Source organism: Sinohyriopsis cumingii, chromosome 4, assembly GCF_028554795.1.
Source record: "Sinohyriopsis cumingii isolate HCF-2022 chromosome 4, ASM2855479v2, whole genome shotgun sequence".
Lineage (NCBI taxonomy): Eukaryota > Metazoa > Mollusca > Bivalvia > Unionida > Unionidae > Sinohyriopsis > Sinohyriopsis cumingii.
Genome location: NC_142964.1, coordinates 41,695,577 through 41,767,665, shown reverse-complemented (window position 1 = coordinate 41,767,665; position 72,089 = coordinate 41,695,577). Strand labels below are relative to the sequence as shown.

Sequence of the window (72,089 nt, the reverse complement as noted above, 5' to 3'; positions counted from 1 at the left end):
CATAGTTCTAGTGCAACAGTCTTGACAACATGTTCTCTAGAAAGTAGATATATTCGCCATTGCATTCATTTTGACAGTATGTTTCATAATATTGTTATGTTTGTGAAATAATGCCTAGTCATTTACAAATATATCATTTGCAATATAAAGCAGAGTAATTGACTCAACTCTGCTTTGACACAAGAAATCTACCCGTTTCCCTTTTTTCAAGCTGAAATATAAAAGAATCGATCTGAGAGTCCAGTTACGAGAACCAGTTTCACATTTTGCCTTGTCACGTATCAATGAAAGATGCACGTACACTACCGGAAAACGAGCAATTTTATCCATAAGATGTGTATGATTCTTTAATCCGTTTAGAAAGTGTTATACATATTCAATATCCTGTTTGCTATTGATGACAAACGTCTTCTGTCTGGGAAAATGTCAGTTAGGACTTTCAATGTTCCGATTACAACTGCAACTGAAGAGAGAATAATCCATACGAATTGCAGTCTGAAAGGAGCAGATGTCCCGTGAACCACTCTTTGTAGTAATTAAACGGATACTCTTTATGTTCAATACAGGTGTCGGTAATTTATAGTGAACAAGCAATGTATTGAGAAATCAAAGAATCAAAGCGCTCTCAACTCAGATTCATTCGTTCAATAAAGACAAGTAATGCTTCTTATAAATATTATATATTCCTGATTGCTTATCTTTAAAACGGTCACCACCTGACAAGCTGCTTGTCATTGTGTAGCAATACATTGCGAGGGACACCAGTCTTTCTTTCGTATAATTTCCCTTTTTGTGAGCTACTGCAATGCGAGTTAAAGGTTGGGGTTTTTTTCACATCAAGAGTAATATTTTAAAATCTAGACACTGACTTTGCTTAAGTTAGGTGTTGCCTGTTCCGAGCAAATCGAAATTCTCTATTGTTGGAAAAGTTCATGCTCCCATCGTGACAATTTAGAATGCAAATAATAATTTCACCACATTAACTAGTGAGATGTAAAAGACTTGTTTACGTACCCCTAACCTTCTTTTACAAGCTTAGAGCCAAGAAAATAGAAATAAGCAATACACTTATGAATAATATCGCTTATAAAGGATCAACGGATCTTGTATGTATATTGTTATATTATATGAGTTACTGACTGACCGGATACAATCACTGCATATGCATAAAACTTGATTTATAACAGGAAATATATATTTTAATTTTACAACCTATTATTTATATGGTGTGATGTAGAGATGTCATTTGTGTCTGTTTACAGCCATTACGGTCGCAAATTCTTATCAGGAATCAACAGTAAGTCACGACCAAGAGACCACAAGCAAAATGACGGGTAAACATTATAAATTTTTTCACAACCCTTAATTTCCATCTGCCTCATTCTCTCTGCCTTCACCTACTTATGTATGTCTACATCGATATAAAGGTAGGGAAATACAGTACGTGGATATGCAGGGAATTAAGTAAACCTAACAGTTTTTACTGCGGGGGAATTACGTCTATTAATTACATTTGTTTGTGACGAAAGGGGATATATATATATATATATATATATATATATATATATATATATATATATATATATATATATATATATAAACTGTATAGATTATCTTTTGTCATAAATGTGTACAGAACCAGGCTCTGTTAAGGACGCTATTTTCATAGGATCTATAAATAGATGTTTACTTACTTGCTGACAAATATTTATACTAATCATAATAATAAGCCTTAAAATGGCGCCTATGGAGTAATTTCTGTGCCATGGGATTTCTAAGTGTTTAGAATGATTCTCTAGCTTCCCATTTCAACTGGATGATAAAGTTATGTCACTCTTACCAGTACTTCAAAATCCTCTTCAAGCTAGATTTCCTAATCCTTATAAAGTTTTTAAAAAAAGTGATTTAAAGTATATCAACACTCCTGGGAGGCGAAAAATAAAATAAATCAACCAGCAGTTATATAAGTACTTTGCAGGAGTATGATGACCGAGATAGATTTGTTAATCATTCAAATAAAATTAGTTGTTTCTGTCACAGCCAGTGATGATTTAAATCATGACGTACAACCGGAATGTAAAGACTTTGGCTCAACCAGTCTTCAAACAAATTCTGAAATATTTTAAAACCTGGACAAAAGCTTTTCACATCTACACAGGACCGACAAGAGGGAAGACAACTGGGGATATATCCACGCGAGACAGGCCCGTAAGGGCGCACGGGCCGAACAACACTTTTTAATTTTATACAAGAAATATTTTGTTGAAAAGAACTAGAAGAGGGCCGAATGTTTCTTATCCCATGGCCAGAGATCGCTCTCCACTGCCATGCATCTACAAACACAGGAAAAGCAGCAGTTATTGCAGTTAAGATGTGAATGTCAGCACTTGTTCCCAGAAGTTCCCACTCGAGCAAACAAAATTGATCATTATGCTGAAATTGTAGATTCTAAACCTGTAAAACAACATTTTTTTAAACAGGAATGTTTGAAGAAGGAAGTTAATTGTTTGTTGGAGAATGACTTGATTGAAAAATGCAAAAGTAATTGGCGTTTTCAATGTATTCTTGTGCCGAATGTACACATACTGAAGTAAAGTGAACCGTGTCACCAAAACAGACTCATTTCCAAATACCGAGAACTGGTGACTGTATTGACAGAAGTAGAAATGCAAAATATGACACAAAGTTCTACCTGTAAAAAGGATTCTGACAGGTCCTGCTTACGGATAGATCAAAATAAATTTCAGCTTTTCAACTCCAGATGTACTCTATCAATACAAAGTGATGCCATTTGGTACGAAGAATTCTCTCTATACAGTTTATCGCTTAATAAACATGGTAACATCTAGCATAGACGGCTGCGATGCATACATTGGCGACGTGATTATTTCAGGAAATTCTTCGTTCGCTTGAGTGAGGCAAAATTGACAGTTAATCTAAGTAAATGAGAATTTCGCTTGTGTCAACGTCTTAGAACATATTGTGGGAGATGGTCAAGTAAAACCTGTAGAAGCTAAGGTTAAATATATATCTGAATTCACTGTGCCGATCGATAAAAAGCAACTGCTTCGAATTTTGTGTATGTCTGGACATTATCGTAAAGTTTCCTCAACTGTGTCCGTAACGCTGAGCCACTGACCAATTTATTAAGTAAGAAGACCAAATTATATTGGTCTAACAAATGTGAGAATGCGTTTGATACATCAAAAGTAATACTTTCAGCTCCAAATTTCAATCAACCATTTAACGTTTTATATATTGATGCAAATAATGTGTGGGTTGGTAGCGTATTAATCCAGTGTGCTATTTCTCAAATAAGCACTTTAAAAATTATTTCACTATCGAGAAGTGTTGGCTCAAATTTTGCCTTTAGAACACTTTAAAGTGTACATTAAGTCTGCTCCTTCTCCAGTTATTCCATTCAGTGATCACAACCCACTTACTTTCATCAGCAAAATGAAAATTAGAAACCTGAGTTTGTTTATATGGAGTTTATTGTTCCTCTTTCACGTGTATACGATTTTTCTATTGCTTTATTTTTTGTTTATTTTGCATGAGCATTATACCCCTTCCTTTGAACTATTGTTATATGTTTATTTGATTAATATTGAGAAAGAAATCTTTTTTACATAAATCTTTCTTTTATGAGCATTATACCCCTTCCTTTACATCGTTGTAAATTTACAGACATCACGACTGAAACATCTTATCAAGAATCGACCGAAAATCAAGTCCAGGAGTCTACACGCATAATGACAGGTACATCTTCTAGCGTTTTCCAACCGCCTGTGGTATGCCTCTCTGTATCTCTCTTCTTCATGTTCCCTTCATGCTTCCATGTTAGCTATGTGGGTGTTGACGCCGTTTGTGAATATAGACGGAATTAGGTACACAGAAAAATGTAATAACAGGAGGATTATGGCTACGGGAACGATATTTCCGCTTCCAGAATGATTACATCTGCTAGCTGATTGAGTCTTAAACTCGGGGGTGGGGGGTGGGGGTGGGGAGGCGATGAAAGAGAATGTATATTGTAATTATGTATAGATTTGCTTCTCCCCATCTGTACATAACTCAATATCATCCTGGTAATATCCATGTATATATGATGCCCATGTGATTGTTAAGTGGCCTTTCCTTTGGAGTCCATGATATTGTGTTAAATACCAAACATACAAAAACTTCAACTTGAAGGGACATTTTAATAGTGAAATCACACGTTGTATATGCATTCAAAAGAGAGGACGATATTACTATGATTACCGAATTTGGGATACCATCCCTTTATCGTTGTCCCACGGTTATGGTTGCGTGTGGATCTGCGTAGCCCAAAACATAATTATTTCGTGGGTATTCGCCATGGTTATGCATAGACGTGAATAGTGCCAGATGGATAAATGAAGAATGATATGCTGACAAATGTGGCCATATGCTCACAGGAAGTATTAAAAATACGGCTTAAATCGTGAAGGATTCACAGTACTAATACAGCTCCCATAGTAAGTCTTGTCAAACACCATGATATTAAATATTCAGTAACTTTAAATATTTGAAGTCTCAAAATCAAACCTATATTTATCAGTTTAGAAATAGTTTCTGTGTTGAGAAAACCATCTGAACCGCGGCCCTTTCTGGATCTACGTGTGTTTGAAACATGAGTTTCAAATCCACGCCATAGAGTCAACTGCTAATTTCAGTAATGGTTTCCAGTTAATTTCATTATCAAGCGATCGTTTTCACCCAAACTAATATATACTGTAGTTTATGTTCACCCATTTATAAATTGGTTCCATCCTTCCATATCATCGGCACCATGAGTCCTATATCCACCTATGATTTACCAGACACTCTTAACATTGTAGTAGAACGCTTAAGTAAACATCGCATATAACTTGTACAAATTTGTACACCAATCTGAGCAATGGTCCACTTCTAGTAACATTGAAACAGTTGAGCTTCAGTTCAGAAAATCAGAAAAAAATATCAGATTAATCTAGAAGAGCTGCCTTTTTGTTATCACCATTTATATATATCTATTTTAAGATTCCAATATATTATGAGTCTTGTTATATTATGCAATAACTGAGTTAACGGTGAAGGTGACAACCTATTTGCGCGTGTATTAATACATAAAGGAGGTTAAACTTACAGAAAATACCTAACAATCTGCCATACCACATTTAAGTTAAAAGTAAAATAATGGAGGCATAATCCAATCAAATACAAAATATGAAGTTCCAAAATCCTCATATATCAAATATGGTGGATACAAAATCATGAGAGGTCATTAACATTAATAATGGTGGTAAAGACCTATCAGAATGGTAACATCTAAACACAAAACTAGGAAATAACACATTGTTGAAAACATTTGCTCTGTAAATGATTAATTATATAAACTTTATATAGGTGATAGCACAGACATTAGCCAATGTGCAAACATTTCACCGAGCATAATCACATCTACAAACTCTACACACTACACCCCTCCTCGTTCATGGCAAAATATGCCATATCTGAAAACATATTTAATATCCCACTGAAAGATACTCTGAGGAATACATAATGTAATGGTTTTGCCTGTTATTCACAAATAGAATCATAAGTTTGCATTGATGGTAAAGTTATTTGTACATGGATATGTGGAACAGCTCTTCTGTTATTGTTCTCTTTAGTACTCAGAGTACTATATCGACTCCCATATTAAACATATGCAAAAATTCTATTATAAATTAAATATATTATAATTCTGATTGCTCATGATCCAACCTTTATGTATCAATATATTTGCTTATTCAGTAATGAGTTTTCCTAACTTATGTCTGTAAAAGGACTGAAATTCCATCAACAAAACATTTTCTCTATTTTTGTCATTTACTAACAGGATAAACTTTCAAAAGCTGTATGTATTTAAATATTACTTTGAGTTTAAGTTAATTCTGGCCAGCCAAATCCATATATGATGTATTTTACATATCTAGACCTGTTCTTATTCTTCTATATCACTCGCACCGTGAATCCTGCGAGAAGGGCGATATGCTGATATTATATGTTTCACGTTAGTATTGACTTCCGATGAGACTAAAACCTATGAGACGATTAATTTTCTTACCTATCATCCACCTGTGTGAACTCGCGAACTCCCCCCCCCCCCCTCTCTCTCTCTCTCTCTCTCTCTCTCCATATATGCATTTATGTACGGATAGATTAAGTAACCTGGAAAAATCGTCACTCGGAGATTACGTCTGATAGAAGTTAACTTGAGTGGTGATGAATGGATAAGTTTCATGTATAACAGTAGAAACCTTCTCAGTGATTAAATTATTGTTTTCTTTCCACAAAGGCTTAAACCATCTGACAATTATCTTCCCATATATTTTCCTGCTGTGTGTTGATATGTTGGCCACGTGATCGAGAAAAATCCAAACAATAATGGAATGCAAATAAACCATAATCTAATCTCACAGTATGCAGATGACACTAAACGCACACTTGATGGTTCCGAAAAGCCCCTCAAATCAGCATTAGAGCTTATTTATTAATGATCCAAACGTTTCAGATCCTACTCTAAATAATGAATACAAAAAAGACGTATGGAAGTGTAGTAGAATAGTTAGTAAAAATAAATCCTAATTGGGGTACCATTCAGAATGGTTGTCCACAGACTTTTCTTAATGTGCTATTACACCCAAAAGCAACGCAAAACGGCATTGTCTTTTACTCTGGCAACTTCTACTTGGGATGCTGGAGACGCTACTATGACGTCACATCCCGAAAGTAACCGACTAGGCGTGGAAATTTTACATACAAGGTCACGGAAATTCAGCTTATAGAAGATATGCCAATATTTAAATATTGGCATTACGGGCGCAGATGATACTTTAGAATAAGGTTTTCTGCTATAGTACTTTTATTATTATTCTATATTTCCATTGGTTTCTGGTCTCCTTTAATGATGAAAGGGAGCTTGTGTGAGCAGCATAGAAATGACATGCCGAAAGACATTTATATACATTTTTCAAGTTCACTTTTATTTTTATATTTGGACAGATAGCTGCAAGCAGTACCTTGGTTTGACAGACGGTAAAGCTAGTGCTTTACGGCTTAACTCATCTTCTGAGGATAGTATCTATTCACTCAGTCGTATAGGGATCTATGACATGGGGTGGTGTGCGTTGTCTGGAGACCCAAATCCATTCGTGCAGGTCAGTGAACGTCACTTTGATATCTTATATCACGAGTCTTTGCTCATAAATATGCAATAGAAAAAGTGAGAAACAACAAGCTTTGTAAAATTCAGCAAATAATTTATTTCCCTAGAACACAAAATGTAAACTTAAAAAATAACTTACGTAATTGAGAATTAAATCCAAAATAATCCAATTAGTACTAACACAATTCCTAATGTATAAAGTTATGAATAAAAATTAGTGGTATTCTGAAATTAAATTCAACGCTAGAAGTGTTGATGTGACTGTGGTGGCTTGGGTCGTTGTGTTGTACCAACAGTCTTTTGTTGCGTCACAACAGTACAATCCAAGAATATATCCTTATTTGCTGTTTCACTACAAATCTAAGTCTCGATTTCCAAGAATGTTATTTCTGACACTTTGTATTTCCAGAGAAGACTAAATTGAATTTAATAATTTGAATAAATACATTCCAGCTCAAATTAAATATTTGACACAACAATAATACAAATGATTCTGCTCAGATGTAAAAGCACGAATGAATAATGTTCCAGTAAACAAGATTTTTATATAAAACTAAGACACAAAAGAATATCCATTATGTAGGACAAAAGTTCATTTTTTTAGGAAGAATCCTAGCTATTATGCTAAAAATGATGATAAACATAACGTTCTTGACATGGACGAAGATAATGATCGCAATATTTAACACACACTCTTAGAAAGTATTAGTTATGTGTTAGTCGTTTATAGAATATAAAAAAAATCAATGATCTTAGTCAGGTACACAATGAAATACTGTAAAATAAATATATTTTATTAGCGTTTATCATGTTGATAATATTGTCCATATCGTTTGTACATGTTAATACTTTGCAACAATAGGCAAATTTAAGGTTTATATTATAGAATGTCAACATACAATTATACAAAATACGTCATGTTAATCATGTGAGACAAACAATATCGGTTACTGGCGCCAAATTATGTTGGCTAGTTTTCTGAACCTATATATATATATATATATATATATATATATATATATATATATATATATATATATATATATATATATATATATATATATATAGTGTGTGTGCGTGTGTGTGTGTGTGGTATGATCGAGGGAAAACGATTTTCTTTTTCTTTCTTAGTCGCGATCACAGCTGATTTTAACGAATGGTTAAATCATAACATTGATATGAAACTCATTGATGATTGCTGACAGTTTGACAAAAGTGTCCTAGTATTGATTTCTTTTCCAAAGATCAGTGTTTAAAGGATGTGAAGTATTGGTGTATTAGTGCATACAACGATTTTTATATACGTTACAAGGAAATATTTTTAGTGTGCATTTTGCAACATTGTAGTCTTTTTTAAACTTGGAGTGTTTCATTTAGCTCAATTAACTATTGTAAAGCGATAATGCATGGTTAAGTGTGTTAAGATATTTTCAGGATTTGGAGCGAAAAGATGAAGCACAGGGTTTAGAGTCTTTACTTAGTACCACGAAAAATATTTCAACATACCAACCGTGCATTATGCTTATTCCTACATAATCAGTTACGTTGTACAAATATGACAAGCCACATACTGAGAAAAGTGGGGGAGTAAAGAAGGAAAACCCGATAAACAATCAAACCGTACATTTCACGTCCAAGCAATTGCACTTATCTGAGTAAATTGGGTCTGATCACGATAGAATAATCATTGAAAATATACTTGCTTTAATACTGTTGTATGGTTAACGCTTTTTAAAGGTCGACCTATTAATTGCGACGAATGTAGAAGGACTGCTGGTTCAAAACCGGCTTTTATTCATCTATGGAGAGGGAAAATTAAGGAAGACATCATATCAGGCCGGTGTTAAGAAGTTTTTCGTTTCCTATGGAAATGATACAGAAGAGCTTCTAAAATACAAAGAGGACAATGATACTGATGCTAAGGTAAAATTACTGTTACGACGATATAATAATAATAATAATAATAATAATAATAATAATAGCAATAATAATAATAATAATGATAATAATAATAATAAGAAGAAGAAGAACAAGAACAAGAACAAGAAAAATAGTAATACTAATAAATTTTGTTATTTTGCTGTAGGTTTAAATAATAATTTCGTAAACTTGTTTAATCGATGACAAAAAATAATAATTTGTTTATACAGTCAACAAAAGATTTAAATAAGTCGACATTAAATAGTATATAAATACAAATTAAAATACCTAGGCATCCCTTCACCAATACGCACATCCTCACACATTCTCAATTTCGTTTTCCTTACGATGAGTCCTTACACTACATAGATTACCCCATCTATATTAATGTTATTCAGTTTGGTCAGCCATTCAACAACACAAAATAGATATTTGTCACACTCATCTCAGACTGATTTTAAACTGGTTGTTCTTTATTTTTATATTATTTAACTTATATTCGTTTAATCTCCCTTTCGTTCAAACAAGCAAAAGTCCAGACTGTTTGCACATGATCCTCTATCAGTCTCTCTCTCTCGTAATATCGTAATATATATATATATATATATATATATATATATATATATATATATATATATATATATATATATATATATATATATATATATATATATATATATATATATATATATATATATATATTAATACAAATAATATTATCATACAGGATAGAGACTTTTTTATTCGTACTCTACGAAGATTCCAACCCAGGTCCGAGGGTAAAATGTACCCACCGCCTTGTCTGCACACAAAAGTTCTCTAACCTGTATGATAGTACTGTTTGTATTAAAATATTAATTCTGCCTAATATTATCAAGCATTCTTCTACAGGAAACCATGGATAGCACTTTCCATTCTGTCTGATGTATATTTATAATACTATATATAACAAGTTAGTATTAGTCATATTTAAAGATAAGCAATAGCAAAACAAACATCTATTTAAGCAAGTACAAAGTGTGTATGAAACATGAAAGTTTTTTAGCATCAAATTATTTAATGTAAATTGTTAAAATATATTTCAGATATTTTCCTTAGCTGACTTCGACTCTGCAAATATTATATTATTTCGTAGACCATTTGTTTCGCGGTATGTCAAAATCGACTTAGTGAGTGCATGGGACAGACCTTGCCTGCGTTTGGAGCTCATTGGCTGCAGGAAATCACGTGAGAAAAAAGGATATAGACAAGAGATGATACACTTATTTTCCAGTTCAATCGTTTCGCCTAATTCATGTTACCATACTCAGTTAAGGGTATGGAATGGATAATACTTGCAATCAAACATTTGAAAAATACTTTTAGAGAAGTTAATGTTCGAAAATGTATAGGACGTTTTCGATTACACGAATATGATGTTCAAGTTTGCAAACTCTTTAATTCTCAGAGAAGATTTAAGGTATTATTTAAATGTAATATTCTAAAAATATATATTATTGAGAAGTAGAATATATATATATATATATATATATATATATATATATATATATATATATATATATATATATATATATATATATATATATATATATATATATATATATATATATATATATATATATCACTAATGCCCCCAGACAAAGGAATACACTTTCCTTACCTATACCCTGTTCTCCATTGTTCGACAAACACCAAGAAAATTGTTTGACTGTCCACTGGTATGATTATTCTTTTCTCGTGACATCAGTTTGGTACAGAGCAGTGGAGAAAAATGGCCAACGTTTTGCTCGATAAATAATTATTGCCATGCAACCTAACTTTGTCCTTTTAATATGAAGTGTTTAATATGCTCATAAGACATACGTAATGGGACACTTGGATCATATTGAACAATTGTTTATAGTGAACACCCACGCATAACAGACGTAAATTGTTAATAACATAATGAAAATTAATTTCTTCGTGATGTTCATATTTATATTTTCACTGATATGATATATACATTTTCATTCTTTCTGCATAAACCCAAACACAACGTCTTTGTTCTCCATGTCCAACCAACACACATGCAAAATAAATCGACATAAATACTTCCGTGATGCACCCACCGCTCCGGTGGCCTAGTGGTTAGAGCGTCAGCCTCGGATGCGGGAGGTCGTGGGTTCGATCCCCGGCCGAGTCATACCAAAGACTTACAAAAATGGTACTAACAGATGCCTCGCTTGGCGCTCAGCATTAAGAGGTTAGTGTTAGGACTGGTCGGCCCGGTGTCAGGATAATGTGACTGGGTGGGACATCATGCTACATGTCTGCGGCATGATGCCCCAGTTCTATACATCACTATAAACTGCCACATTGCAGACATCGTAACGATACGACTGAAAACTTGTTAAAGCTGCGTTAAAAATCAAAATCACATCACATCACATCCGTGATGCACCAGTATTACATTAAGTGAGAGAAAATACTAGACCATCCATACTTTATTTCAGAAGTAAAACCTAGTAGACATTCAGGACATAAGATTTGATAATTTGGATCGGATAAGGGCTAATTGGCGAGCATTAAAATAAGGCAACATTTTTATAGTTGAATCGTTTTCCATAGAGATTACAATGGAAAATACACAATCTACACATATTGGACAAAGCTGCCCATTTGTTTCAATTGCCATCACAATAAAGTCTTAACCAATCAGAACTGTTTTCCTTTGGAAATTACTTAATATACTAAAATTCTACAACACTTCGGGCCTGCAATAGGTGTTTATTCGTTGCATAATTGGTTAGCTTTGCACGGACTGCCATTGGATTTTGACGTGACCTTTGCACGGACTGCCATTGGATTTTGACCTGGCAATGGCAGTCATGATTCACTGCGTTCATTCATTGCCGACGGACTTTGCTGAGGCTCTGCCGTTTTGTTTTCATGTTGAACATTTGGTGTTGGTCATGATTCCAAATATTTAATTACAAAGTCGAAAACAATAAGCAACATCAAGTTGAGTACAGCCAGTGTTAGGTTGCTTTTCTCTCCTTTTCACCGATAGAAGCACGAGATATTTTTCATTCTGATTTCAAGCGATCCTCTTTATGATCAACTATAGTTTGGTTGATCGTTTGTAAAGCGACAAATATCTGCTACTGATTTGACATAAATGTGTCCCACAAATGTGTTTAAGGTTACAGTGAAAAGTAGCATTGAGTAGTGTATTCTTGTTGAAGTAAAAGATATTTTAATTCTCACGAGTATGTACGTAACCCGAACCTATGGAACAGATACGTGCATTGAATTTTGTAGCTTTTATAAATGTTCCCACTATAATGTATATCCGCATCGAATCTTCTTCAATAGGATCTTTGAAAGATTTTTGGAACCTTTTTCCATGCAATAAAGACTATTACAAACGTTTAAATGAAAAAGTGAGTAGTTCTAAACGATATCAGATTAAAGGTTTCAATGCTATTATTTGTAAATTTAGCATCGTTTGTCTTATTTTGCGGTGCTATCAAGCTTCTGAGTTCCCTTTAAACCACTCTAACACCACAATACTTCAACGAACATCCTGGATGAGTAGACATCAGCTGTAATTTATCTTTTATTTTACTTTGCCTAAAATAAAACACTGGGTGTTAATCGCGCTTAGAAGCAGGTTAAACGTATTATTTATGGGACGTTTTTTAACTAATTTTTTGTGCTGAAATAGGTGATGGTGACATAAAAAATAGTATCAACTGTGTGGTTGCATTCATGGCAGATTAGGAACAAATATCGTGGTTCATATACTTTGACAAATAAATAGTATGAAAACATAACATTATCTATGTGTCATTGCAATAAGAATATAAGCCATTCAAATCGTACATTTTCTACAGTATTAACAATATTTATAAATAATCAAGACAGTACATCAAGTACCATGTGTCTTCTGAATTTAAATTTAAGTCACCAGCTAAAATCGTTATTATTATTGCTTTCCCAAATATAAAAAAATTGTATTTTCAGTCTTTTCTTCAATCTTATTAAATCTATATTTCATGCATCCATTTAGTGGATTACAGGTGTAAACCCAACAGCGTCCGCAAAGGATGGTCTACCCATGCTGAAGGGTTTGTGCGGGCGTCTAAACTTTATATTCCCGGCATAATATCTTCCGAAGCATGTGCTGCAGAAGTCGACACCAGAAATGCTGTTGCTTTTCAATATACCCATGAGACACAGCGATGCATAATTTTAGTGGATAACATGACTACCCTGACATGGATACAGGAGCAAGACTACGTGCTACGGATATGTGCCGACGGTAGTACATGAGTACCATTGTCATAACGCTATAATGTTTGCAATACCAACAAGCGTAATAAAAGGGGTAACCTCCAATGAAGGGGAAACTATTGATGTTATACACTTATAATTTAACGAGAGTTGGGCTGAAAAAGAGGTTGTCTTTCTTGGGAGTCCACTATCTTTAGGGGACACTCTGCTTTGAACATCTTTGCATATCCAATATCAATGAAAACAGATTTGTGAAGCTTCTATGGCGATCATAACTATTTTCTTGCGGAATGTTTTAAATTTAAATTCTTGTTTTCGCTCTTTTACTTTAACTTCCACTTTGAAATATTGTTAATTTGAAATTCGTTTGTGCATTTGTATCAGTAATGGCAAAGACGAAATAGAATATACATGCGACATGGTAAATGGTAAAGAAGATTTCTTTTTATTTGATGAAGGCTAGGGCGTGAAGGAAACATAGGTTTGCCGTACCACACAGACTTGGGCTCGAACCTCAGTAGGATCGAATTGAAAAGCCTCAAATGTGGATGATAATATTCATTCGTAGTTTGCACTTTCACTCTTTCATCACGCATCCGCATGCAGGATCCACTGATAGCAGTAATATAATTTTGCTACAAGGCTTACTAAATTGCAAGTTTCCGAATCTTCTTTTTTTACCTCAAAAAAAAACTTTAGCTAAAAGTTGCATATTTTATGGAAAGAAAAATTGAAATAAACTATATCAGAAAATGGTAGACAAATTCAACTCTTATATTTAGTAAGTTCTACATGGCTCTGATTAATTGTTTCTTTTCCATTGCAGTTGTGAGCAGTTTAGAAGAGCGGATAGTTTCCCAGATTGACAGTCATACAATTTTCTCAAGTTATGGTTATCCCTTAACTTACAATCGATACGATCGTATAACATGGACTGTAGAGACAGATACTAACATCTATCCTGACATATATTTCATCCATATATCCATTGTACGTACAACGAGATAAAAAGAAAGGCATTTATTGATCCATTTTGTTTCTAATAAACCTTAATTGCACAATGAGGTCCCCCAAAGCAACAGCATTCCCAATGTAGACATAATGTGTTCCTGGAAAGGCTTTTGTGTGCATGAATTCTTGGAAACTATTTGTTATAATTATGTTATCATATGCCTAAATGAGAGCCAGCTAACTGTTTGATTATCTATGAGATCTGTGTCGAGATATATGCAGTGTTGTGGCTAGTTGCATTGATAGTACGTTTCGAATTCAGTATTATCAACTTGTCTCTGTTTTGACATATTCTCTTCTTTTGTAAACACTACTGAGTTATTATTTATTTTGTTTGAAATTTTATTTACAAGTTACATCCAACATCACAAAGAATATTTTAAATTTGTTGCTTTAATTTGGCAGGATAACAATACGCACGCCATTCGGGTTATTAGAGACATCTTTCATCTAAAGGCCGTAAGAATAACATTCCAATTCTGTTTAAATGTATGTCTTTCAAGTGATTATAAACCTGATTGTGTACAGGACAAAAATTCTAAACATTATTGTACATTATCTGTATAAATCTTTAGTTTTTTGCATTACCTGCAGATTACAAGTAATATCAATTAATCTAAACATTGCATGCACATCTAATGATTATTATCTAAACTTCACATGTAAAAATTTATTTCAGTCTGAATTTAGGATCTGCAAAGAGACTTATTAGCTGTTTGGTTCTACTTTATACTTTATATGTTTATATGTCAGCTGAATTTACGATTCTTCACAGGATGTCGGAGACACAATTCATATGATGCGAAACAATAACACGTCTACGACATATAGTTTAGGTTTTCAACGCATAATCAACAGTTCTTTGAATGAAAACCAGGTTCGTCATCTCTCGCCTTTCCACTCCTGCACAATCATCTTTGTAACCCATTCATACCGAAACATTGATGTGAAGAATGGAAGTGGCTTTATCGCGGTTGTGACGTCATCTAGTAAGTATTCGCCAGTATATTTTAAGAGTATATAGTTAAATACAAATGTATTGTTTCCCGTTAATTAGGATATGTAGGTAAGTATTTGCCAGTAAAGTTTAAGAGCATATAATTAAATATGAATTTATTTTTCCCTTTAATCGGGACATGTACTAAATAGTCAAAGTTTTTACTTCATACTTTAATGTCATATAATTCTTAAAGGGTGAAACTTCAAAATATAACAAAATCAAAGTATAAGGGATATACTTATGGATTATACCTAGTTAGGAGTGTTTAGCTTCATTAATGGAATAAATTACTAACTTATACCATTATTACCCCAATACAAGTAACCTCCATTAAAAAGAACTAGATTTGAAAATACCAATATATTGAGTCACATCTACTCAGGTTAGATATCAACAAAGGTCGTGATATTAAGATGTACTAGTTGTTAATTAAACACGGCGGGATCGATATTATATTGGGTGTTAGTCTGAACAATACGTAGTAGCAGAATAATAGTAATGAGATCAAATGATGTATGATGTATTGTTGACACAAGACAAAAGTATTTAGCAGAAGATCATTGCATACTAGACGTTTATAGCAGCATGCTACCCCCAGGTTAATGTTATGTAATCAAACGATTTGTGTTAAAGCCGTCGGTGTAACAATATTTTGCAGGATACAGACTATATGTTGATGCGATCAATTACTTCGATGATTTGCCAGGCCTAATCATGAGTGAATCTCTACTATATGAGCCAGGTCTTTCCAATCATCGGATGGAAGAGGTTATAACATTTGACAATATTGCTCCTTGTGGCTGTATCTTAGATTTATACCCCGTCTTCCTGGACGTGGTATGCAGTTCATCACTGTTACTTGTCGAGCGGCGGAGCAATTACATCTGGAAATCCACAGAGTCTTGGTGTAACTTGAACAGACCAATCATGAATCAGTCCAGACGGATCATGCCAAGAGCAAACCTGAAAATCACATTTCGCCCAAACCCAGTCAGTGATCGCCAGGAGGGATTTGAATTGAAATATGTATATAGTGGGTACTTGTATAATGATCATAAATTCGTTACTAGTTCTACGAGTTTCGGTAATCAAATTCTAAATAACGAGTAGAGCAAAACCTGCTTAATACGGGAATCTTCCACTTTTATTTCAGCGATGTCGATGACGCGTAAGCGCATTAGAAAAATGATGCATGTGGAAAAAAGGATGGAAAAGTGTACCATATTTAACTTATCTCTGATCTAATGAATATCAAAAATGGTTATATCTAGCTGTAGAAATAACAATAATATGTTTGTAGAGGCTTCATGTTATGCTGTTAAGCCCTGTTTCGCCCATGCGTTAGAGTAAGACGAGAAAAAGGTCATTCAGGTCAGGGTGAGAATATAGATCACATTAAAGAAATCTTACATTTAATTCCTGTAAGTTTGTAATAAATTTGAGTACACAACTTTAATTTTATTTTTGTATTTTTCAGATACTAATATTCCTCAGTGCTTCATGCTGAATAATGGTGCGTATAAAGTATAATCAATGCTCGAAAAAATTAACGATTAAAACAAAACGCAAAATTGTTAATTCTTGAATAATATTTACGATTAACTAACATACAAAAATGATTATCATATTTTATCCTGAAATCTTCATTAATATGTCATGATTTACCCATAACCTCTTGTTCCTAATTTGCAAGACGTACAGTATCTTTTCAATGAAGATGACTGGTCGTATCGTACAGAAATAATCAATGACCATATTCTGCTATAAAAAAGAGAAACAGTATGCAGGCACATATCTAAGAATATAATACACATATATTTGATTTACCGTTGCATCTTTTCAGTCAGCTCGTTAAGTGTCTCATATTTAGATAGTGTCCAATTAGTGTGGTAGACTCCTTTCCTTTACGTTTATCCTTAATTTTAGACCATAACATGACCAAGAAGTTTTGTCTATCTATGGAGTTTAATCAAACAAAACCCACGTGGTCTGAGGCGAATGAAACGTGCCGCAGCAAACATGATGGAAGACTCGCTACCCTGCATACCCAGGGAGAATTCCAAATGGCTCAAGAACTTGTTCACTACTCAAGAGCATATTTCCATATGCATAATAGTTTTTCTAGCATTGCTTACGTAGGTATGTAAAGATCTCTTCAGCGTGAGTATATATATATATATATATATATATATATATATATATATATAGAGAGAGAGAGAGAGAGAGAGAGAGAGAGAGACAGACAGACAGACAGACAGACAGAAACAAAGACAGACAGACAGTGAAAGAGGGAGACAAAGAAAGGGATATACTGGCAACATTTTACATGAAATATCCTCTATATGTTTGGGTTTCATATTTGGATCTTTGTTAATAGAAGAAGTAAATATGTTAATTTGGGTTAGGGTTTTCGAATTTCCGAAGAGAATTTTACTTATTGTGGTTTTGTTTTTGTCAACATAGATAATTCTATAAGGTTATTTTCCATTTGGTAATTTCTTTTAAAGAAAATCCTAATTGTGACCTGAGGTCAAGTAGAAAAATATCTAATCTTGTAAATGTGAGGACTGGTCATTCGTGCTTTAACATCGAGCATTTTCAAGTTGTACATTATATGTCGTGACCTGTAGTTTTGGGCTGGAAACATTTTTTTCTGGTTCACATTATTGAATTCAATATAATATTTTCTCTGGAAATACAAAATTGCTCTGATAAAATTCTCAGATAGAGACATTCACTGGAATTTATACTGAAGTCCAACCTGAAATTATATTACTGTGATTCAACAAAAGAATGTTGACACTTGAACACTTGAATAGTTACAGACATGTTGTTGACTTCACTTTTGAGTTTCTCCAGGATATTTTACTGAATAATATTCCGGACTTTAAATTACTAGGACTTGTGTCTGTAATTTGTGAATTATTGTTGGATTTAATTCGCAATACCGTAAGTACTTTTTCCTCACTTCGACTATTGTACTGTATGGAAATAAATTGTTTGTTACATTTTACAAAGCATAATGTCTTACATATATATATATATATATATATATATATATATATATATATATATATATATATATATATATATATATATATATATATATATATATATATATATATATAGATAGATAGATAGATAGATAGATAGATAGATAGATAATTACAATCGCGTCAGATTAATTGTTTCCTGGAAATTGATTGTCATTCTTCACACAATACATACAGATTACGGATGGTCTTTTCGTACTTTCCATTATTTCTGGTAAATACTTGTAGGTAACGATTCATATTTGCAGTAATGCGTAAAAGTGGAATGATGTAACATACAGGTATTCATAAAAGGGTCAAACTAGAAAGGATGAATTTGAAATTAACTAATATGTCCGAACGTTCATCTATTTATAGATTCGAGGGCGTTAATGTTGGTTTTGTTGTCGCAAATTTGCTGTACTGGCAACATTTTGCATGAAATATATATACATGTTAACGGCATTACCATTTTGAAATACGCAAAGAAAATCTAGATATCCCCATTCTAACACTATTTGGAAACATTTCACGAACATAAGCATACAATATAATTGTATTTCGCACAATATAGCAGAGAGGGTCATGATGTCATAGTGTCATTGAAAGTTACTAAAAGTTTATTCCGAACATTACTGGTGCAAATTGTAACAATCAACCAATCGAAAAGAGCCTTATTTTGCTTTGTATTTTAGTATTTTGTATCAATGACCACATATTTAATTTATAATGTGATTTACTTGAATTAATACATTTTCGGATTTTAAGAATACAATTTAAAGTATTAGTAGTTGTAGTATTTGTATTAAAATAGAATTATTAAATAAATCATTTCAGAATGAATGAATGCTGTTGTGTAAAACAGTTGAGTCTCTTTAAATACCAAGGGTAGGAAATATATAAACAATGATCTGATTTTCTCATCAAATCATAATTTCATGTTGTCTTATGTACATTTATATTTCTTTGAAGGCTTTCATAGAGACATTGACAGGCAAAGTAAAGGAGATTCACGCGATTTTACCTGGTTAGATGGGAGACCTTTAGTATATTCTGTATGGTTAGATATTTTCCCAATAACATTCAATTGCTTTTTAAATTCTTTATCTTTAAAATACTTTTATTATTTGTTACTATGAAATAGAAAACTTTTCATAAGGTATGACTTTGCTAGGTGTATAAATTATTTATTTGTGACCTGTACAAACAGACCATGTGTAATTGCAAGCTTAATGAACGAAAAATGTCGGAAAATGTCACTAATAAATGCGCAAATTTGCCCTTGACCCGATATATTTTCTCTTCATCTATGATTTCACTCGTGTCTATTCAAGCATTATCAATATTTATGTTGTAATTATTATCTATACTCAAGCAAAACAACAAAGCTAAATAAATATATGAGAACACATTCAACCAAGTCGGAAATAACATAGATGCATTTAGACAAAAAGTGGTACAGACCGATGATATTATGGATACTATGAATGTTATCTGATATCTATCTGATCTTACTAATCCAGGGGTGACGGATTCCCAGACAGGTTACCAAGGTGGGACTGTGCTGTAATAAATGGAGAAAACTTTGATGAGAATGCTCATATACAGAACACATTATGTACTACACACACATGTGGCAGAAATGTTTATTTGTGAAATCAATTCCATAAGTACCATTGCAGGTCAGTACACCGTCTAATATATTTAAATCTTCAAAATATTTCACTTTATCTTCATGCGCAAATATTCGACAGTATTTTGTACAATAAAATTTCTTTTTTTCAATACAAATATGGCAATTTGCATTATATTTTATTTTCTGATTTATGTTTTTGCACTTAGAATAAAATACGTGTACCTGGTGACTAACAATGGTTATTTTGAAACAAAAACAGTTATCGCAACATAACATGAAATCATCCAGTAAATGGTGGCAATTGTCCCTTGCGTACATTAAATGCACGATCTGTACTGCATATATAAGTGCAGCAATGCACAATAGTCTTTAAATTGTTGCATGCATAAAACCGACTATTATTCTATTGTGAACGTTATTATAGTCATTTAGAAGGCATTTGAATGAACTTTAAATATCGCCTTTTACTGAATATTTTCTGTTTGAAAACAGTTTTCACCCTGATATTTCCGTAAAAAAAATAACTATTAAATGACAATCTTTGCAAGGAATATATGATCATATTTTATATAACTACATCCTGGAGTATTAGCAGCTTAATACTGAAATAACCGGAAAATGCGTGTAATTCTAATTACCTACATTAAAAAGCATACACTATTTCTCGAAATTCATTTCTCTTTGGAATTAAGGCCGGCCAGAACAATTGAACCAGCATGTTCATCCCGACGACGAGAGAAGCATGAATTTATCCCATGTATGGAAATGTAAATCCGGAGAATTTATTGTACTGATCTACCGTTGTAATGGAATTTCTAATTGCTTTGATGCAAGTGATGAGCAGGATTGTATTTACACAGGTAAACTATACAAACATGTATATAAGTTATGTATTTCCAACGAATGTTAGACCAGGCCAGGTGTACCTTAAAAGCTAATGCAGTTATATCTTTCCTTTGTATTATCCTTTTTGTGGCAAGTACTTTTTTTTATAGATATGTGATATGTTATGTATTTACATCAATATTTTAAGTCACTTTTGATCAAAATAATGTGATATATGTTATACATATTTTAATCCCTAAATATATGTATATAAACATTGCTCACTAAATGAGAATTTAACAACGAAATACACATTGCAATAGTATGATGAACATGTGCTGAAAGTTAAAATGCACGATGATCTGGAAATGTGAGGCTACCATTGGAGACAATAGGAACACAATTATTGGTTGATACCACGAAAATCATTACTTACTTTTAACTGTTTTATTATCTGATGAACATGTTTAAGATCGGAAATGAACACTGTTCCATTGAACTTTGTAAGCTACAAATACTTTGAGCATCATAGTTTATTTTCAATCTTTTGACATTATTCTTCTCTTTCAATGCACACAAACACCTTGTAGACAGAGCTTTAATTTTTTGAAGATTCTGTGAAATGTGGAATTAGAAGGTACTGTTAGATACTAATGAAACACTGTGAGCATTTTAAAATAACCTATTAGTAAAGTTAAGCACTATATAACTATTGTAACTATTTTTATTTATATACATTTCACCAATATACTAAAGTAAGGCGCTCATTGTTTTCATGTTTGAACAGATGTATTAAATGTAATAAGAAAATGTCATGGCGTTCAAGAAAAGAAGATAAGTATATACAATCATTTATAAAAGAGTATTTTATGATTGTCTGTACAAGTAATAATTGTATTAATTCAGTTTCCTTTTTAAATCACTGTTAAGCATACGGCAACCGCCAATGTCACGACGATGCCTTCCAGTGTTCAGATGGAAAATGTATCAGTGCCAGCCAGTTTTGTGACCATGTTACAGACTGCAAAGATTTCTCAGATGAGTCTTGTGGTAATACCATTATAAATAAATCATGGATACAGTCTGAAATGTCTCCCTTTTAACGGTCAATGTCACATGAAAAAGATTGAATGAATCAGCTATTGTAGAGTGTATGCTGCATATGAGAAGTTCACGTGTGACTCGTGCATTTGATTATATTGTAATAATTTTAATTATTTTTTATATATATGATGCGTATCAAAAGAAGACTTGGAAGATGCTAAACATAATTTGTTGTAATAAGATATGTATATATCGACAACGTCAAAACACCTGCCAAGCATACAAAACTATTGCGACGTTTTCGCATACCAATTCTTGAACAGGTGTTGAGTAATTTACTACATAATCAGCATCAGTTCATAAAACTCAAAAGTCAACAAAGATATGACAGGCCTATCTACTAGCTTTTATGATGCAATATTATTTACATTTAGACTACAGAATATGTGGGGCAAATGAGTTTCGCTGCAACGATGGACAATGCATATTAAATGAACAGCTGTGCAATGCTGAACGTAATTGTTTCGATGGCTCAGACGAAACATTTTGCCGTGAGTATATTATTTTTACTACTACTACTATTACGATTACCATTGCTAGTAATAAAAGTCATAAAAAGTATCAAATTTAATTCCTAGTTATATTACACGTGATGGTATTTTAAAGGAGCCTGAAAGAAATAGGAAATACTTTTGAAGCTGAAGAGAAAGAGGGGATCATCAATTTGACAACAAAATGTATAGCATTGGAATTTCGTGGAACATAGATGAGAACAACCACTGTTGATACACAGAACCAGGCAAAATTGGTTACAGGGATGACAATGAGATAAAAAAATATTGATGAAAGACGAAGACCAGGTACGGAGATGAAAGCATGTATACAGTATTTTGCAAAGCTGATCTGCCTAATCGCAAAAGTAGTTGTCAAATGCTAGCATTAAAGTAACAAACTGGATAAGATGTTTATTACACTGAATATTGCGCAAATGTCTGTGGCGGAAGACTCGTATTCACAAAGCTTCTCAACTGAAGCGTTTACTCATATTAGTAATTACCTTTGTCAAATATCATTTATTTAGAAAATTATTACAAAATATTATGTAAATAGTTGACTGATATCTGTAATTAAATATATTCCTTTTATAAAATAGATTGTCTTTCAGTTAATATATTCATATAAGGCAATCAAAGTTAAACTTTTCATGTGCATTTAGAAAGTGGAGTTTCTGTAATAAGAGATCACCTTAGTATATGCAACAATCACACGTGGATTGAATACCAAAATTGACAAGACAAACGAATCTCTTCGATACACCGAGATATTTCTCAAACATCTAAGTCCGTTCACACCCGATTGCATGATCTTGTGTCTGGCAAGGTAGTATGACTTCAGCATAAAAGCAAACATGCTGATAAGGCTAAAATGGGTAGATTATATACTGTCCAATGGTAACCCATAGTAGATTATATAAATTGCAGCACCAGCGCACTCTCATACTGAGCATACATTAAAAATCGGGAATCTATCAAAAGTGGGCGACATTGTTATTAAGTTGTTATTGATGTTCCGAAGACACAACCATCGTGCACTTGTCTCTAAAATAGGGACCCTCTAATTAAAAAATTCAGTTACAACTTTGGCGTGTAATATAACATGCATAACGGCTGAAAAGGTGGCTGCAAATTAAGACCCTAAAGGATAATCTAATATAACTCTATGTAGTTGATTGCTTTATTCGTCGATGTATTGATAATAATAATAATAATAATAATAATAATAATAATAATAATAATAATGTTAGAAAAGGAGCGCAAGTATCTAGAAGAGGTATATATGTGTGTGAGGTCAGATAGATATTTTGAACTGGAGGCAGTCTACGATAGTTTGCATAGAGAACAAATTTTCTGCTTGATTTTGAAATAAACAAATAGTTATTGGAGTGTACAGATCAGCGGGGAGGAGTACTTGGTACTTTAAGGCTGACTCTCGCATATGTTCATGGCATGTTTGTATAATGAGAGAGTGATGTTGAGGGTGAAGCATATATTTCGTACTAATTGAGCGAATTTGATGTTGGCATTGCTCATGCATAATTTTTGAGGTATGGATGGAAATGAGAAAGCATTTTTTGTGGTGATCAGAATGGCTTCAGTTTTGTCATCATTCCTCTTTAGCTTGCTGAATGTTATCTAAAGTTTTAGATCGGAAATGCACATATCAGTGCTTTGGAAGGGCCAATCAATTTAAGCTGGGTGGCTAGATTTGTAAGTTAGTGTGTCCTCAACGTAAAATTGGTGAGACGATATAACTATGACACTTGAGTGGGGCTGGGTGTAGAAAATCTAGAAAACTGGTCCGAGAACAGAACTATGGGGAGTATCAAAACAGATTTAACTAAGCTAGAATAATTTCCATTTACAGTCACAATGTGTGTCTTGTCTATTAAATGTGAATTGAACGATAGTTAGACTGTATCTCGAATGCAAAATACATGCAGGAGACGGTGAAGTAAAAAAATCATGATCTAGTGTGTCAATTGCTGTGGATAAGCCAAGTATGGTAAGGACTGTATTCTATCCACTAAACAAAGCAGAGAGAAGGTCATTAACTATCTTTTGAATGTGTATTTGTGGAGGGAAATATATGCAGACTGCACAATGCTAAAATGACTTTAACTTCAGATGAGATAAAAATTAGACAGAACAGCTTTTCTAAGATTTTTTTTGTTTACATGAATGGGAGGTTTGTAACAGGACGGTAGTCGTTTTAAACAGTTTGTGTTGGATATTTGGACACAGGCTTTGCAAGCCAGTTTTCGCCAGATGAGAGCGAAAGTATTAATAACTTTAATTAGTGATGGCAACATTGAATCTAACGACAAGATGAGCGGAGATGTTGGATATGATATGGTTCATATGACCTTGTTTCGTACTTCATGACCATAAACGATGAATTGATTGTAATTGTGTCAAGTCCATCTCTAACGATTTGCACCATGTGATGGAAGAAAATTGTCAACAGGTATGGATGGTCGACAGGAGAGAAATTATGTACATTTGTTCCTTGCAATTAGCTTGTTTGTAATATCCAAGAGATCTCTGCATCTGCTACTGACAATGATCGTAGTACTGGAATAGGTTGCTTGAACAATGTGACATTCGTCTTAGAGGCATCATAGACCTTCTTATAAATAGCAAGAACGGATGAAATATAACATTGATTTAAATGTTAGACATATCCGTGACAATAAATGAAGTAACCACGTTGCAAATATAGTAACACATGTCTATAATTAAATAGCCACGATATGAGAATGCTGTACTTATTCCAAGTTTATCGACGCTTAAAATTTACTGTTTTTGGACGTAAATATATTATTCAATGCTTAACAGCTTTATGATACAGCGGAACGTAGCACCAATGAAGTGGACACAAAACACAGAAAAAGTTGCCTACATCACTGTATTAAGTACATTTACATCAAAGCTTATCTAAATGATATGTCCTCATGGTGTTATGCTATTATTATTATCACAATTATTTGAATACATTGTGATACTAGATAACTTAATTACTTGATTTATGACTTAATTATTCAAGTCATAATATAATTGTTAAGCTGTATAGCTACTGAAAGCCAAAATAAGGTTCATATAATTCTTAAGGAAGACTTGCAAGTGCTGCCATTGTTAAATATAGCATTCACGATTTCTGGACACAAGGATGGTGACAATATATTTGGGAAGAGTTATTCCTGATCATTTGAGCACATCTATTCACTATTGTCAGTCCGTTTAATATCATGATACCGAATTGGTGCCAATGGTATGAATTGACATAAATTTAAATTACAACTGATGCACCGCTGGACCATAATTTGTAAGGGATAGATTGCAACCACTATAGCTTAACCAACTTTCGGAAATCCTAGCTTTCGTTTTGCCTAGGATCCTCAATGGGGGATATAGTCAAGTGCATGAGGTAATGAATCGGTGTGACAAACCGTCCCATTTGGGAAAATAAAGCAAACCCATATTTGTATCTGAGGACGACCAAGTTCACCTTTATCGTTAGAGCTGTCTGTCCTCAGAGACTGACAAAGAAGAATGACCACATAGGGTTTTGCCCACCATTCACAGAGGTCAAAGTTTATAGACAAAATTGCAAACATTCCAAATCATTTGGCTATCATAGCACAATGTAATTTACCTGATTTCACAGAAAATACATTTCAAATAAGGCAAGTCATGCTGGTCAATCATAACAATTAGAGGATTAGAGATGCATGGAAGAAAATTATCTGTATGTAATAAGCAAAATGATCTTAACAAAACTTAAATATTCAAACTGATAAAGCATACGAAACAGAACAGACATTGTTACGATACATGTTATTATCTAAGAAATAATATATATATGACATACCATTAGTAAATAAAGCTCCAGGCTTTTTATCGACAATATTATCCAGGAAATCTGTGGTTTAAGAAGTATTATGATCTATAACATGGTTCTCACGTTGTTTTTAGCCACAAATTCGTATAGGTCATAGATTAAAATGATTCGGTTTCTTTACTGCACAACCGAATAATTTTGTTTCGGTACGAACACGATGTCCACAAGTGGAATTACACAGTCAATCATTTGCAAAAACATTTCTGGTGGAATTTTATCATGTGCTGTTGGTTGAAATGTGCTGAACTCACTAATTTTCGTTTTCAAAATTAGTACATGGAATTATTTATTGTCCTTTAAAAGTGCGAGGTTTGGGGGCTAACAGCCTCGACAGATCTGTCCACAAAGAATATGGTAGTCCGACTCTTCAATCCAACATCATATTTGTTACCATGCTAATTGTTTTTGAGCAAGAACGTGATAGTAGTAATTGCACTGAAATGATCTGGTTGATGATAAATGTGAATACATTTTCCGTTTGTTCCTTAAAACACAATATCTCTACGAACGAGTTGAGGGTACACTTTAAGCATATAAGAATGAGCCGGTAGGGCTTGAAAATTTTGCATTACTGGAATTTCACACACGGTCTCTACGGACACCTGAAGGTTTTATTTTTGAATGTGTACATATAATCAGTTGTCAGCCTTTAAAATTATTCATTACCTTAGATTTGTTTTGTTTATCAGTTGTACAGCAAGAGGAACAGACGAGCTCTGATCATCCATTAGCATTTGTTTTTGATGATAGAGTAAGCAGGGTTGATTAAAAATATTGATTTAGAAGAAATGCTTTCGACTGGTTTGTTTGGTCTCTTGTACAATAGCATTATTTTGACTTACTTGTTGACTTTATCGCTCTTTTTCTCAAGCTTAAGTTTGGCACATGAAAACGTATCCAAATTTGAATGTAAAGACAGAACAATGTTTTTCTTAACAGGTACAAACAATTCATGTACGATGTGCTGAAGTTCTGCAGTTTTCAAACTCTAACATAAAAATTTCACGTTCTCACTCTGCCAATATATGGTTTACCACAATATAGTATATCCAAAGATTATTGTGGAACAAACGAACCTGACACTGATTGAGCAAATGTGCAGTCATTGAACCCTGACTGGGGCGGCAAGAAGTTACAAAATATTAATCGTCATTGCTTTACATAAAATTAGAATAAAAGTTTACGCAAACAGAAAAATCGTTTCCTCAGCAAGTTCACAATACTCCATGTACGTTGTACTTAAGCCATGCCTTTTCAAACTCAAACAGAAACATTCAATTTTCCTTTCTTTTTTTCTGTCTAAATATATCTGTCTCTCTTGATCTATTGTTCTGTCACAACAGCAACAAATTATGCCCGAATTTGAATGGAAAGGAAGAACAAATTAATTTCTTAACAAGAACAAACTCTCCATGTACGGTGTATATTGGTTCAGCAGGTTCTAAATTAGAACAGAAAAGTGTACGTTCTCTATAGCGAAATGGGAACGGAGTGCAATGTTTCCCTTCCATTACGCTGCTGCATTGTTGGAGATGAGTCTTCCTAACGCTCTAAAACATGGAAAAAATATCACTTAAACTTTCCACAATAAAAAATATATAGGCTAAGTTTGGAATCATATCTAGAAATTCGGTGACAGAGGATGTAAGTATATCTTTGTGTATGTATAAGTCTAACATTTCTTCTTTTTTTGGCACATCATCGGTATTGTTATAAAACTAATAATGAGTGTTAGTGTTGTCAATAGCGGATGATAGAGAAATCAAATGTTAATAAATCGGGATAGGAAAGAAAGTTTTGTTTAAAAAATACTTAAATTATTGATTATACCGCTTCTTCTAAATCCTACCATGTGTGGTCAGACGTTGAATGAGTGTTGATTAATTCAAACTGCGTGTTGCACTATCATCTTGTTCCTAGAGAGTCCCGTTCAATTTTTCCTTTGTCGCCATAAAGGCCCATAATGTGAAACCTATGAACGTTTCTAAACTTACGTTTTCCCTTGTCGCCAGACAGATTCAAAACATTGTTACATTACATTTTCCCTTGTCCCAAATCCCGGAAACGGCTGCCAATAAAAAACGTTTCGTTACCATCGCGTTATTTTTGAGAATTTTTATGAATATATATGAAATTTTTCACCCCGGAAATATGATCTCTACTCGAGTATGCAAAACTACATGTTGTACCATAACCATTTTTGAACAGTTACAGTATGTACAACACGATCCAAGCAATATTCTTGGTATCTTTTATCTAGGAATTCTGCCACCTCGCGTGCTTAAGATAAACTGCTTTACTTGTTCCAGTCTTGTTTAGTTCATTAAGTTCTATTCTGTAAAACACCAAATTTAATGGCTCTTATTTCGTTTATTAAATTTAGTTTGTCAGGATAAAAATAAAGATTTATCATTGAAAGCGATGTTGTTGATAAAATCTATTTACTGAACATTCAGCATGGATATGTGCTTATTGATTTTAGTGTATTCAGTTTCGTGTTTGATTAATGTCTGCATTGATTTTAAAGCATAATATTTAATGTTGCAGGAAGCTGTTCCGGGGAAGGCAAAACCACGTTTAGATGTGCTGATTTCACATGCATACGCCTGGAAAGGGTCTGCGATGGATTTAATGACTGTCCAGACATGGACGACGAAAAAGAATGTACAACTGACGCAATAAGCTGCCAGGACTGGTGGGAAAATGGCATGCGCGTCATGGGAGTTTATGCAGTGAAATTTAAAAACTCATCATCACCAATGAGTGGTAAACTATTTAGATGCAATGTAACAAAATCATAAGAAAAAGAAATAAAATACAAACACTATAATGTGTTCGTTAAAATAAATATTGGATGCTTTACGTAATGATTTGATTTATAATTGTTAGACAGTATATTAGTCAAATGGCATAAATACGAACTCTTTTTTTTACATATGATACATAAGATTCTATCTTTTAATTTTTTTTAACTCTGAAACATCGGAAAAGGGAGAATAATACTTCCGCTTACATCATCTTCAAGGATCAATTTTTGTATTGAAGAAACCAAGAAACTAGAATATTGTATTAAGTTAACTAGGCGGTCCGAATTACTTATTCACGCAACTTATGCAATGTAGATATCAACAATTCAGCCAAATTTTGAACAAAGAACTCGATTGTCGCTTCAACAAGGTTACTCCGGTGATCTAATGTATTTCTTGAACTTCTTTCATCCGTTTGCTACGCGCACAAGTATTTTCCTCTTTTTTTCACATTAAGTGTCCCCTATTGCGATTTTATTGACGATTTGCGGGTATTGAGTCAAAGTAAATGTATTCGATAGACCAACAAAAACTTGACCATACCTAGAAGAATGTTTTCAACAATGGCTAAGACATAACTTGAATATTTTTGTTTTACCTACAGTGGAGTGCAACTTCAACCATATAAATGAAAATGTGCTGTTGAGTACAGTGTATAATGTAGACTATGTGAGGACATCATCGGTTTTGGCATTTGAATACCACAAACAAGGAATTCTTAAATACGACTACAAATTTATATACCCATCGGACGAACCGGAGGTTTTCCGATACAGTATTAATATGGGGAGAATTTGCGCACAGTCGATCCGGCTCGACTGTACAGAAACGAAACAAAAAAAATAGCCGATCTCATAAGAAATTCCGTGTATCCTGAATGCATATGCAGGAAATGGACAGGTTACAACAGTATTGTATCCAATTTCATGAGGCAAGGCTCTATATACAATGCGAACTTGGAATTATTTTAATTTAGCCATCCTTTCTTCACTATTAAACTATTAAATATATTCTGATACTTTTTAAGTAAGAGACAGGAAATGTCTACACGATTGTAAATGTATGTGTTGTTTCCCTTCTATCGAACATCTACCTAATTATAATAATGTTTGTATTTCTGTTTGTGTGGAAGGCAATGTTCTCAGCTTGATGTTTTATTATTTGCTATATATTTATAGATCCTGAGACCAATAAACCAAGTTATGCATTCAGCCACCTTAATATGAACCATTATTTTACATGAAGGTGTGAGCATATGGATACGTGTGTTGTGATGTGATGTGATTTGGATTTTTAACGTAACTTTAACAATTTTTTCAGTCATATCCTACGATGTCTGCAATGTGGCAGTTTATAGTGATGTCTAGAACTGGGGCATCATGCTTCAGACATGTAGCATGATGTCCCACCCAGTAACATTATCCTGACACCAGGCCGACCAGTCCTAACACTAAACTCTTAATGCTGAGCGCCAAGCGATGCAACTGTTAGTATAGTACCATTTTTGTAAGTCTTTGGTATGACTCAGCCGGGGTTCGAACCCACGACCTCCCACTTCCATGGGAGTAGTCAATGAAAATCCCATATGCATATGGATACGATGTGCTGAAGAAGATGTTATAACTGAACAGTAACGATCTGTTTATCATCGATGTTTTTTCAGTTTGAAACAAATCGAAGGGCCCTGCTCTGAATCTGGTTCCGAATCTTCCGGTGAAGGATATCAACGCGTCATATATGGAGGTCTTCGACAGGGTATTAAGGACATAACTAAATACCCGTGGGTTATAATTTATTTTCTGATACGCTCTACTTACAGACAGCAAAGAATAACAGTTGGACCATTGGTTTGTAACGAAAGTAAGTATGGCATGTTTCAGATGTTCGTATATGTATTTGCGCATCATCATTGTACTACTTGATAATGCTTGCATTCATCTAGCCAGCATGCAAATTAGCAGACCTTGTTTTTAAAGAATAGAGTGTATGTTGTGGTTTTGAAGTAATATGTATTTGAGATCTCATAAAGTATCACAGATGATATGTTTGAAGATTTTTCTTCAGTACATGCAGGTTGCTCTGTATCTTTTAAAATTATTTTGAATTTTGTTACAACGTATAATATGCATAGCTTGCTAGATAACGCATGGAAAGTTTATTAAAACGCCCCAACTAAACATCAAAGATCCCTAAATGTTGACACATTACGATCTTCCAATTAAGAATATAGCTTATGAATTATGTGTTATAATTTTGATGTTTGCCAATGCTTAAAGATCCGAGCGAATAAGTTCAACCTCAAAAACACGTTTGATAGTTTCCAACCATTGTCCATATAGCATTTTATCCACACGACGCAAGAATACCGTGTGACAAGGGGCACCCTGTATTGAACACAACACGCTGCCTTTATGACGAGGATCGTTTTGGTTCTCCAGTAGGTTGCGCTGACATGTCGCATACCAAACATTGTGGTAAGAGGTACTTCACTTTAATATGTTTTTATATTTTGCTCCAGACGTAATGATGATAATATATGTTGGTCGTAGTTTCTACATGTACAAGTATTATAAATGATTATACATATTGGATATGTTAACATTTATAAATAATTATCATTCATAAGTACATATATTTAATTGTCAATGCACATACGTATCCTTATTAAATTATTATTTCACCTTTTATTGATATCCCTTGTTGTTCATCTGCATTGTTTTGCGATCACTATATTTGCTTATAGTTGTGCAATATTAAACTGGATTACAGGTGTGCTATCATAACATGTATAGTGGAATAATATCGTTACACTATGATGTTTTAAGATATCTTTTTTTTCAATAGTAATTATAATCATCCTAAATTCGAAACTGATATTTCTTGCAATTCCCCTTACATATCAATATAGTGGCTGATATTAAACAAATTCATTTTCGATGATGAGAATATGCTAAGTGATGAGTTATCGTAGAAACTATACAAAGAAATCTCTTTCAGAAACGTTCCTTTGTCCAGATAATTTCGTAAAATGCCCAGGATCCTATTGTTTGGCAATACGATTCATTTGTGACGGTTTGCAGCAGTGTCCAAATGGTGAAGACGAAGCTGACTGTGGTAAATCCATTGGTTTTAGTTGTCTCTTGGAAATCAAATACAGCAATACTCCAAAACATAAACACCATCATCATCATGACATTAATCATCACCATTATAAAAATAAGATGTTATGGGTCTGATTTTTATAATTATCATTATCTCAAGTGCTCTGCTTGCATTAAGAAGTAGTAGTAGTCGCAGTATCAAACAGTTCTGCTCATACCAATTGATAAGTTATCACAGTATATGCTCGCTTAAACGCCCAGTCAATCTGTAAACTGTACAGACCCATATATGCCGCCACATTACTCGACGGCAGGTCAAAGTCAATGTTGTTTCTATTTGTGTATCACTTATAAGCGAGGATAGGCGGTAGATGTTTTCATCTTAAGTGATGAAAAGTTCTGATAAATTGACTTTCACACCTTTGATCACAACACATTATCCTTTAAGCGTACTATTTCCAGTTGAATTCTATTCATGGCACAAAAATATAAGTGATATATTCTACAATTAAGTTTGCTGTTCGTTCTCTTTTTAACGGGTTTTCCTGTAACTTATATAGTTCATTTTTACCTTCTCAACATATCAATCTCTATGTTTATAGAAACGTTTGGTTGAAAGCATTTTGCAAATTAATTTTTAAAAGTAATCGTAAAATTTCCATTATATATATATATATATATATATATATATATATATATATATATATATATATATATATATATATATATATATATATATATATATATATATACCAATTAAGCTTATTTCAGTAATCTTCGTGTTTGCATATAGGATATCGAGGAAGAAACTGCCCCGGATATTTTCGATGCAATCAGTCTAATAGTTGCCTTCCTCCGTCTCAAGTTTGTGATGGTTTTAAACATTGTCCTGCTGGAGATGACGAGATCTTTTGTAATATCAGCTGTCCTGGTGCATGCATTTGTCAAGGGACCTTCGTGGATTGTAGGGATGGTCGAATAAATGCTACAGAAATTGCTTTACTATCAATACAGTCAAGAAAACTATTCTTCAGCAACTCCACTATCGGAAACATAATTGTACCTTTTAGCCTACCGATGGCGTTTCTAGTTAATTTATCGGACAGTGGAATTGAAGAAATACAACCTGGGCTATTTGAGTCCATGAAGAATTTGAGGACTTTAGACATTTCTTACAACACACTTACAGTCCTTCGTGAAAATACTTTTAAGGGATTGGTAAATCTTCAAGAATTGGTGCTGGACAATAACATATATCTGAAGAAGATAGAGAGGGGAGCTTTTCGAGATTTAAAAAACATAGAGGAAATCTACATCACACATTTACATATTTCATTCTTAGAAAGAAACACATTTGAAGGTCTAAACAAACTGAAGAAGATTGACTTAAGATTCAACAAAATATCTCATGTAGAAAATCTTGCGTTTAATGGACTTGACAAGTTAGAAAGTCTTCTGATAAGTTACAACGAAATAAAGATCTTTGAGAGTGAAGTATTTGGTGGACTGACATCTCTCCATTATTTAGAAACGGACGAATATGAATTATGCTGTTTGAAACCGGTCAGTGTAGACGAAGCAAATTGTCATCTTTCAAATACGTATGAATTTTATTCATGCGAAGACTTGGTGCGGAATGTAAGCTTGCGAGTACTGTTATGGATAATAGGCCTCTTATCACTAATAGGTAATCTTGCCTCATTCGTATACAGAAAATGGAAATTAGGCCTGCAGCTGAAAATGGGCTATGGGATGTTTGTAACAAATTTGATAGTCGCAGACGTTCTAATGGGAATATATTTGTTGATTATGGCTGTTGCTGATACATTTTTTCGAAAAACATTTGTCTCAAGCAATGAATGTTGGCAAAGCAGTGCATATTGCCGAGCAGCAGGAGCATTATCGACATTGTCAAGTGAAGCGTCCATCTTTTTCGTGATGTTGATTACATTAGACAGGATTTTAGTGGTTAAGTTCCCTTTCGGACAAGTGAAGTTGACGCCCAGCGTGTGTAAATTTGTGTCCTTTCTTGCTTGGCTGATTGCCATTGCATTAGCAGTGTTACCAATGGGACTGAACATGTACTTTAAAGGAAAATTCTATTCTAGAACTTCCATTTGGTTTGTTCTTCCTCTAACAACAGACAATGCGCCTGGATGGGAATATTTATTTGCAATATTAATTACTTTAAACTTCCTCCTTTTGTTTCTGATAGCCTTTGGACAGGTTCTTATTTTCAAAGCCATGCGAACAAAGAGTCCACTGTTAGATAGACAGAAACATTCACGTGATCAGAAAACTAATAACATTCAAATATTTGAAAAGATATAGCCTCAAAGTTATGTGAAATATTAATTGACCTAATTTATTATGTTGCATTGCTATTCATGGAAAATCGTCAAAAGTCTTAGTATCTTACTGTGTGTGTGTGTGCGTGTGTTTGTGCGTGTGAGTGTGAGTGTGTGTGTGTGTGTGTGTGTGTGTGTGTAAAGAACACAGATCATATGGCGAATAACATTCATTCAAGTGTACTGGATCCAGCAAGACACCTTGTGTGTCAGAGATTGACTAAGATAACTGTAAGAAATCGCCAACAGACAGTCAAAACATTGTTGATTAATTAATTTTAATTATCCTAAGCGCTTTTGACTCTCATCCAGTCTTAGTCGGAGGGAAAATTAGGAAAGAGAAATAGAAAAATAAACAATAAACATCATATAGAACACTGACTTTACAAACCATTACACATTTATGGAATTGACAGAAGCATTATTTCAAACTTATTGAAGTTTTAAAAAAATAAGGCCTGATATCCACACTTTTGAAATAATACTTCTATCAGATCCAAAACACGTAAAATTGTATACATTCAACGTTTTCTTTGCAGGATCTTTGTCTATGTCTCTGTTTCGTAATTGTGCCTCTGACAAAAATAACTCATCGCGAATCGAAAGCGCTAAGACTAGTTAATAAATAAGCTTTGCAATATTCATTGTCATGTCTTAGTTCTGAACTGGTTTCATAAGTACGAGCACATGACGAAGTCCCAAATGAGAATTTAGCTAATAGCTTTCCGTAGAGAAATTCCAATTATTTTAAACAGTTGATGTATTTACTAATTTGTTTTATCTGTTAATTTGAAAGGCATCCTGGCTTTGATGAACTACACCATTCCCTTGGATGTATATGCATGGGCATCCTTCGTTATTTTACCTATCAACTCTGTGCTGAATCCAATCCTATACACGCTGTCTGCTGTGATCAAGAGAGAGGTAAAATCACTTTTTGTATGTGACATGACTATATCAAATTGGCTTGACAATTTATCGTTTTCTTCATATCGTAATAAAGATTTAATTATTTGCGAGCTCAACAAATTATATATAAATTTGTTTAGTTCTTTATCGTGATCTACTTAGAGAGAACATGTAACAGCATTCGTAATTCCTTTCTCATATCGCATGTTCTTATTCTCCAGAAATTTGTGCCGACATCATCCGAACAAGATGTGATTTCAAAAGAAGGTAAGCTCTCGGCATTTAATTAAATGATCTTAAGAGTTTTCATATTACTTTTTAAATCACCATGATTCCATTATTGTTTCTCAAAACGGTACAATTTTAAACGCTCTAATATAAATAATAAAAATAATGTTGGTCTCACGTTTATTACAATTTTAAAATACATTTTTTAACTTACAAATTAGATATTCAGTTGAAACAAATCTTTGCTTTAAGTATGCATTTCCCATACCATAAAGAAGATACGATACTGTAAATATTAAATTTGTAAAAATGGATCCACTTATATAAATACTGAACTTTCCCAGAAAGATATAAGCAACGTCTAATAATTTTGTTTACGACAACTTAGGCCATGTGCGTGTATCTGTCTCTGTTTCTCTTTGTCTCTCATTATCAGTCTCTTTCTGTATATAACTAAAATGTTATTTTTATGCCATCTTCTCGTTTAACTCAGATATTAGAAGACTCGATGAATTGTTCAGTTATGATGTTCTATACGCTAACGATGTTAGGAAGCTGACAAGCGCAATAACTTGCATTGAGAATCGAACCCTGAACCTGAACCAGATAGATCTTGTCACAAGGAAAATAGCAGAACGCGTTGATTTCCTGCACAAAAGAATGATGTACTACGGCAATCTGACAACGGACAACATATGGATTTTCCTTGATAATGATGTGAGATAATAATAATAATAATAATAATAATAATAATAATAATAATAATAATAATAATAATATTATTATTATTATTATTATTATTATTATTATTATTATTATTAATCTGAAATCTGGTATTATAGGCTAGCAATCCAACATCCATACATTTATGAAAACCACAATACAGACACGAAACAGTAATTATGGCGCTAATATACAGACAAGATAACTTTTAAACATTTTTGCTAGACAGGAGAAAAAAATTTATAGGATGTTAATATATGAATAATTATCTGAATCAGGTTATATAAGTTAATTTATTTTGTATTAGACAGAGTAAATGTTCGAAAGTAAGTAAGAATTTCTCAAGCTATTATTAATGGGACATTTACTTAAAACGTAAAAACTCATCTTCTTTATCTGCACAGAAAGGGGAAGGGAATCTATTTCCAACACACACACACACACACACACACACATATATATATATATATATATATATATATATATATATATATATATATATATATATATATATATATATCCGATGAAGGGAACTTCTATGTTTGAAGCTTAGCGGTAAGCGAACACTACGAAAGAATCTATACAATTTATATGATATTGGTAACTCAGATTGTTTCTACTCTTATTATAAAATCCTTATATTTGCATTGAATTTAAATCTGCATTTAGTTCTTGCATAAAATATTTGGATAACGTTGTTGAAAGACACTCAAAAAAGAGTTCTATTGAATGATCTCTTCACCCAGCCTGTGATCTACTCAGCGTTGTCCCATCCCGTGTTAAAACAATAGATTGTAAACTCGATTTCCTCAGCATTCATAGCATGAACCCCCAGTCAGCTATAAATTATCGATTTTCTGTTTTGGGAATCTTCAGCAATAACGTTTAGTAACTTGTACCAGTACTTCAGAATTATATTATATCGTAATACTTGCAATTCGCATTGTACCTTAATGAGTGTAGATAAAAGCCTATGGCGTGTATTTCGTAATAACAATAATATGTTTAAAAATTATATAAGCACGGCTTGCTGTTTACAACGTCAAATGTTGGACCCATAACTCAAAATCGGCCATATTGTTTTCAAATACTTGGAATATATATTTTTGTAGACAATTTACCGAAACGATCGAATGTGCGCTTCAGGCTATTAAGTGTTGTAGAAGGAAAAATATAAAACCGATATATTTATCATAAGATGACGTACCCATGAGGCAATCATAAACACATCAACTATTACATCATCTCATTTATCCTCTTTTCAAGGCGCTACGGTTTAAGTCGTCTCTAAGTTTACTTTGAGTTTAGAGATGTGGCAATATTCCTTAAACTGGTTTAGACTTCTTTGAATCTGAATAGCAGATTAGGCAAAGGCAATGAAGTCATCCTCACACAACAGTGCAGATAACTCTGCAAATTATATTGTTATTCAGCTATACTGGTAGAAATGTGTGTCTTTTAAAAACAATGAAAATAAAATGGTTGATTAAACACAACCTTGTCTTCCACCAAACGGACAATTAAATGTTTCTTGTCAAACTATTTTGGCGTATTCACACAATCTTTGATTCGCATATGAGGCTTTCATTGTCCTAAGTTGTTATTGCTTCTATTTTAATTTACTAATTATGCTAAAGTCACCCGCCTGATCAACACAAACAAACTCTCTTTCATAACCAACAAGATGAGTAAAAAATCTACCTCATTCTTTCCTCATATATTTATATATCAAGGTGCTAACAGTAAATATGTTCTCAACAGTGGAATATCCGCTTCTAAAGCTAGTTTTACCTAACTTGCATGGACCTAGATAACTAATTTATTTTCTTCAAATAGGTTATCGGTACATGTCCTTTTCAATACACAACCAATACCTGGCTTGGTTGGACAGATCAAGATATAAGATATTTTACCTTATAGGCTTTCTGTTGGTCAGAAAGACATCAGTGAAGTGAACATCCTCCAGACAATCTAGTTGTGTTGATTTCAAATAGAAGTAAATACTCTGCTGAGGACTGATAAAGGCTTACTTCTCTATAATTTGCAGACATATTTATATTCCCTGTTTGTGAACGGGTGCGATAGAAAACAACAGCTTTCTTCACCACTTTGAACAGTAGCTGAGATCAAATATGTTATTGACAATGGATCTTAAGATAGGTCTTTATATTTCTAGTTGCTTTGAAAAAGATCACAAAATAACACTAATACCACCAGATGTTCCCCTCTGTAAACATTTTAACATGTTGTACTTCTTCAGTTCTTTCCCCATACAGATTTGCCTGATTTTATCTACCTCATGATCTATATCAGATAATCCGGAAAAAAGTTTGGTATCATCCGATCAGATTTATATTTCCTGTCAGCGTAGTTTTATGACATATTAAAAGTCTCCAGAAAAGGTTCGAATATATCCCTATAAATTGTTTTGCTTTGATTCCGTTTAAGCCACTTTAATTAATAACAACAACAACAAAAACAACAACAATAAGTAAACTCTGAATGTTTTTTTCCAGGAAATAAAAGGTGTATGGCTTCAAGGCAAGCCAAAACGTGCTGTCAACAAACATATGCAGTCCGCGGATATTAAGTTTCTGGATTCTGTCCGTGAAGCCCTTCTGAAATCATGTGGACATATCGTGCATGAAATTGAAGAGCGAGAATGATATTTAATTGGGATTAATTTTTCATAAGTTTTTTTCTTCTTCTGTAGTTCAACTCTTTGACAAGTTTTTGAATATTACGATATCTTTTTGATACTTCTAAATGCATTTAGTGAATATAGCTCTATAACTACAGCATGATTTTAACGTTATCCTATTATCGAATTCATAATGTCAGTGACATTCACTTGATCTGATTGAGCAGTTTATTTATCTCGTCCCAAGTATAATTATATTCAACATACTGAACAAAAATCCCACCCGCTCAAGTGGCACGACCTTGTATCTGTTGAACGATGACACGTTTAAGATATAAGTATAAGTATGTGGCCAAAGTTAAGAAAAAAGCGGAACAGTATATTAAGAGCACAAAATAGTATTCTTTTCCCATAAAGGGAGATAAGAAGATAATCTAATCAGTCACAATTGAAAAGCCTGAGTTATATACTAGTATGTAAATGAAGATAGGTAAGGTATGCCCATATATACGTACTAACACACTTCGTAAGGGTCTTAATATGTGTAGGTAGATAGGTATGTTATTTTGGTAAAGAGAAATGTAGTAATTGTCATGAGTGTGAATCACTTACAGCATATCAAATACACAGACATGTTGTCTAAAGTTAAATTGACCTATTATCCGAAATCCGTTCAGCAAACAATTCTATATAAAAAGCCATATAAAATTAGAATTTGATAAAACTAATCAGTCATTAAATTTGTGATCCCATTATTAAAACCAGCACTTATTCCACTGCACGCGTATGTATATGTTTCTCTTCAGTAAAATTAGTTTAGATCATCATTGTAAAAAAGAAGTTAAATCAAAACTTCAGATGATATTTGCAAATCACTCCCAGAAGCAGTTTAGACATGTTATATAAACTAAAAACATAACTGCTTTAAAAATAAATACTTCAAGAATTTTAAAAACAAACATAAGTGTAATATAGTTTCTAAGCCATTGATTTCAATAAGCCTGAAAAACGCATCTGCTCTTTAATTTAAGCGTCTTTGCAATGCTCAAAAATCATAAAATGAATAACAAGGTTCTGGAATTCTCATTTTGCATTAAAGAAACCACTGTGCACAGAATTAGTATGTATGTCCAGGCCACCTAATTGAAAATTTTCAACATAAAAAAATCACTCTTGATAAAATTAAACAAATAAAAAACAATAGAACACAGAGATAAAATAAAAGCATACTTAGATTAATGAATTAGCAAGCCTTTATTAAACAAAATTAATACAAAAACGCTGTCAATGGTTAGTTTAAAGGCATTGGAGTGTCATCATGTGCTACAAAAAAAGGATTTTAGACTTACGCAATGATATAAATTAAACATCTTATCCAACTTTTACACTCAGATTGACAAAGCCATTGTACCAATATTATCAGAAATAAAAATGTATTTCACTGAGAAAGATTTTACATAAAAACGATTAAACATTTTTTTTTAATATTACATTTTCAGATGTGACTAACTTAATTGTGATAGCAGACAGAGATCACAATGATATATTAGATTTAGGCAGAATCATATTTACTGGGCAGTGTGGACTCCTATTCCCTGGATGTGGAATATCTTATTACATCCAACATATCTAAATGTACCAGAGTTAGTCAAATCGACATGTTGCTTTCACTTCTATATTGAAATATACAAATTAAAATCAGCACGAAAATATCTTTAATTAATGATAATGCATTTTATTAGAATATAAATAAATACTTCTGAAATAATATACCTGATTGATAAATAATGTATCATTCCATCTAGTGTTGATGGGAAATAATACAAAACGAGGAGCATACTAAGTCATTAATGTCAATAATTAGTACAGAAAAATCAATCGATGCGACTAATGGAGACAAGAATTATAAAATTGATGAATATATTTCTGCCTGGTTGCATTTGTATGGTATGATGTAAAACAAAATCATACTTTGTTTTACGATAATGCTGATGCTACTAATAAAGTAATAGGATGGACATGTGTTGTTTATTCAGTTTACCAACTAATAGATATATGATGTTAAACAAATACAGATTAGGGAGAAAATATGATTACAGGAGCTTATGCACAAGCTCAAATAAATCATAAAATGATAGGCAACAAAAAGCACAATGGTAAGGAAGAACTATGCCGAGATGACGTACCAAAATGTGACCGTATTTTAAGTACAAATACACATGTATTCAATAAAAAAGATTATGAAGCAAACAACAGAGGAAGATTGAAGATTGTGGTGGCAGGGGCTGACTAGAATTACTTTATCAGATGTTGAATTTTAATTCCTTAATCCAGGGGTGGGCAAATTGCGGCCCGCGGGCCACATGCGGCCCGCCACAGAGTTTTTTTGTGGCCCGCCAAGACATTCAGAAAAACCCGCCTTGAACTGAGATTTGCTTCCTGTGCGCGACCGAAAATTCGTCTCGTGTTTTCCATTAGGGCGGCTACGTCAATGCGCGTGCGCAGACAGTGTAGATACGCACTTTTCCGGTTGGTCTGTTTCATTTCAATTTTGTCTTTGCAACAGTAAAATCTATAAATTTCCAAATTAAGTGGGGCCATGAACCCTCCGAAAAAGCGTAAAATTGGTGATGAATCCCGTGTGTTTAATGAAGAATGGACACACAAATATTTCTTTGGTAATACAGGCAATAAAGCAGTGTGTTTACTGTGCCATGAAACGATTGCCGTATTTAAGGAGTACAATCTGAAACGACATCACGAAACAAAACATAACGAATTTGGCTGCAAACGTTCCGAGGAAGAACGCAAGAAAAAAGCTGCAGAGTGTGTTACAAAGCTGAAGAAGCAACAAACGTTATTTACAAAGCAATCAGCACTTCAGGATAGTGCTACAGAGGCCAGTTTCATGATAGCCTACAACCTCGCTAAACGCAACAAGCCTTTTTCGGATGGCGAGTTTGTTAAGCAGTGTATGGTAGATTGTGCAAGTGTATTGTGTCCTGATGTGAGAAGCAAATTTGAAAACGTTTCATTGTCAAGGACTATAGTGCGCCGCATTGACTCAATCAGTGACGAACTCACAGAACAGCTGAAGACTGCGAGCAAAGATTTTGTTTGGTTTTCTTTGGCACTGGATGAGAGCACAGATAACGAAGACACTGCGCAGTTACTCATTTTTATCCGTGGAATTAATGAAAATTTTGTCATCACAGAGGAATTACTTGGCCTGGAATCAATGAAAAGTACAACCACTGGTCAGGACTTGTTTGAGTGTGCTGTAAATTGTGTGGAGAAAAATGGCTTGTCATGGAATAGAATGGCAAGCATTACAACAGATGGGGCCAGAGCTTTTACTGGAAAACAATGTGGGTATGGTTAAGCTTTTAAAAAACAAGTTACAAGCACAAGACACAGACAGTGATGTCTTGTCATTTCATTGCATTTTGCATCAGGAAAACCTTTGTAAAGCTGCACTGGACTTAAAGCATGTGGTAGAACCTGTTGTAAGTGTGGTGAACACAATCAGAGCAAGGGCACTCAACTATCGACAGTTCAAATCACTGCTTGAGGATATGGAGGCAGAGTATGAAGATGTAATTTACAAGTGTGAGGTGGTTGAGCCTGGGCAAAGTGATAAAAAGAGTCTGGGTTTTGCAGAATGAAATCCTCTTATTTCTTGACATGAAGGGGATTTCTTGTGATTTTGTGACCAAAATGGGATGTGAGGAGTGGAGATATGAGATGATGTTTGCAGTTGATGTATTTGAGAAATTGAATGAATTGAATGTGACATTGCAGGGAAAGGGGTTGTTTGCACATGAAATGTGGAAGCATGTAAAATCATTCAAAGCAAAACTAGGTCTATTTGCAAGGCAAGCAGGTGAGGGCAAGTTTTGTCATTTCCCTTTATTAGGAAAACAAAAAGTGCCTGAAAGTGTTTCCGCTAAGATTAGGGATCATTTGGAGAGTTTGGAGGACGAGGTCACAAGAAGATTTCAGGACTTCAAGAAAATTGAGCCTAAATTTAATTTGCTGTCTTATCCTATCACTGCTGATATTGATACAGCACCTGAGGAGCTGCAGCTTGAACTAACTGACATGCAGTCAGATCACACAGTGAAAGAAATGTTTAATGCTGTGACATTAGTTGACTTTTACAAATCTTTGTCTGCTGACAAATTCCCATGTGTGAAGAAATTTGCTGGGAAAATGTTCTCTATATTTGGATCTACATATATTTGTGAGCAAAGTTTTTCTTGCATGAAGATCAACAAAAGTAAATATAGATGCTTTTTGACAGACACAAACTTGCAGGCAGTGATGAGAATCTCAACAAGCAACTTCACTCCTGATTTCAAAAATTTTTTAAAAAAGTGTGATAGGGTTCACTTGTCTTATTAAACTGATTCTATAATTAAATGTGCTAGCAGCTAGAAAGCTAGATGATATGAAATTAGCACAATAAATAAATTGAATAAAGCTACCACTATTGTTTAATTTTTATTTATTGATTTTTATGATACAATTTATACTTTTTCTGAAATGAAATGTAATGTTAACTAATGAATACAATCAATTTAAACGATGCGGCCCTCCGCTAACCTCCGCTCCCACAAAGTGGCCCCGAGCCAAAACAATTGCCCACCCCTACCTTAATCGATTGAGTGTGCATATCTCAACACCTTTTTATAAAATTGTAAACAAGGCAACTAACGCTATAAATAATAATAATAATAATAATGAGGACTTTGTATAGCGCCTAATCTTTAGAAGCTCTAAGCGCTTTGCAACATTAGACAATACCTATAAGATAAAAAACATATAATGATATGATTAAAAAAACAAACACCATGAAATTAGAAAACATCCAAAAACATGCTGAGAATATTTAAGGAAGGAAATATCATTAGGTCTTTAAGTTTGTTCTTGCAGTCGAAATAAGTGAGTTTTGAGAGCACTCTTGAATGGGATCACGGTGTCTTTGTGTCTAAGTTCAGTGGGAAATTCATTCCACTTTGCTGGGCAAGATCATCTGAGAATGAAACAATCTGTCCACATGTCGTACAATACAGCTTACTATATTAACAATTCTGCCTGAAAACTATACTTCTGTATTTTCGTACAGGTCGACCAAATAGAAATATTAACATGCCGCGATCAACTTTATCAACTAATGACTTTATGCCGTAATAATGTCATATCTATATCAATACTAATAATGGAAAATGTTTTCTACTTTATTTAATTAATAGGTTAAGACTTTCTTCAAGTGAACGTTTACTGTTTAATTTGCTGGGTTTTTTTCTTCAAATTTTTTAACAGTTTCAATCATCTGTGGCCGTAACTTTCTCTTTTATTCACTGTTTTCATCAACATCACTTAAAACATCATCGTCAATGGCACATGTGTTATTGTATTTGTTATGTTTGTATCATAGCAAGTTCTTATTGACATGTGCTGTCTTTGTATCACAGAAACGCCAATGGATATGGGTTGTATTTGTATCACAGTAAGATCTAAGTAGTAATCGTTGTCGTTGATTCTTAGTAAGTTCTAATGCATATTTGTTGTCTTATATCACAATAAGTTCTAATGGACATTTGTTTTATTTTGTATCACATTAAGCTATAATGGATATTTGTCTTTGCATAACATTAAATTCAAATGGATATTTGTGTTTGTATCATGTTATGTTCTAATGGATATTTGTCTATGTATCACAGTAAGTTCTAACATATATTTTGTTGTTCTTGTACTTCAAAAAGTTCTAATAGATATTTATTTTCTTTGTATCACAGAAAGTTCTAATAGATATGCCTTGCAGTTGTATCACATTAAGTTCAATGGATATTTATTTTCAATGTATCACAAAATGTTCTAATGGATAATGGTTTTCGTTGTATCACATAAAGTTCTGATAGATATACCTTGCCTATGTATCACAGCAAGTTCTAATGGATAATTATTGTAGTTGTATCACAGTAAGTTCTAACGAATATTTAATAGGTTGCGAGTTTTCTGTATGGACATAATTATCTTATTTATCGTGAAATTAATTTGGTATGAATGAGTGGACACTATCTTAGCTTTGGTAACAATTCAACTGATAATTAGGAAACAGGTTTAGTAACTTTTTAAAACTATTTTGTTGTTCAACTGCACATTAACCGCTTATCGTAATGTCAGCTAAACTATTCTTTGCTCTCCTTTGCGATATTTAAACCATGTTTTCACTACTGTTTTAAATTATAATGTGCTCTTTTTAGAATGAAATACTATTATCAACTGATGATGTTGTCGAGTTTTATTTAAAATCTCTCACTACATACATTATTATCAGTAAAATTTTGACAAAGGTTTGCATCATGAAAATATTCTGTATAACATTCCATACTGCAATAGTAATTTTTATATTCATTTATACCTATATATGAGTTCTTAATTACTAATAATCTTCCGCCACATTCTGCCATTCTGAAATTATTGTAATATTAGATTAAAACAATTCATTGAAAGATCAAAAACAAGTTAACTTACCATGAAAGAAAAAATATATAGAAAAAGTTTAAATCAATATGATAATTTGAAAACAACAAGTTCATGGTAAGGTCATGGTAAGGTCATGGTAAATCTTTCATTGATCACGAGCTGGAAAAGGTACAAAAAACAGCTCTAGAAAGCATATTAAATCTTAATCAATGTATGATCATCAACACTATCGAATTAATTGTCAGATGTAGTTAGCTTAGCTACAACATCTTTGACCATCAAATAGCATTACTCTTGCTACAACATTGTTGGCAGTTGTAATTATCCTAGCTACAACATCTTTGACTTGTAAAATATCTACCCATTAATGATTTGAATAAACTAAAGACTGAGTTTTTAAAAAATAGTCCAAAAAGAATCAAGTGGTTGTGGATACTTCACTGGACTTTTGACATTCATGTCATTATTACCTCCAAAAGCACTAAGCAGGTGCCGATATACCATTGAAACAGATCATATTATACTAAGCAGGATAAGTAAAGCAAAAACTAGTAATAAAGCTAATTAGGTCATCGTTCAATGACGTACGGTAAAATCTAATATGGTATCTCATTAATTAACTGTAACAATTTAAAATTCAACCACGACCGGTGAGACTTACCATGCATGCATAAATTCATAGCCCATCCCTATGTTTATTGTTTGATTAGTCTGCTGCACCCGCCCCCCCCCCCCATTAACTCAGTGCGAAAGAAAGTCTTGAGGGAGGTTGGAAAGGCCTTCTGACATTTTAATATTAAATAATATGTTTCCGGAATCTTAATAATATATTTTGTATAAGTAAAAAAGGAAAAAAGACAAACAAAGCATTAAATAAATTACAGTATGTGTCTTCCTTCTAATTAAAATATGTACCGTATAGTCTTGACAGGATAATGCAACTTTGTATTGTTGGTATTGTGAACACGGTATTGAAATCCCATAGAACGTGTACACCTAACCGTTACGACGTCTCAGGTTTTGTAGGTTACATGGTGCAAGTTCAGTGTTCTTTTTCTCTCACTCCACAGACTTCCTCGAATTCTCTTCCTTATTCATGAGAGAGACAGAGACGGAGCGGTATCAGAAGGAAAGTGCATACGATTTCGGTGAATTGTGCCCCATGTTTAATTCAGTTAGAAGACTGGGATTGTTAATACTTTTCTTATCATTATTGAATTACATCGCTAATAAATCATCACAGATTTGGAGAATATACAAACGACGGCCTATTGGCATATCAAATTGTTTTATACCTACGCTTTAAAAGCCATGATATGTTTCATATATGTGGGATATATATGGAATGGTAAGCACACACACACACACACACAAACACACACACACACACACACACATTCACAACCTTTTTTATTACTGTCACAATGTATACGTTTCTTTAACTGAATCCAACTTGTCAATCACTTATGAACACAGTACATTGGCATAAATAAAAACGACAATCAATCTTATACATTTGTAATTAACATGATTTCCTGATTAACTTGCGGTCAGTCTCCAGGTGCATCGGTCTTCAGCCCGCACTTTCCAGCCGTCGGGTAAAATGTTGCATGCCTTCATGTCCCTCTTGCACACATCCTTGAAACGGAGTGAGGGTCAGCCGACTCTTCTGGTGCCAGTGGCCAGCTGTCCATATAGGATGTCATATGGCAGCCTCCCATCCTCCATGCGTCGGACGTGTCCCAGCTATCGAAGGATGCGTTTGCTTAGCAGGGAGTACATGCTGGGGATACTTTCATGCTGCAGGATCTCGCTGTGTGTGACGCAATCTTGCCAGCTGATTTTTGGGGTGCGTTGTATGCACCGTATATGTAAGGAGATGAGCCGGCGCTCTTGCCTCATGTAGGTGCGCCAGGTCTCATTTCCACATAGAAGGGTGCTGAGAACATAAGCCTGGTAGTCCTGCTATGATGGTTTTTGCCTTTCTAAGCCTTCTGTCTAGCTCCACATCGAGCGAGAGAATGTTGCTGCTGTTTGACCCAAGGTAAGTAACGTTGCTGACTGCTTCCAGGGTGACACAGTCACGTGACTTTTCAGGATTTTCTTGCTGTATGGTAAACCATATAAAAATGTCAAATTTCCCGAGTCATCAAATATCGGTATGCAATTAATTCAAAGACTGCCGACATGCCCTTATTCGCCATTTATCTTCGTACTGTTATGCATATCAATATTGTGTGCTTAAGGTTTGTTCAAGAATGTAGGTTATGCTTTACGATAAAGGTCATTTGAAAACAACATTTTTATCACGATAATAAGCATTAAGCAAGATGTTTGGTCAACTTTAAGCTCAAGGATTGACTTTGTTTACAAATAAGTGAAAGTTTTCATTGGAAACGATGAGTTTTTCCGAAATTACTATTTCTACATAAGTCAGGTAGCTGTATATGAATCAGACATGTTAAACAATTATTCATTCCCTTTTTGATATAATTCTAGAGAAATTACTTAAATCCTTCATTGGAATTACGAAAGTGATCATTGTTGTTTTTGGACAAAATCCCTATTTTGGAGGGAATTCATTCACATACATTCTTTATTATATCAATGTGTGATACATCAAGACATTCAAGACTATTGTAATTTATTGGGAACATTCTACAGTTTTGGACTTATGATGTAACATATCGGAACATTTAGGATTTAATTCATAATACTGTAGTTTCTTTTATAATTTCACTGTGTATTCAAGGGAAAAATGTTTGTTTGGTTTGTTTATTTTATCAACTGTGGTGGTTTCACTTTCTGTTGCATAGTTTGAGATCATAGAATCGTGTCATTACTAATCTAAAACGCATTCAGTGATATATTATATCACGCTGCTATGTTTTCATTGCGATCTAACTCGATAAAGGTTCGAACATTAAACGTAATGTCAGTGAATTATTATTTGTACTTTCCTTTAGTATAAAATTCTGTAGAAAATATTTAAACTTGCCCTGGGTTATCACAAATCCTCTACAGGGTACAAGTCTTTTCCTCTTGAAGCTGCCAATGTGATATTATCTTCATTTTTTCACCATTTATCTTCATACTAATCAAAAACACATTCAGGGATCCGTTACCACACGCTATGATATTTTCATAGTGATCTCATGCATTAACTTTTGTAGCGATGAACTTACTGTCAGTGAACGACGATTCTTGTTTGCCCTCCAAGTTAGCATGACTGGTTTGATACATATTACCAACAGAAACGTAAATGGTGTTGGGCTTGGTCATGGACAGATAGACTGGTTTAGAGAACAATACTCCACAAAAAATTTCGTATTTCGCTATTAGTCCAAGATATAATAAGTAACCCAACATAGTCATGTATCTGACAGAATTTGGGCATCCCACTTTAAGAACCTATTCAGCATACTGGCGTGACTGTTAGGTCTATTTTAAACCTTTAATAGTAAACTTTCTCATAGGGTCAAGATTAAATGAAATTTGCATTACACCGCCTTATCCCTCCACTTATCTGACTTCATTTATCATTTTTTTTTATCCGCTTAGTATTCTACTGTAAACTGTATGTTCCATGTGTGTATTTGTTCAGTTTGTCCTGCTGACACTAATGTCTCCAGAGCAAACGTTAGGTGTCACCAGAAAAGAGGACATAACATGTAATCAAACTGCAAGACTTGTTGTCTGTACATCAGCACATTATAGAACACACAGCTTTGTGATCTTTACAGATGATGGCCGGCTTCATGAAATGAAATTGTCAGTTCTTGCAATTTATTCAGGCATAGTTCCTTTATCTATACTTAGTCTACAACTGCTGCAAGTCTCTAAATAATGAATTTTTCATATCAAATATTATATATATATATATATATATATATATATATATATATATAGAGAGAGAGAGAGAGAGAGAGATTTATGTATGCATTTGCCACACAAGGCCTGAATGCAATACTCACAAAACCCACGTACAAAACATGCCTACCGAAGTCCACGAACAATTCACAGCTCTTAGGGACAGTATCATTTATCTGCGATTTGTTGAGAAGGTACCCTGATGTTATATGGAAACTGATCTGCCTTAGTCCATGTGGGGCTTTGGGGGGTCAGGATGTTTTATATGGATAAAGATTGGAAGTGTGTAAGTTTTATTCATGCTGTCATTTGTCTCAGCTAATATCGTTTGTATAAACTGAATAGGTTTCCTTTCCATAACGTTTTCTGTTAACTTGTATCATATTCTGTTTAGCGGTATTTTTAGAAAAAACATTTAAAGTTTATCTGCTATTTTAAGTAATTTTGGCCCTATTTGACTGCGGAATAGCATAATTTGTACACAATTGAAAGCCTTTCATATAAGGATGCTCATTGCCAATATTTTTGCTAAATATGTATAAAAGGCTTTGAGAACTTTACAATAGCAGTTGTTGACATATGAAGGTCCATACAATAAGCTTACTTAGTCCTACCTCCAGGTGATCAACGAAAACATTTGACAGGAAGTAACCAACATTGATCGAACGAATCCTGGAATAAAGATCGTTCGATATTAATGCAATGACGCTGATGCAACTGGAAATACCGATGAAGATATAAAGGTAAACTTTGAAAAAATTGCTTTAATGGCATATGTGATCAGCAGTTCTACACTAGGTTCGACAAGGGCTGATTATGTCCCCCAAATTAGCAATAAATTAAAATGGATGGAAGAGTATTTGTATGGTTATGTCAAGTCCACTACATATGAACTGCAGCACAAACACGAGATATAATGAAACAGTGTGAAATTAACAGTTCATGTTGTTCCTAAATAGGCATGTGTTTAATAAAAAACGCAGATTTTGTCCAATTGTCTCTATTTGTAGTCTTCAAAAACAAGCATCACATTGGAAAACACCTTCGAGTTTTTGAAAGAAGATGCTTTTTTTCTAACCATCTAGTCCATATGCACTTTTTTACATTTTCTCATTTGAGCCCGTCACAACGGGCGGAAAAATGAGACAAAGTAGAGTACCTTTTGTATGATCGATTTTATTTCTTCATTCTATTTCTGTTGCATTTTGAGGTATTCTTCAGTTATAATCAGAATATTTGGATGTGAGCGGCTAAATCGAGAGGAATCGCATTGAGATATGATATTCACGTCAATAAAAACAAAGCTCATGATATTGCTGTTTTTAAATAAATAAGGTCTGTAAAAATGGAATGTAGGGCCGGCCGCAGCGAATTAGAGGGCCTCCGGCAGTACTAACCGACTTTATAGTCTCAGCTGAGACCGACCTACTTGATCTGAGGTAAAGCAATACAGTCCCTGTGGAGTCATCAATTTCAAACAGACCAGGCTCTCCAAGGAAGGGTATATTCTACCAGCTAGATGAAAACAGACTAGTTGCCCGGATTATTAATAACATCATAACATCTTTATCTAGAACGCGGCAGCTGACAGTTTCTTCAGACGAATCTGACGTGGAAGAATCAGTTTCATCATATGTCCCTGGTGAAGAAGCGGATGGTGAGTGGAATAGGGACTCAACATGGACCACCTTCCTTGCTGTCTCCACCAATTTAATTACAGATTCCTGCTAAGTTAATTAAAAATTAACCAAGCTTTCCTCTGTTTCTCTCTCTCTCTCTCTCTCTCTCTCTCTCTCTCTCTCTCTCTCTCTCTCTCTCTCTCTCTCTCTCACACAAAGCTGTTATATAATGTAGAATGAATACGCGGTACTTTACATCCTTTATGTAGTCACCTAATGCGTATCAAATAAATAAAATCTTAATCACTATGATTCCCCAATATTTAAATAATTTGCCCTTGCAAAATGCCTAGGTCATCAAGAATACTTTTTAATTTATTATTATTGTCCAAACATCGGCTAGGAAGCTCGTGATATATCCACAGTACACATGTACTCCCTACATTCACGTTGTGTTGACATGACCTACATTAACACTTGACCAAAATAATTGTTGACTTGATTTTTCCATGACTCTTGAATAATGAATGAAATTCTGCTCGTATTGTACATGTACTTCCCCATAGCACCAGCATGCCACTGAACTATAAGAATTAAAATATATCATAATCCCAACTGACTTAAATAAAATTATTTTGTAATTTCATAGCTACAAGTAACGGTACATATTTCTAGCTCGAAGGCAACAAAGTTCTAATCTGTTCATCATATCACTCAGCGAAATCGTATAGTCTTCAAGAACAAGGTCGAGGGAAATAATTAGAAGTAATCGATAACTCTCTCACATTGGGAAGCGAAAGTTAACATTCAGCGTTATGCAGAGTCCCACTAAACTTATTTTTTATAAATGCAAGATACATGCATGAAAATATATTTATAGTGTTGACCTATATACCAAACAGAGAGGAAGCACATCTCCCCGTACCCTACATTGTATTATTGATCAAGTAAAGCGAACGTTATTGGTGTTTAAATTAAACATCAACATAACTTCTGCTCGGTCTTTATGCCGACATTATTAAGGTATCAATTAATACATACAAGGAATTATAATAAAAACAAAGTATACAAACATTAAAACACATATCATATCATAAGACTCGTATTTATTAAAATTGACAAATTACCTACAATAAAATGCTGCCATTTATGCCAGAGTACAATGTTATGTATATTTAATTGTATGTTTAACTATTTACCATGATGGAAAGTTGTAAGAGGAATATTTTTATAATTACCTTTTTTATATGATTGTAAGTTGTAAATAGAACATTTATTCAACAATTAAGTTCCTACATTATAGATCCAGTCTTAGTTACAATCATTTGAATTACTAAACTTCATTCACTTTTATATGACTTTGGATTAATTTGAACTCATTCGAAGATATTTTGGACTGCATTATTGTGTTACATCATGACATTCAAAACTATTAGATTTAGACCTGCGATGCGACATTTGGTTTTATCTGGAATTTGAGTAGCTTTACGTTTCTAAAGAATTTTCACTTTCAATTGTCTAGAAATATAATGCTTTATACTATTATTCAACTTGTTGATTTCCCCTCTTTCTGTTACATAGTTTAAGATCTACAGTCGTAACAAAATTTAAATATTACATGGACGTTATGGACACTACAAAAAAGTGGCATTACAGATAATAAGTACATAATATGCAATGAATGACATAAACTGCAAACCTGACATATACGTGGCGTATGATTGTTAAAGCAGGGGCATCGTAGTTTGTACCTTATAAAAATTATTAACAAGGTATTATATTGACATATCTAAAACTTGTTTAGTAGAAAGCATCATGTGACATACATGTTACGTAATATAATTCACTTGAATCAGGAAATAAATTATAATTACAGAACAAACACCTACAAGATGGATTCTTCAAATTACTTACTAAGACGTGCTAACGACTAAGAAGATTTTCACCACTGAAACTCCTCGGAAGTGAGTTCAACAGTTTCACCAAAGAGACTAATCAAATATTCAAATACCTTCACGTTACTTTTTCCTTTCTATGAGACAAAACAACTGGTACAATTGAACTTAGCATTGTTGTTCTATGCCAAGTGAAACCAATATATCTCTCCTGGATATTTTCAATTTACAGAGTAATAATCTCCGCACTAAAATGCCATTACAAATTAGAATAGCTAAAGGTGGACACGTTGAATGATTTGTAAATGGTAAATCTATGCATGTGCTTGCATGTTCTTTGAACAGCAATACAGTATTCTGATAACCATTTACAAAACCAATAATCATGCCATATGTTCTCACGATGATCTTCTAATCACAGTGAAAAACGTATACTGCAGTGGTATGGGTATGTCTCACGATCATCACGACTTTCCAAGACAATCCTCCAAGGCACTGTACAAGGAAGAAGAGAGGCTGGCAAAGAAGGAGAATTCAAGAGTGGACAGACTAGACATAGAGCGACTCATTTAGAAAGAAGAAAATTCGAGAGGAATGGAGTAAGCTGGTAGTTCGGTCTTGTGCGGTGCCCCAACGGTCAACCAGACTACGGGACTGATGATGATGATGATGATGATGATGATGATATATATATATATATATATATATATATATATATATATATATATATATATATATATATATATATATATATATATATATATATATGGATAGAGATGCATTGGCATAATATTCATATCCCTGGATCATCTATTGTGTATTGGATGGAGATGGATTGACATGAAATGTGTATATAATGAACCAATGACACCATGGACGAACCAAATCACAATGAGATATGGGGAGACTATAACATACTAGAACAATACATAAGTAATCTACTTGACTAATGACGATTTTTTAAATATTAAATTGAAGAAACAAACCCTGAAAGTAACAAGTGTGTCTGATTAAGAAAGAGAGAAAAATCAAAATAAACTGACATGCAGTATAGCAAAAAACGAAGTAGATTTAATAATTGTTCTCCAACGACATAAGTAATATGCTAGATCTCATATAACTGCACAGAAACGTAAACTGCAAATGTATGCTAGGAAACACTAGATCTATCTATATCATATTACAGCTACCAAGCAAAAACATTAAATCTGATGCGCTGCGATTTCAGTGTTGAAATATCTTTTTGCCAGCAGAAAGTATATTTTAATGGTCTTTCATTGAGGTGTAAGGATTATACAGATGCATGAAGGTACTTTAATAGGACAATTGTATCACATCGACTGGATTGAGACGCATACACGCCTAGTGAGATGACTTGCTGTCACGTACCCACTAGATATAGCTCTACCTATCAAAGTCCTACTTTTAATACATGCCATTAAAAACGAAACATTTACCTTACTGGAACGACCATTGACATTACTGGGTTGTTAATTGGTAATTATGTACAAATATGCTGTCATGTTTCGGCGCACGCAACACTTTTGTCCATCTTTTTTCTTGGTATCCATATCAACAGTGTAAATTCTCCCTTGTCGTGGTGACTTTAGTTGATGCACATAGTTGGTTGTGAAGAGTTTAATTCTTCTTGTTTCCAAACTTAGGTTCGAAAGGCCTGGTACACAAGGTTTTGCCAACGCGACTGACTACGATTTTGGTCACGTTGTAATGCTGAAATTCGAAAGGATTTTCCTTGTACTTTCCGTTGAAGGGGCTGAATTCTTGACAATACCAACGATTAAACGCTTGGGTAACTTTCCTTGGAACAGATGATCTTCGATCATGGATCGCTGTCCAGCGGGAATGGTGAAAGTTTTCACAAGTTTGAGGAAAAGAAGAAGACGTATGCGATGCCCTCTATGTTAACGGAATGATGTTAACATAAACCCAAAGGCCCTTTTCAGGGCCACTCATATGCCTCGAAAAGAAATTACTTTCATGCCTCCCGCCAATTTTTCTTTTAATGTTGTATAAATGTTTGTCTCTTGTCTGTGTTATCTCTGTACACCCGCTCTTTGTTCAGTACTGTGACGTAACCTCCCCATGTTGCCACATTGTTACCAATCTCCCCTATCGTGACGTCAGACGCTACACCAACTCCTTGTCCGTAAACAGACCCAATAGACCCATGTTCAATTCCCCTTGAGGCTATAATGGCGGGACCTGTTTTAGGCCATAGTGCCCCAGGGGGGTGTGTAATGCTAATTCCAATTGAGGCTATAAATCTTGAGGCTATAGTGCCCCAGGGGGGTCCGTAATGTATTTTCCATTGAGGCTATAGTTCCCCACTTCACTACTTATAGAGTTGTTACATTCTGCTCGGTAGGCTGCTGACTTTTGTCTTCTTCGTGGGTCGTAGTAGGACGGCTACATGTTAACTGGGTCTGCATAAATTGCTCCCGCTGTAACTGCATTTTACCCCTCTATGACCAGGCCCGGCCCTATGATGTGCGGGGCCCAAGGCAGCATGCGGGGTCCAAGTCAGCCAACGATGAGCGATGGGCACCAAGCAAAACAAATGCTTTGCCTGAAAACACAGGGCCCAAGGAAGTCGCCTAGTTCGCATGGTCTTAGGGCCGGGTCTGTCTACGACTCCTGGGCGGTTTTCTCGCGTCATTTTCTTTATTCTCCCATATTAAAAGCACTGTCCTACTATTTGCCTGCGCTTTTAAGATCCAACCGGAGGCCACTAAGAGGACAAGGCCTATTAGTGCACTCAACGCCTGGGCGGGAATCATCGCCGTCGCTAGCTCCGTTGCTGATTGCATATCTTACATATTGTTCTGTTCGCTGCAGACTGTGAATGCAAATCGAATGAATGGTCAGACTCAATTAATCAATCAAAAATAATTATAGTCGCGTACGCAACTAGGTTCTTTTACGACTTGTTTATTTCTGATGGTCAGGATATTTAATTGGTCGGGGTTGTGTGAATTGTGCCACTACAACCCCGCATTTATGTGTGAATGTCACACTTCTTAATTATGCTGTCCTGAAGTGGCTAAGAAGGAAGGCACCCAGCAGAAGGCGAAAACGTAACAGCCCCAAAACGTCAGCTCGTACTTTTATAATCAACTCACGTCCAGTTAGACTAATGGACAATAAGTGTACCCAATAATGTGTAAGCCACCTGTGCAATTAGCCAAATTTAAAAAGTCAGTGTTTTTTAAAAAAAACGATTCATTTATTAAGGTCTGATTTTGTATACAAAGTGAACTTTAGTTATCCAGAATAATTCCAATCATGTGCGAGTCTTAGCGACTCGTAAATTTTAGATCACACAATTTTAACTCATAGTATTGTAATTTTGATGGCGGTATGTAAAGGATCAAATCAGAGTGTAAAAGAGAAATTATGAAAAGAGGTTTTTGAAATCCAAATTGAAAATCTCACATATTCAAGCAATGATAGCAATCGTAATTCTTGTTTTCTTCTTTTTGACTGCTTTATGTAGTACAGACATCTTGCTAGACTGGCTAGCTGCTCCGGTATATGACGGTTTCCATATCTTGTTTATCTGGTGACAGCACTGGTCTTGCTTCCCCCTCCCCCCTCTTTTTAGGTGACCGCCTAGCGACTACTTCCCTCCCTTTAACCTCCTATGGCGCTCTATCATTCTTCAGTTCAGCTAGAATTCTTTTCCGCTGGTTAACATACTTCTGCTTCTGGTAGAGCAAAGTTTTCACTGGCTACCTTATATTTATGTAGGCTGCCTCGTGTTAACAGCTTTCTTCCGTCTCTCTGAGCCAGTCCGGTGAAGTTATCCTAGTGAAGGGTAGTTCAGCTGTAGCAGCATATTCTTTGTTCTGTGCTTAATGGCCACATTGTTTGTTCTATGATCCTATGTGCACGTTGATTCTGCTTTTTCCGCCTACGCCTTATCACTGCGCTCCCGGTATCGGTCCTGCTTGTTTCGTGTCCACCGCCTGAACGTGAATGTGAATCGAATCAATGGTCAGACTGACTGACTGACTGAGGTTTGATTAACGTCGCTTGCGCACATAGTGCATACGCGACAATTGAAACTCCGCAATAGCGGACTTAATTAATTGTTTGAGAGGGACGGAAAAAGAGCCTCATCACCAAATTTTTAATGCACTCACTGAGTGCTTTTTATTTCAGTGAACCGGTCGCGAGACAAAAAAGTCCCAATCGACCTGTATGAAGGGCTGTTATGAGTAGGAATGGACCCAACACACACTCATGCTATTAAAATGCCTGTTTACTGCAGTATGAGACGTCGAGTTTGATTGGGCAATTATAATATCACGTCACTCCGGTTCCGTGCGTACACGCTCTTCGGGGCACCTGATTTTAGACGAGTGAGAATCGGCTGAAATACTTGTCTTTTAATGTCCGAGTCGGCAGGGAGGAGAGGGAAACGTAGGAGACGCCAAACGCCAACAGGAACGTACCTGGAACGCAAAAATTTAAATTGTCAAATTCAAACCAGTTGTCTATTTAGTGAGTATTCCCTATTACCAATTTTGTGTTAGCCACAATTGCAATTAGATTCATGAATTTAGTTTTATTTTTTCCTGTTTGATTTCATTTTAAAATTACATAGTGTACATATTTTTTTAAGCCAATCGTCTAGGTCTGAGAAACCATTACAATTTCTTTTAATTTTCAAGTTAGGTGTTGTGGTTATAATTTAGAACGGTGGTCAAAGGATCATAATAGATTATCAGTTGTATTATCGAGTAGAAATGTCAAGCCAATTTGAAATTTCTTAATAAACTGGCAATTTAAGGGCTGTTTTACGTAGAATCCAAATGATACCACTTATCGATTAAAGAAACTCTTCAGATCTTGAGGTACCACCCATTTGTATCTAGGTCGACCACTAGGATATTCTTCCTTCATAACCTCAATCAAGGTTAGATGTTCATCTGAAAACTCATGCACGGTTACGAAATCAAGTTGAAGGTAGTTCTGTATTGCCCGGCAAACACACCAGGCTAGTGGTATTGGGCATTGGATATGTTTGTCCCCCAAAACTTTCATGTTGTTGAACGCTCTTCTAAATCTATTATTTGTTGTTTTATTTTTAGATATTTCGAGCCCATTCAAAACTTTCATATCCTCGATGGATTGGATTGCGGCCGCTTTGTCATGGTAGAGATTTCCAATCCCCAGTTTTGTAGCTGTAGCATAAAGATGTTGATAAATTTCCTTCCAATCTTGATCATCGGCAACTGGTAGATTGGTAGATAATGGGTTAGAATTACTAGGAGCGTTCGTATCAGGACTCTGAGGCGTCGGAACTGCCAGTTTCTGTTTTTCCTCCCCTTTATCCTTCATAACTACTGGTGTTGTTTTTATTGGACTCCTCTTAGCTTGCAGCCTAGTGACCCTGGGTTGAATGTTTTCCACAGTTGTTGTTGGTGGTGGTGGTGGTGGTGGCGGCAGGCATGGTTGTTGTTGTTGTTTTTCTTGTTTTTCTTGAGGAGACTTCGGGATAACTTTAATTTTGCTCTTTACCGATGATGCAGCTTTGCAGAGTGAGTCGTTGAACTATGGGAAGCGGCGACAGGTGGTATCCCCTCCCTAGTCTGTGTTCCACTCACCTCCATACTTGGTGTCTGTTTCTCCCTTTCAGCACTTTTATCCCGTCTGTCCTGTCGTGGTGGTTTCCCTTCCCTTCCTCTTCTAATTGGTCTTCCATGGCTGCTTCTTATATCTCTTGTATCTTTTTCATAATTTTTGTCCAATATCAGAAGTCGAGTAGTCATGGTCAGACTGGCGACCACACCACTTTATATGTATCAAGAGCGAACGCGATGGAAAACATCTTAAGGGATTAACAGGAACACCATAGCTGGCATGCCCCATAGGAATAGAGAGAGGTGAAAGAGCATATATTCATGAAAGCGTCAATTCAAAAACAACAGACACCATCTTTAATATTAGAAGAATCAAGACCAAGAGACACTTGCGTTTTCTTTCTGGTATATTCTCTCCCTTTAGAAGTTACAATACAATTTCACAACACATTATCAAACGTTCATTTGCTTCTTCTCTCTCTCTCTCTCTCTCTCTCTCTCTCTCTCTCTCCTTTTTTCATTTTTTTTAATTTCTGTACTGCCACAGGTTTTTCCTCTTCTTCACTTTCATCTTCTCGTCTTCTTTTCTTATATGTCTCTACTGGTATGGGTTCTTCATCCTTTTCGCAGCGTTCTTTTTCATTTTCATAAGCCCTCTCCTCCTCCTCTTTATTTGATCAGTTCTCTTTTTTCTTAGAGCAGTCTGAAGACCAGTGTAATTTCTCCTGACAATGATAACGGGTATCTTGACCTTTGTCTCTCTTTACTCCTGTCTTGCTTTGAAGTTTTGGATATTCTGTAGCCCATTGTCCTTTCTCCTGGCAAATATAGAAAGTATCTTGACTTTTTTTATCGAGAGGAGTAGCCCGTCTTCTTCTCTGAAGTAAATTCTTGAATCAGTCTCTCTAAATGTCTGGTCGCCACGGCGGTCTCTTGAGTCAAATCTCTGACCGGAAGAGTACGTTTTGTGCACTTTTTACTTGCTGCATGAGACACCTTGTCAAAATAAATTTTATTTAAAACAAGATTAAACGGTTTCATTGAGAACGTAGAAGAAAGTAAGAGTCAACATCGCACTGTATCGCCTCTCTCTCGCATGCACACACACAGATAGATAGAGATAGATAAATAGATAGATGTATAGATAGATATAGACAGACGGGCAGTGAGAGAGACAGAGAGATGGAGGGGCAGAGAGAGAGAGAGAGAGAGAGAGAGAGAGAGAGAGAGGCAGATAGAAGAGGATGAGAAAAAGACACACATTAGAGAAAGACACAGAGACAGCAAATGGCATCAATATGACTCAGTAGCCTAGGGAGTTATATTTCGTTCCAAGTAGGAATCGAACACATTTTGAGAGTATAGCAGCTATCGTCTAGTCTTTGCACATGCGATCGAAAATGTTTGTTTTCATATCATAATGGTATTGCCTTCGCCATATGAGAATTATGTAGCTTGTATAAACATGTTCTACTTAATATCTATCATGTGTTGGCATTTTTGTTGATATGGGATGACAGCTTATTCCGACAGTCAACAAACATTTTAAACTACTTTATTTTGAAATGTGATTGATGACGTTAATGATAAACAGGCAAAGTCAAAATATGGAGAAAATACATTATAAATATGACACAAATTGAATTAGTTAGTAAGTTCACATATAATATATTTTGAAATCTTAATATGTATTTGTCTGTTTTATACATTCACATATATATTTACATCTAAACATAGTAGCTAACTGCTCTCTGGTTATCTCGTTCTCTGATATAGGTAATGAGAAAAGCAGCAATGAGCTGCAAGCTGGAATTAGACTGCAACATTTACTCACACAAAAACTAGCATTTGGTAAGATTTAGTCTATACAAATGTTGTGACTATTAAATAAGCCGTTTTTATTTTCACTATCTAAATCAGCATGCCCAGGCAGCCCTATCTAAATCAGCATGCCCAGACAGCCCTATCTAAATCAGCATGCCCAGGAGGCCTTATCTAACTCAGCATGCCCAGGCAGCACTATCTAAATCAGCATGCCCAGACAGCACTATCTAAATCAGCATGCCCAGACAGCATTATCTAAATCAGCATGCCCAGGCAGCCCTATCTAAATCAGCATGCCCAGGCAGTACTATCTAAATCAGCATGCCCAGGCAGCCTTATCTAACTCAGCATGCCCAGGCAGCACTATCTAAATCAGCATGCCCAGACAGCACTATCTAAATCAGCATGCCCAGACAGCATTATCTAAATCAGCATGCCCAGACAGCCCTATATAAATCATTATGTCCAGGCACTACTGTCTAAATCAGCATGCCCAGGCAGCCTTATCTAACTCAGCATGCCCAGACAGCATTATCTAAATCAGCATGCCCAGACAGCACTATCTAAATCAGCATGCCCAGACAGCCCTATATAAATCAGCATGCCCAGGCAGTACTGTCTAAATCAGCAGGCCCAGACAGCGTCATCTAAATCAGCATGCCCAGGCAGCAATATCTAAATCAGCATGCCCAGGCAGCATAATCTATGCCCTCATTCAACAAATGATATTCTGAAATTGAATTGTCCTGTGCAAAACGCACATTCAAACAGTACAGATGGATTAAATTCAGCTGCGGAAGCCTTAACCTACAATAGCAGTTGAAAATCAACGCTATAAAATATAACAGTTTCAAATATAAAATGTTACATAAGAAAGCCTTGCTAAAGCTGAGAAACAAATTAGCGCATCAGGAGAAATTTAAGTTGATTTCAAACTAACTGAAGATTGGGAGTGCAAAATTGGACAGTTTGTTAAAAAAACTTCATGCCATGGAGTCAAGCTTGAGATGATATCTAATGTTGCAGGGAATCCAATAAAGGGAGGCAGAACTAATTGATAATGATCTCGAAGAGATAATGTGTGTGTGTATGTGTGTGTGTGTGTGTGTACGAGTGTGTGTGTGTGTGTGATTTGGATTTTTAACGTAGCTTTAACAATTTTTCAGCCATATCGCTACCATATATGCAGTGTGGCTGTTTGTTGTGATGCCTAGCACTGGGGCATCATGCCGCAGACATGAAGCATGATGTTCCACCCAGTCAAAACATCCTGACACCAGGCCGACCAGTCCTAACACTAACCTCTTAATGCTGAGCGCCAAGCGAGGGAGCTGTTAGTACCATTTTTGTAAGTCTTTGGTATGACTCAGCCGGGGATCGAACCCACGACCTCTCGCATCCGAGGCCGATGATCTAACCACTAGGCCACCAGAGCGGTTCTCGAAGAGATAGACAATGACATAAAAAAAGAGCTAACCACGGGAAAAGGAATAGATATTACAGAGTACACTTTCCGTAACCAATATTAAAATCGTTTGACCTCTGGGCAACATTAATTTTAGGACCGCTCCAGTGGCCTAGTGTTTAGCGCATCTGTATCGGATGCTGGAGGCCGCGGGTTCGAACCCCGGCTGAGTCATGCCAAAGACTTATAAAAATGGTACTAACAGCCGCCTGGCTAGGCGCTCAGCATTAAGAGGTTAGTGCTAGGACTGGTGTCAGGATAATGTGAGAGGGTGGGAAATCATGCTACATGTCTGCTACAGGATGCTCCAGTGCTAGACATCACTATAAACTGCCACACTGATAAACACCGTAGCGATATGACTGAAACATTTTTAAAGCTACGTTAAATTCCAAAATACACACACACACGAGTTGAAATATTAGCTCTAATCGATGCCATCGATTTCGAAGACGACATAAGCGAGCCTGAATCAATGTCCTCTACTACTGTCACAAAACCAAGAGTGTCATGATTCAGCCCAAACGAAATTCGTTTGTCCCCTGAATTAATGTCACATTTGAGAGACACAAAAATGCCCTTCCAGAAAAGCGAGATCGTTACAGCAAACAACGATTTACTGATGGAAGAAAAAAAATCTTTCTACAATTTTTAGGGTTGTAAGTTACGGAAAAAAATTTACATGACGAACGGAACAGTTCACCTAATTATGGTGACAACCGATCACAGGTTTGGAGAGGAAAAGATACCATTAGGATATCAATCAAAATCATTACGGCGGAGAGAGAAAGTGTGTGCGTGTGTGTGTGTGAGAGAGAGAGAGAGAGAGAGAGACAAACAGACAGACAGACAAACAGATAGAGAAAGAGAGAGACTTAGAGAGAATGTAATTCTTACTTTCAAAATACCACGACATTTATGTTGGTATGGTATATTTTCCTTACAAAATTTCAAAACGTATGTCTCCTTTAAATAATTACTCCTACAGGGAAAACACACCATTGTAAAATAAAACAATAGTGAACTGGAGATAAATGCTACTAAAATAATTATTTTTGAAAACGTCGATTTACAGTTCTCACAAAATATTACATCCTAACATGCCGTGATGAATTTCGCAATAAGACTAAAGTAGTTTCCATGAGTCGCCCATGGTGCGATTGTTTGTGCGTTAGTTTTATTGCTTATAGAGTGAGTAGTGGTCAGGTACAAAAAAAACCCACGTCTAATCTTCTCGCTGTGCGCATGACAACTGAAACCATTCTGAAGCTTGGCGGAGGAAACTATCGGTCAGCCAGTGAAGTCACAATGAGTGACGCATTGTTTGGTTCTAAATTCAAGGCAGGTAGTGTATTGGTCAGGCGCAGAAAAACAAGTCTGACCTTTTCAATGTGTAAAGAGCGACTGAAGCTGATTCGAAGCTAAGGCAGTAGAAAATAGGTGTAGCCTAAGAAATTGCTTATAACGAGTTTTTTTCGAAGGATGTGTGGCAAAATAATGCCTACGATCTTGTGCGTTTACCACTGCCGTGCAGACAGACTGGAGTGTGACGTTCAGTTTTATACTGTAAAATTTCTTCTTGCTACATCACATACTAACTGTATCATAATTGTTCGCGTTTTCAAACTGACAAAACTGTTCTTACTTGGACGTTTTGACATATTCACATAGGTAGAGAGAAGAGTGATATAGTATGGAGTTGTAGTTTCTTCAAACTATTGAATTTGGGATTTGTACGAAGTGAAGATTTCTTGTCAAGTTACAAGTGTATGCGTGTTTTTGAAAAATACAAACATTGGATAGAATTTTTTCTCGTGACACTTGTAAAGTAGAGAATCGGTGTGCAAGTGTCAAAAACTAAAGTCGCATAACTTTCTATGGCTTATAGACATTTCGATTTTTGGAAAATGCGAAGTATCATAAGTCATTATCAGAAACAGAAGTAGAAAATAGGAGTGTGACAGTTTTTGTATAGATACATCAAGTCAACTTCACAACGTACCTGCTGCATCTTATGTTTTGGTCTTACGAGAGATCACCTTTGTATGTACAGTAATCGTCGTAAGGGCAGTAGGAGACGTCGTCGCTGCTATTGAAAAAGGCTAGTTCTTTTAAAAATATGTTTACAATTTTAAAAAATATGAAATGAGGAAACACCGGTGTTACATCATCGTGGTCAACATCAAAGTAAAAGTGAGGGAGAGAAGGAGACATCGTTTGCCGAGCAGTGTGGTTTTCTGGAGTACGTACGCATCCTAACGGAACAGTACCGTCTCTAGCTCTCTTGATGATAGGAGCTGAGCAGCAGAGGGGGCGAACAGACCAAAAGCTTTTTGCACAATAAGCCCTCCCCACGGAAACTATTCGATAGAGGGCTTATTTCGACGAAATAAACCCTTCTATTCAGAATACAGGACAAAAAAAAATGTCCTTGAAAATGCTTTGTATTTCCGCTGATATAACGCGAGTTACTTCAATAAATCCGACTCGTATCCGACATAATTTCCACGGTGAGGTATCATCGAAAAATCAGGTGTAGTTTGCGCCCCCTCTGCTGCTCTACGAGGACGAAGATTTCCAAGGAAAAACATTTTTATGTCGCAAATAGTGTATCAAGGCCGACGCGGTATCGTGTACGCGGGTCGTGTAAATTTATTGTCACAAATCCATGCGGGGTTCTTTGAGCGCGACTAAAGAAATTTTTGAATTTATTAATATCCATATCGCCGCTACACCAGGTTTGATGAATATTTCTCAGCGTGTGAACATCAACTCCATTAAACACCGCAAGAAGATTACAGTTATCCCTGATTACTTTTGGAATTTGTGTATAACGCTGAGTAACATAAATCACATCAGTGTTTTTATGACGACCTCGTGAAAATATTCTTGCAGGATTTTTTTGCTTGTCCAGCATCACATCATCATACACTACTAGGTTATTTATTTCCCCGTTAAGGTCTTCCACGGACGGAGCTTCTTCAATATCAGTTATAAATTCAACAACATCCTCGCCGTCTTCACTCAGCGCTTTTGCACTCTCATTAAAATCTTTTATAACATCATAACAACGTTGATCATCCACAGACGGAGCTATCAAGTATAGTTTGTCCCACTTCATCCACTTCATTATCATGTTCAGCAACAGCTGTGTTTTACCTGATCCTGACGGTCCTATGATGATCATTCTGATAGAATTTGGTAGCGCGGAATTATGCTTGACTGGTTCTTTCCTTCGCGTCGCAGAAAAATCAGTGATCTCCATTTGTATATAAGGAATAATAATTATGGATCTATATTGTGTGAAGTGTAAGGCACAAACCCCTACGAATGATCTAACAACCATTACAACAAAAAATAACAGACAAGCACTTTCTGGTAAGTGTGCGCGATGTGGCACAAAAAAATTTAGATTTCAAAAAAAAAGCCTGACAAAGTCAGCGGAGGTGACATCGCAGCAACCCTCGGACGACTTCCAGGTACCCCTTGGGCTAAATATCCCGGAGAAAAACATCTCCCAGGATACAATTACTGCGGTCCAGGGACACGACTAGATATCAGACTTGATGAACAATCTAAACCAAAACCGGGAGAGTATCCGATAAACGCTATCGACGCAGCGTGTCACATGCATGATGTTGCTTATCGAAGTAAAGATCTGCAAGACAGGCATATCGCGGATGTGAAATTAATTCATGCACTAAGCGCCATAAAAAATAAATCATTTAAGGAGTCACTCGCTAATTGGTTAATAAGATCAGCGATGAAATCTAAATTAGCATTAGGCGCTGGATAATTAATAACAATGCAAGCGATTTATTATTCCCCAATCGGATACTGGAGAGGTAACTCAGCAATTAATAAACTCGCCAACGCGGCATCAGTAACACGCGAGGTTGCCAAAAAATGGCTGTCAAAACAAGCAATATGGCAAATCTACCTACCACCACCTCGACAAATCAACTTTGCACATTTTGATGTTAGTGTCCCCAATGAAGTTCATCAGGCTGACATACTATTCCTGCCTCATGATACTGTCCGTAGAAAAACATACAAATACGCGCTAACAGTAGTTGATGTTGCTAGTAGATACAAAGAAGCAGAACCGTTAGCGACTAAAACAGCGTCCGAAGTCGCCTCTGCGTTTAAACGAATTTATCAGCGAGGACCTCTAAACTGGCCACGATTATTACAAGTTGATCCTGGCAAGGAATTTCAGGGCGCGGTGTCATCACTGACAAAGCAGCATAACGTTACCATACGACGAGGGCATACTGAAATTCATCGGGATCAGGCAATTGTTGAGCGATTTAATAGAACACTCGCTGAGAGATTATTCGGATACCAGTACGCGAGGGAATTCATTTACGATACGAGATCTCGTGAATGGGTTGCAAGACTGCCAAACGTGATAGCCGCACTGAATAATGAAATTACCAGAACAACAAACATGAGACCTGTAAATGCAATCACAAAAAAATATATACCCCGCGTCAGTGAACGTGTTTCAACGCAGCCAACGACGCTAGCGTCCCCGTTGCTGGGTAATGTCACCGTTAGGTATTTATACGAACCCGGCGAACTCGAAGGAGGAAAAAAAAGAGCAACCGATCCCACATGGAGTGTTACTACACATAAGATATCCAGCATAACCAGATCAACTGGGAGAAACGCAATCTACAGATTAGATTCAACTGCTCCTCAGCGTGGGTTCACACGCGAGCAACTTCAGGTGATCCCCGCGGATACACAATTACCACCTCGATCACTTAAATAACTGCAGCAGCACCTCTGCGTCGATTACACTCAAGACAGGTCAACATCACATTTTCACGCGTATGACCGCGATTACTATCTATTCTATCTACGGTAAATTGCCTTGGATTATTTTTCGAATACTGCCACAGCAATAAACAATTACAACTCGCGCAGTGATTATTCTGCTGTTGTTGTAATTGTATAATAAATGTTTCGTCGAGATCAAACTCGTTGCCATTTTTTTTGTCGCTCTGTTTGTAACCGGCTAATTTCTTTCTTATTGTATCATCAGCGATTGATCTGTTGATGCTGTCGTTGATAACATCATCTAATACAATTCTTCGTAACTGACCTATCCTTCTTACTCTTGACACGGCTAAATAAACTAAATTTGACCACTCGATGCGATCATCAACAATCCAAACTGTTGTATCTGAAATAGTTAGTCCCTGCGAACTGTGGATGGTCATAGCGTATCCTAGCGTCCACGGGGATTTGCTCATTTTCAGTGCCTGTTCAACAGCATCGATGTCAACTAACACAATATCATTTAATACTAAATTCTGTTTTTCCGATCTCCCAGGTATATCAACGTCGGTATTCTGCAATCGCGTATCAGCTGGTCTATAACACAATGGCACTACCAGCATTGGAAATTTCTTCTGATGTAACTGAAATAACCGCTGCTGAAGTGTGTCCCTGACTATCTTTCTACTTGCCACAATTAAATCACCTGGTTTCCACGTTTCCCAAAAGTCGCTCAGCTCCGTCTGTGGAATTATTTCACGCATTATCTCACACTGGACTTTATTGGTTTGTAGCCTGATCAACGCCTTAAACTCTTTCAGCGTTTCATCGAGTGCTCTAACATCGTTAGTTATTTCCTCATACTAATCTACAAAAGTTTTCAGCCACGTGTGTGGAGATTCACCTGTAAATGGCGGTGGTTGACCATGATCGCCGCACATAACAACTGCGGTATTTTTCTTTAGCAACCAATCCAGAAACTGTTTTAATGTATCCAACGGCACAGTGTCTATCTCATCCCAGATGATTATTCCAGGGATATATTTCGTTCCCATTCGCGTAGGAGTCCATGTGCCGCCGCTGTATTTGAAAAAACTGTGATACGTACACGCGTTAACATCCCGTTGTCTCATCTCCCTGGCAAGTCTATGTGTGGGTGTTAGCACAATCATGTCAGAGTTTCTAAATAATTCTATCGCTCGAGTTGTCTTACCGGAACCACCAGCCCCGTTGAGATAAACTGTTTTGTGTCTCACAACAGGATCGTGCACCGGCGGCAGCGAAGTTGTCGTAGAAATTGAAAATTTCCCAGATATTTCTGCGCCGCGATATTCATCCTCGATTTCAACATCAGCCGATTCACAATATCCATGCAACATTTCATTTTTTATTCTCCATGAACCCCACGATGGATCATTCGGTATAACCTTATTTAACGCCGCTAAGTGTTTTTTATCGATATAGAATGAATCCGTTGCAACTCTCACTGCGTCAACGGGAAACCTATTAATCATCGACAATAGGTTTATTGATACATAAGCTAGCATCGAAGATCTCAAATGTGTGTACTGAGATGATTCTCCGTCGGTGTAACTAACAACAGTTCCTAATTTTTCCCCGTTTGACAGAAACACATCTTCGCGGGTACAAAACGTATTATTCGTGGCGGCATCAGCGACAATAAGATCCAATTCGGCCTCGTCCATGATTAATCGACTATGATGTAGTTTATGATCATACGCTCCACCTTGAGTAAATTTTCCTATTATTCTTCGTCCTCGATCTTTTGCGGTGCTTTCATCAGTTCGGGGAGCTCTTTCGATGATAGTGTCGATAAACGATTCTGGATATTCTCGGAAATTTTCAATTTCTACGGTGACTTGCGGAGTTGGCAACCAAACTTCGGTTTGACGACAATAACATATAATCGCTTCACTGACCGTCAGCGACAGCAGTATTCGACTGTCAAGCATGTATCGCAATAACACTATTGGGGCCCATCGCTTCTCAACGAAATGTTTACCAAACCAAGCATAACACACAGGATGTAAACCCGTAGCGAGTTTAAACGACGACACACAAGCAACCCCGGTCAGGTCAAAATCAGGCAATGGTCCGTTTACAGCAACTCTTGTCATCGAGCTTGTAATATGACCAAACCGTTTAAAATACTCACTACATTCTCCCCGCCCAAGAAAACTTCCTGGATAACACGCCGTCATATCCACGGATATCATATCGCGGTGATCATACTGGGTATTCCACAAACCACCGTGTCCGTATTCGACACAGCTCTGCTGAATATCCTCGAAAAAACTCTTCGGGGTTGGTCTCCATGAATTTCGTTCTCGGGCTACATGTGCGACAACACCCGGGACAGTAAAACACTGTGTCAGTAATGTATCAGTGTTCGTGCTGGAAATGCCAGCATTTCTCACATATTTTTCTGCGAGTTTTTTCATTTCGTGCTGTAACGCCATTGTTCTGTATATTTCCCCGCTGGGTCTCACAAACTGATCATATTCTCCATCTTCGCTACTTCTGAATAACCACACAGACACGGGATCGGTTTTACTTATCTGATAAATAAAATCAAACATAGAAATGCTAGCATTTCCAGAACCACTAGTGGTTCCCCCGCTAGCATTTTCCAATTCCGGATAATACTTTACAACACGGTCTCGAGGAAATATCCTAACCGAGTCAGTCCAGGCGTGACTGTTATGATCGATAATAGTTATTGGTGCTCCACGGGAATCATATTTACTCTTGTACAATACCTCACCGGTCAACGATGAAACCGTTATAGGAAATTTTAGTAATCGTTCGAGCTCGGCAACATCATTTATTGACGCTCCTTCATCCGCTACTCGTGCCGCCCACGCTGTTATTTTAGTCTGTCTTAGCGGTGTTAGGCCGTTTCCTCGCGCGGCATTTTTAAAATGTTCCATTATTCGCTCGGCTACACAATTCATCCTGGAAGTCAGAGACTTCTCTGGGGATTTTATCCCTGTTGACTCTGTCAACGACTCCGACATCTTCATCGGGGCGAGTTTATCAACGCGTGGTTTCTTCATCGGATAAATTCCATAAATGACTGCGGTCACAGGATACGCTCTGGCATAATACGGTGTATCAATCCCAACAAGTACTCCCGGGTTTGAGTCTTTGGTTACGACGACGGTTTTTCCCCGTCGGGCATCAAGAACAGGGTCTAGTTTGTCTCTGATAATCCATGTTGTTTCACCTGTTTCCGTGTCGTCGACGCCAACGATAAATTTTATCTGAATGAAATATTTTTTATCATCGAGATACCCAATTATGTTACGCGCGATTGTATCATTGATGGTACCATCAATGATCGTGTTTTCAGAAACGTCGGCGTTTTCAGAAATGATTTTATACGAAGACCACACATGTGCGGCACCATCACGACGAAACTCTTCTTTGGCGTTCTTGATAACACCAATTACCGCTGCGAGTTCTCGTCGTCGTCGATCAGGGGTTAATCGGTCAAGATCAAATCGACCTCGGGGAAATTGGAGATTTCCAGGTTTTATTCTGGATAGTCTTGAGAAACTCATTATTATAATTAAGACAAGTATTTAAATAGACAAATATATTATATGCACCAATGCAAGTGGATTAAACTAAATTCATCAGCGCCGTGTAGCAAACCATGCAGACACGAATACTGTGGACAACATGCTCAACAGGTCCGCGGTGGGAGTCTAGGACCGATACCGTGTATCAGATGCGGCATTGGAGTACGAGGAAAAACGCAATTATGTTCAGCGTGTGGGGGGAAACGCTATCGAGAACTAAAACGGTATTATGATAAAAAATATCCAGCCTCGAACACGTTCTCGGAGCGTGATTACATAAATAAGTTTTCAGACAAATTATGAATTAGACAAATGATTTGCTTATAGTATAATGAATCAAGAATTCGTCCCCGAACAAGAATTTGTTCCACATCCAACTATTCCAAATTATGAGGCAAACCGAGATGGCATAGTACGACACTGCACGCGAAGACGACCAGTTGGTACAGTTGATAATGCTGGTTATTTAAGATTTACTGCCACGTGCTCAAAGAGGTATTTATGTCATCGTTTCGTCTATGAGGTTTTTAACGGAGTGATCCCTAAGGGGTTTGTCATTGATCACATTAACGGTAACATACTTGATAACTCTATAAACAATCTTCGTGTGGTCACTCAGAGCAAAAACTGCCTACTGGGTAACACAGGGTGTTGTAAAACAGTTGCAAGAAGAGCTATTAAATCTATAAACGCAACCGGTAAAGAAATTGTATTCCAGTCAATAAACGCCGCCGGTAGGTATTTCGGTATTTGTTCACCTGTTGTACAGCGTGTCGCAGATGGGATCTACAAAACAGCATTTTCAAAGAAGCTCAAACAGAAGATTTCATTCTGCTATATAACTCTTATCGCTGACACAAACGACGATAACTCCTCCACGAGTGTGTAACGCTTTGCAGAGTTGTCGTCGTCAGAGGATTTGCTCCCCTGAGAAAGCCACCTTGATAAAATATTTTATCGAGTTCATAACATGTAATCATTTATTTACCGTAGAATATATATTTTTTTACAAACAATATCCTCGTTTTACTGAATATATCCGACTGTTTTGCTCTTCTGTGCTTGTTATATGACCGCGCTCGAGAAAACATACAATTAAAATATTTTAAACAAGTCCCGCCCACTGCTAGAGCGAATTTCCAACTCGCAAGTAACAGTTGGGTTTTATACGAAATCGCTCCCTAAGACCTTTGGGTCGATCGAAAGTCAGCACGCGCAAGCAAAACCATAAATTTAATCCGCCAATGGCGGGTGTTTTTGCACCATCCAATGGTCGATTCAATGGATGGTTTTGCTCTGCTGCTGACCGTAGAAAATGACCCACCTGTGTATGTTTGTGTCGTCATAGGATAAGGTCTTAGGATAAGTTAGGATAAGATTACATGTTCATTGTGCCTTTACTTGCTGTCATACTCGAATCAGAGGTAAAGGTTGTTCTGTGTTGTATCGTCCCTCCCGAGCTTCTAGACCGTTATTTGACGATCTAGAAGTTCCTCATGGGGTGAGTGACCCCCAAAAATAAACAGATAGATGGATGCATAAAGCTCTACGTCACCTGGGTGCCCACCAATAGAAACATTCAGAAAGAGTGTTGGCCAAAAATAAACGGTAACATGAGGTGCCTAAGGGAAAAATCACAACACGAAGGTCTAATATAAGACCAAGAAAAAAAAATCCTAACAAAGGACTCATGAAAGAACCGTAGGCCGGTGAAGAGTACCCAGTAAGTGATAACCGCTCATCATCTATCTGTTTAT

The 72,089-nt window shown here is 35.5% G+C and overlaps 3 protein-coding genes and 1 long non-coding RNA gene across 4 annotated transcripts; all 4 read left to right on the top strand.

Moving 5' to 3' along the window:
- Positions 1–33,325: 33,325 nt before the first annotated feature.
- LOC149801049 (G protein-coupled receptor GRL101-like) lies at positions 33,326–35,869 on the top strand. Its single transcript, XM_089956762.1, has 3 exons — positions 33,326–34,609; positions 35,467–35,594; positions 35,801–35,869. The coding sequence occupies exons 1-3, from the start codon at positions 33,400–33,402 to the stop codon at positions 35,867–35,869; spliced, it is 1,407 nt and encodes a 468-aa protein (XP_089812888.1). The 5' UTR covers positions 33,326–33,399.
- A 442-nt stretch (positions 35,870–36,311) lies between these two features.
- Positions 36,312–39,484, top strand: LOC149801048 (uncharacterized). The gene is made up of 2 exons (XR_016420437.1): positions 36,312–36,524; positions 39,047–39,484. It is a non-coding gene; the product is annotated as an uncharacterized LOC149801048 (long non-coding RNA).
- Positions 39,485–41,770: 2,286 nt separating this feature from the next.
- Positions 41,771–42,836, top strand: LOC149801047 (general transcription factor II-I repeat domain-containing protein 2-like). Its single transcript, XM_089956761.1, has 2 exons — positions 41,771–42,451; positions 42,627–42,836. The coding sequence occupies exons 1-2, from the start codon at positions 41,771–41,773 to the stop codon at positions 42,834–42,836; spliced, it is 891 nt and encodes a 296-aa protein (XP_089812887.1).
- A 52-nt stretch (positions 42,837–42,888) lies between these two features.
- On the top strand, positions 42,889–43,575 carry LOC149801046 (general transcription factor II-I repeat domain-containing protein 2A-like). The gene has a single exon (XM_089956759.1). It carries the CDS (start codon positions 42,889–42,891, stop codon positions 43,573–43,575), a length of 687 nt encoding a protein of 228 aa, XP_089812885.1.
- The last annotated feature ends 28,514 nt before the right edge of the window (positions 43,576–72,089 follow it).

Bases quoted from the DNA above. Each gene is read 5' to 3' on its own strand.
- LOC149801047 (XM_089956761.1), top strand. From the start codon at position 41,771: ATGAACCCTCCGAAAAAGCGTAAAATTGGTGATGAATCCCGTGTGTTT. The intron at 42,452-42,626 runs GTAAATTGTGTG...ATTTTGCATCAG, and splicing joins AGGACTTGTTTGAGTGTGCT to GAAAACCTTTGTAAAGCTGC.
- LOC149801049 (XM_089956762.1), top strand. From the start codon at position 33,400: ATGGCGTTTCTAGTTAATTTATCGGACAGTGGAATTGAAGAAATACAA. The intron at 34,610-35,466 runs GTGATCAGAAAA...TTAATTTGAAAG, and splicing joins AGATAGACAGAAACATTCAC to GCATCCTGGCTTTGATGAAC. The intron at 35,595-35,800 runs GTAAAATCACTT...CTTATTCTCCAG, and splicing joins CTGCTGTGATCAAGAGAGAG to AAATTTGTGCCGACATCATC.
- LOC149801046 (XM_089956759.1), top strand. From the start codon at position 42,889: ATGGGATGTGAGGAGTGGAGATATGAGATGATGTTTGCAGTTGATGTA.